This window comes from Triticum aestivum, chromosome 7D, assembly GCF_018294505.1.
Source record: "Triticum aestivum cultivar Chinese Spring chromosome 7D, IWGSC CS RefSeq v2.1, whole genome shotgun sequence".
In the NCBI taxonomy this organism is placed as follows: Eukaryota; Viridiplantae; Streptophyta; class Magnoliopsida; order Poales; family Poaceae; genus Triticum; species Triticum aestivum.
This window is the reverse complement of record NC_057814.1, coordinates 322,037,488-322,109,576: the sequence shown is the minus strand read 5'-3', so window position 1 is coordinate 322,109,576 and position 72,089 is coordinate 322,037,488. Positions and strand designations below refer to the sequence as shown.

General features: G+C 45.7%; 1 protein-coding gene across 14 annotated transcripts; it reads left to right on the top strand.

Annotated features, from left to right (window-relative positions):
• The first annotated feature begins 31,344 nt into the window (after positions 1-31,344).
• On the top strand, positions 31,345-56,799 carry LOC123166411 (CBS domain-containing protein CBSX1, chloroplastic). 14 transcript variants are annotated; one of them, XR_006483501.1, is made up of 11 exons: positions 31,345-31,695; positions 34,775-34,862; positions 34,950-35,014; positions 35,818-35,866; positions 35,972-36,024; positions 41,223-41,435; positions 46,099-46,214; positions 46,322-46,379; positions 46,459-46,562; positions 49,820-49,884; positions 56,514-56,799. XR_006483501.1 is itself a non-coding variant. In XM_044584210.1 (10 exons), exons 1-9 carry the CDS (start codon positions 31,507-31,509, stop codon positions 46,531-46,533), a joined length of 906 nt encoding a protein of 301 aa, XP_044440145.1. In that variant the 5' UTR covers positions 31,345-31,506; the 3' UTR covers positions 46,534-46,562; positions 56,514-56,799. The 14 variants fall into 14 exon arrangements, 12 of the variants coding, with proteins under 12 accessions (XP_044440145.1, XP_044440146.1, XP_044440147.1 ...); XM_044584210.1 differs by lacking the exon at positions 49,820-49,884; XM_044584211.1 differs by lacking the exons at positions 49,820-49,884; positions 56,514-56,799 and adding an exon at positions 51,719-52,134.
• Positions 56,800-72,089: the final 15,290 nt, after the last annotated feature.

Sequence of the window (72,089 nt, the reverse complement as noted above, 5' to 3'; positions counted from 1 at the left end):
AAACTCCACCAATTCCATGGTCGCTAGCATCACAATGAACCTCAATAGTTTTGGTGAAATCAGGTAATGCAAGAATTGGGGCATGTGTAAGCAAAGATTTGAGCTCATCAAATGCGGTAGATTGAGATGGTCCCCAAACAAAAGGTGCATTTTTCTTACTCAAAGCATGCAACGGTGTGGCGATAGTGCTAAAGTCTTTCACGAAGCGACGATAGAAACCGGCTAGACCAAGAAAACTACGCACTTGTTGCAAATTAGTTGGTTGGGGCCAATTTTTAATTGCTTCAATTTTAGACTCATCTACATGAACTCCCTTGGAAGAGACAACAAAGCCCAAGAAAACGATCTTGTCAACACCAAAAGTGCATTTCTCCATATTGGCATAGAGACGTTCTTTTCTAAGCATTTGCAAAACGGCCCAATATGATTCACATGCTCTTTGAGGGATTTGCTAAACACAAGAATTTGGTCAAAGTAGACCACAACAAACACACCAATGTAAGAACAAAGCACATAATGCATAAGACGCATGAAAGTACCGGGTGCTTCTGATAAACCCATAGGCATAACTAACCACTCATATAAACCAAACTTTGTTTTGAAAGCGGTTTTCCATTCATCACCCTCTTGTATGCGAATTTGATAGTAACCACTTTTAAGATCAATTTTGGAGAAAATAGTGGCACCGCTAAGCTCATCTAACATATCATCAAGGCGTGGAATGGGATGCTTATAGCGAACGGTGATAGCATTGATAGGTCTACAATCGGAACACATGAGAAAGCTACCGTCTCTTTTGGGCACAAGAATGATCGGTACGGCACAAGGACTCAAACTTTTACGCGCACATGTCCATGGTCTATGAGATGTTGTACTTGCCTTTGTATTTCTTTGGTTTCTTCAGGGTTGACGCGATATGGTGCCTTGTTAGGAAGGGGTGCGATGGGGATGAGGTCGATCCGATGTTCGATGCCACGTAGAGGAGGAAGACCGGGAGGTAGCTCATCGGGGAAGACATCCTTGAATTCCTGCAACAAATTGGACAACACTATAGGAAGAGGGTTAGAAGTGTTAGTCTTTGCCATCTCATCTTTGCATATTAGGACATAGTGGATGACACTCGATGGGTTCTCACACACTTCTCTCATCTCTCTTTTTGTGGCTAGGAGGATTGAGTTTTTCTCTCTTGGCGAAGAGCCGCTCAATTTTGGCTTGTGGCACTCACTTTCTTTTTGGTGGTTCACTCTCTCACTAGGCTCTCCTCGATGTGTGGTTGCTTGCTTGTCGGCGATCAATTGGCTTGGAGACATAGGTCATAGCACGTACTTCGTTCCCTTCATCTTGAAGCTATAATGGTTTGCTCTCCCGTTGTGGATGACACCGCAGTCGAATTGCCAAGGTCGTCCCAATAGGAGATGGCACACTGTCATGGGAAGTACGTCACACTCAATGGTGTCCTCGTAGGCGCCGATCTTGAATGAAACATGCACGGTGTGCTCCACTTGAATTGTGCCGAAGTCGCTTAGCCATTGAACTTTGTAGGGGTGAGGGTGCGTCTTCTTAACCAATTGCAGCTTGCAACATAGCTCTTCACTTGCCAATTTATGGCAACTCCTTCCATCGATGATGACTTTCACGGAGCGTCCATTGATGCCGGCCTTGGTGTGGAAGATGTGACACCATTGGTCTTCGTCTTGGTGGTGTTGAAGCGTCAAGACCTTGGAGACCACGAGAGAGGGACTTGAATCATTGTCACGGTAGACTTGAGCATCTTCTTCTTCGTTCACTTGGTGGTGCATGGCGACATGCTCAATGGCTTCCATCTCATCTTCACTCATTGAGTCGTACGTGCCATCATCATTGGCTATCATTGTTCGCTTGTTGATGCATTGGAAAGACTTGTGTCCAAGGCCACCACATGTGAAGCACTCGATAGAACTTGTCTTGACGGGATCGTCCGGTGGTGCCGATGAACAAGAAGTCTTGTTTTTGTAGTTGCTTGCCGGAGGACGAGTTGAGGAAGGCGTCGCTTGCTTGAAACTTGACTTGTCGCCAGTACTAGGTGATGCTCTAGTTGAGGTAGGAGGTGTCAAAGACGAAGTAGGTGTAGCTTGAGTGTATGAGCCGTAGGTCTTGGATGATTACTTGGTGAACTTGAAGTCTTCTTGTACTTCTCGTTCCGGCTTGGTCGCTTGGTGAACTAGCTCGAGAAGGTTGGAATAAGGTTGGAAATCGGCAATCTTCTGTATTGGGCGGTTGAGGCCGTTCAAGAAGCGTGCAATTGTTTGCTCATCATCTTCTTTGACATTGCCTCGTATCATGGCAATCTCCATTTCTTGATAGGATTCTTCCACCGTCTTCGTGCCTTGCTTGAGAAGTTGCAACTTCTTGAAGAGATCGTGTGTGTAGTGTGTAGGCATGAAGCGTGCTCGCATGACAGCCTTCATTTGTGTCCAAGTCATGATGGGAGGCTCGTCCTTCTTGCGATGTCGCTCGATCACTTGTTCCCACCAAATGAGGACATAGTCTTGGAACTCGAGGGATTCCATGGCGATCTTCTTTTCTTCGTCGTAGTTGTGAAGACGAAATATCTTGTCGACTTTCAATGCCAATGATAGGTACTCCTCGGGGTCATTACTTCCGGAGAACTTGGGCATGGTGAACTTGAGCTTGCCATAGCAAAGTTCTTCATCATAGTGACGGTGTTGATGCCATTCTTGTCGGGGAGGAGGGTCTTCATGAAGGAAATATGCCCTAGAGGCAATAATAAAGTATTATTTATTTCCTTGTATCATGATAAATGTTTATTATTCATGCTAGAATTGTATTAACCGGAAACATAATACATGTGTGAATATATAGACAAACAGAGTGTCACTAGTATGCCTCTACTTGACTAGCTCGTTAATCAAAGATGGTTATGTTTCCTAGCCATAGACATAAGTTGTCATTTGATTAACGAGATCACCTCATTAGGAGAATGACGTGATTGACTTGACCCATTTCGTTAGCTTAGCACTCGATCGTTTAGTATGTTGCTATTGCTTTCTTCATGACTTATACATGTTTCTATGGCTATGAGATTATGCAACTCCCGTTTACCGGAGGAACACTTTGTGTGCTACCAAACGTCACAACGTAAATGGGTGATTATAAAGGTGCTCTACAGGTGTCTCCAAAGGTACTTGTTGGGTTGGCGTATTTCGAGATTAGGATTTGTCACTCCAATTGTCGGAGAGGTATCTCTGGGCCCACTCAGTAATGCACATCACTATAAGCCTTGCAAGCATTGTGACTAATGAGTTAGTTGCGGGATGATGTGTTACGCAACGAGTAAAGAGACTTGCCGGTAACGAGATTGAACTAGGTATCGAGATACCGACGATCAAATCTCGGGCAAGTAACATACCGGTGACAAAGGGAACAACGTATGTTGTTATGCGGTCTGACCGATAAAGATCTTCGTAGAATATGTGGGAGCCAATATGGGCATCCAGGTCCCGCTATTGGTTATTGACCAGAGACGTGTCTCGGTCATGTCTACATAGTTCTCGAACCCGTAGGGTCCGCACGCTTAACGTTACGATGACAGTTTTATTGAGTTTTGATGTACCGAAGGAGTTCGGAGTCCCGGATGAGATCGGGGATATGACGAGGAGTCTCGAAATGGTCGAGACGTAAAAATCGATATATTGGACGACTATATTCGGACTTCGGAAAGGTTCCGAGTGATTCGGGTATTTTTCGGAGTACCGGAGAATTACGGGAATTCGTATTGGGCCTTAATGGGCCATACGGGAAAGGAGAGAAAGGCCTCAAAAGGTGGCCGCACCCCTCCCCATGGTCTGGTCCGAATTGGACTAGGGAAGGGGGGCGCACCCTTCCTTCTTTCTCCTTCCCCCTTCCCTTCTCCTACTCCCACAAGGAAAGGAGGAGTCCTACTCCCGGTGGGAGTAGGACTCCCCCCTATGGCGCGCCTCTCCCCTTGGCTGGCTGCCTCCCCCTTGCTCCTTTATATACGGGGGCAGGGGGCACCCCAGAGACACAACAATTGATCCTTGAGATCTCTTAGCCGTGTGCGGTGCCCCCCTCCACCATATTACACCTCGATAATACCGTCGCGGAGCTTAGGCGAAGCCCTGCGTCGGTGGAACATTATCATCGTCAGCACGCCGTCGTGCTGACGAAACACTCCCTCAACACTCGGCTGGATCGGAGTTCGAGGGACGTCATCGACCTGAACGTGTGTAGAACTCGGAGGTGTCGTACGTTCGGTACTTGATCGGTCAGATCGTGAAGACGTACGACTACATCAACTGCGTTGTGATAACGCTTCCGCTGTCGGTCTACGAGGGTACGTAGACAACACTCTCCCCTCTCGTTGCCATGCATCACCATGATCTTGCGTGTGTGTAGGAAATTTTTTGAAATTACTACGTTCCCCAACACTTCAAGTACTCGGTCCTCTTGTTGTCGCTCGTGACGCGGAGGGGGTTCTTGGAATACTCGATCTGGTTGCCGAGGAGGAGGTTGAGGCATATGTTCCCGGTTGCGCCTTTCGTGTTGTTCTTCACGTTGAGCGGCTTCTTCTTGTATTTCCCATCGGAGAGCTTCCTCTTGCTCACGTACTTGACGACTTCGTTGGGCAACGGCTTGAGTGGACTCTCGGAGTGCGTCTCGAGCCGCTTGAGCTTGAGCTTCATGTCGTTGTTGTTGAAGACGATGTGCCTCGGCATCTTGTTCGTCTTGATGTTGGCGTGCTCGCTCTGCCTCGTGTTGGCATTGGAGTTGCCTTTCACGATGATCTTGAAGAGGATTACGGTTGGATTGATGATCTTGCCGCGCTGGCGAAGAGTGTTCGACGTCGGTGTACTTGAGTTGTCAGAGGAGTATCAACTTGAGTGGCTCCATCTTGAGTAGGACGAAGTGGTAGAAGAGCGGTTGACCAACAAGGTGCGAATCTCGTCCATTCTTGCGTTGTTCTCTTGTTTTTGTTCGTCGAGCTTGTTGTCGAAGTAGTCTCTTGTACGTTGCTCGGAGAGGCGTAAGTCGGTGGCGAGATTGTCGATGCGGTCGCTCATTGCTAGTTTCTCTTGATGCAAAGCTCGTTGTGTGCCAAATAGGTGAGTCTTGGTGACGTAGGTGGTCATGTCGTCTTCTTGCTCGAGGAAGAGTGGGTTGGTAGAAGAACTCAGCCTATCCATCATATGGAAGTGGTGGTGACTAGGAAAATGGGAGAACAAAACCAAAGTTACCTTTTTCGAAGATTGTGGCTGTAACAAGTACGATCCCACGTGATGCTATAATAGGAGAATTGGTACCGGGTATTGTTTCTCACACCTACAAGTAAAAGGCTTATGGAGGAGCTCGGTTAGGAAGTGGTACAAATAATTCAAGCAAATGTTAGTCAAGATGTTGACAAAGTTGAGAAGATTCACAAATGGCAAGTAAGACAAATAGATCAAACCCAAAGATAACACTAGGAACACACACACGTAATATAAATGGGATCCGCACAACCAAGGGATGAGCTCTAAGATGTGGAACCATGGAAAATGCTCTTGTTGTACGGATACTAGAGAGACGCAAGCTCGATTGCTCTAATGGGCTAGATACGCTAGTGCACCAATCTAAAAGAGAAACGGGTCGTCTCACTATCCCAATTATGCTTATGCATGTATGAACCAAGATGATGAACTAGGTAAAGTGGCTCAATGCTATTTCTTACAAGCTCTTGCTTCTCTTCTCTTTTTCTTAAAAGCTTTTTTTGTCTTTTTTTACTATGCCACAATGCTTGATATACGAGCCACAATGCGAGGTAACAAGTAGTATATGCACGGGAGAGACATAACACTAATGGTGCACTAAGGCGTGGCCCGGTAATACTCAACAAGCTAGTCTCGATGGGTAAGCTACGCAAAAAGGTTCAAGGCTATCAAGGTAATGGAAAGGGTAGCACAAAGGAGTCGTCGAGGTTACCATCCTTGCTTACGGTTTGAATGAAGATGATGTTCTCGAAGCCGTGTGGAGTTCGAGTCGATGATCGAGTGGCGGTGATGATGACGTCAAATCGCGCCTAAGTAGCTGAAACACCTTAGGACACGAGAGAAACCGTAACCCAAGTCGAACAACCACGAGAAATATTGCGGAAGAACACAAGTGGTGGTGTGGTGTCAAAAGGATGCAAAACATAAAATGGCCGAAAGTCTCTGGATGGTCCGTGCGCACGGGGTAAGTGAGGCCCGTGTGCACGGGGTCCCGTGTGCATGGGGTCCCGATGGCCCGTGTGCACGGGGTCCTCTGTGAGCGGACAAACTGCTCCGGATCCGTGGGTATCTCCAAGTTTAAGGCCAAATTTGAGGGATTGAAAGGTGGGGAAGATGGTAGGGGGTAGATCCACTTGCCAAACTCCAAATTCATGGATCAAATCAACCAAATCTCACAAGATCAACAAATTGCAAGAAAAATTTGGGGGGGGCTATTTTTGGTGGGGATTTTCAAATTAGGACGAAAAACAACAAAATCAAGCTAGAAAGTGGAGGGTAGGGACTCCAAGATGTGAATCAACCTTGCTCATGATACCAAGATGTTGTAGGGTGAAACCCTAAGATGGATCTTTTCACACTTGGAGGGGGGGAAAGGAGGAACAACAAGAAATCACAAAGAGGAAATCACTCCAACAATACCCAATGACACATCCACTAGAATAGCAACACAAGATCCACAAGTCACAAACACAATCAAAGGAAAGATACAATGGCAAAGTTCTTACCACTCCTAGGAGGTGAGGTCTTAAAGATAGTCTTCTCCTTGTGGAGATCTTGAAATCCACAAGGATTCTTCCCTAAGGGGTCTTGATCCACGAGAGGGAAGGTAGGAGGAGCAAAGCTCACAAATATCTCATCTAATACTTTGCTATCCCTAAACATAACCCTAGGTACGGAATATATAGGCTTGGGGTCGAAGTGGTTGGAGAGGGGCTCGAACAGGTGATCACAGTCGTCCATCCTGGAGAGCCCGTGCGCACGGGGTTAGTGGGGCCCGTGCGCATGGGGGTTCCGTGGGCACGGTACACGCCCGTGCGCACGGGTGCCTCAGCGCCAACTCCCTGGATAGTCCGTGGGCACGGGGTCTCGGGGGCCCGTGCGCACAGGGTCACCTGGGACTTCCTGTCCAGCTGTTGTAGTGCTCTGTCTTGATCCGCATGGCCTTGGGGTGGTCCTTCTTCTCCTTAGTGATGCTCCTGAGCTTCTTGGTGGTGTTCCTCTTTGTACCTAATGAGGCATAGCATATTTTGGTGAGGTAGCAACCAAGTTCCATTTGTATCCATATGCAAGTCAAGTAGGAAGGAGTTCACCTCAGTTTCCAATGCACGTGCTCTAGCTCTTGTCATAGGTCCACGTGGGGCTTGATGTGTTGGTGTAGAGTCCATGGGGATGATGGAAGGATGCTCCGCATCACTAGCTCGACGAACTGAATGGAAAAGAGACACATCAGTTTACCCAGGTTCGGGCCACCTTGCGGTGTAAAACCCTACTCGTGCTTTGTGGTGGATTGGCCTCGAGGGGCCGAGGATGAACTAGTAAAGTGGTGAGCAGCCTCAGGAGGAGAGGTGTTCTTGGGCTCGAGTGAGGCGGTGAGGGAGAGGATGATCTGAATGATCCGTCCTATGGTGGTGGCTAGGTCCTATTTATAGTGGCCTTGGTCCTCTTCCCAAATGAAGGCGGGAAGGGATCCCACAATGCCAAATTTGAAGGGAGAAAACTAGTACATGCTATCGTGACAAAAGTAGTCTTCGCCTGCAAAAGCCTCTGGTCGTGACGCCATGGTGGGCTCAGCGGTGACCTCCGTCCTGCCGTCCTGGCGGTCTTGGTCTTATTGCACCGGAACGGAAACCTTTGGCTGATTCCTCGGGACTCCGCGCCTGCGCTTGCCTCCATAGCAGCAAAGAGCAAACTGGTAAACTGCGCCCGCCGGCGCCCGTGTGGCCTTGGTCGTCATGGCGCACGTCATCTGGACCTCGCGAGGTGAGGCTTGCATAGAAATATCCGCTCCTCGGGAGCTAGCCTGGGGAGACTGCTCCTTGTGGAGGTCTTGGTGTCCTCTGCCTCGCGAGGCTTGGCCCCTCGCGAGGGTCTTGGGTTGCTGATGTTGAAGCTGGGCCGCACCAGCGCATCGATGGAGCCACGCCGTGGGCCGCAGGCAAGCAAGTCTGGGTACCCCCGTTACTAGCACGCCGACAGTAGCCCCCGGGCCCAAGGTGCGCTTGGACTTGGCTTCGAGGCGAAGCCAAAGGGCAAGTGCAAAGCGCCGCCGGCCCTAACCGCATGCGGCCTCGGTCAACTGCCTTGGTCACCGTTCGAACTGACGAGACTCTGCTGCATGCAGAGAAAAACCATCATTGCACGGGGTCGTGGAGGCCGGCGGTTGGCCTCCCTCCGACTATAAATGAGGAGAGGGGCGGAGCCCCTTCGCTCATCTCCATCTTCTCACCACCCGCACCTTCTTCTTCTTCCTTGTCCCATCATCTTGCTGCAAGTCTCATGGCGCCGACGAGGAAGTTCTCCGCCGCCTAGAAGGGGAAGGCCCCCAAGGAGGGACCCGGCTCGCCACCGCCCAAGAGAGGGCGAGGCCGCCCCCGCAAGCACGCTGCGACCCCTGTGGTGGCTCCTCGGGGGCGCTGGCGCACTCCTTCGGGGGCCGGCGTCGCTTTGGGCCGCTGCGGCGGTGCTTCTTCTCGAGGCAGAAGCCGCCAAGGGCGAGGCAGCCCCTGCGATGAGGGGACGCATGCCATGGTTGCCCGGCCTCCTCGGACGCGCTTCCACTCGGCGGAGGTGCTCCCAGAGTTCATCGAGTGGTCGGAGAGGCCGGCCGGCACCTAGCTCCCACTCTGATACGTCTCCAACGTACCTATAATTTTTTATTGTTCCATGTTGTTATATTATCAATCTTGGATGTTTTATAATCATTTTATAGTCATTTTATATCATTTTTGGTACTAACCTATTGATATAGTGCCAAGTGCCAGTTGCTATTTTCTGCATGTTTTTTACATCGCAGGAAATCAATATCAAATGGAGTCCAAATGCAATGAAACTTCATGGAGAATTTTTATGGACCAGAAGACACCTAATGGGCCAAGGCTGCGCCTGGGGGTGCTCAGAGGAGAGCACTGTTGGGGAACGTAGTATTTCAAAAAATTTCCTATGATCACGCAAGATCTATCTAGGAGAAGCATAGCAACGAGCGGGGAGAGTGTGTCCACATACCCTCGTAGACCGAAAGCGGAAGCGTTAAGTAACGCGGTTGATGTAGTCGAACGTCTTCGCGATCCAACCGATCAAGTACCGGACACACGGCACCTCCGCGATCTGCACACGTTCAGCTCGGTGACGTCCCTCGAACTCTAGATCCAGCTGAGGCCGAGGGAGAGTTCCGTTAGCACTACGGCATGGTGACGGTGATGATGAAGTTACCGGCGCAGGGCTTCGCCTAAGCACTACGACGATATGACCGAGGTGTAAAACTGTGGAGGGGGGCACCGCACACGGCTAAAGATCAACTTGTGTGTCTATGGGGTGCTCCCTCCCCCGTATATAAAGGAGCGGAGGAGGAGGAGGGGCGGCCACAAGGGGCGCGCCCAAGGGGGGATTCCTACTCCTAGTAGGAGTAGGTTTCCCCCTTTCCTAGTCCAAGTAGGAGAAGAAGGAAGGAGAGGAAGAAGAGAAGGAAATGAAGCCCCCCCCCTAGCCCTAGTCCAATTCGGTTTGGGCTAGGGGGTGCGCGCCACACCTTGGCCTGCCTTCTCTCTTCCACCACTAGGCCCATGAGGCCCAATAACTTCCCGGGGAGGTTCCGGTAACCCCCGGTAGTTCGAAACGACCCGAACCATTCCGGTGTCTGAATGTAGCCTTCCAATATATGAATCTTTATGTCTCGACCATTTCTAGACTCCTCGTCATGTACGTGATCTCATCCGGGACTCCGAACAACCTTCGGTACATCAAATCACATAAACTCATAATACCAATCGTCATCATACGTTAAGCGTGCGGACCCTACGGGTTCGAGAACTATATAGACATGACAGAGACACATCTCTGGTCAATAACCAATAGTGGAACCTGGATGCTCATATTGGTTCCTACATATTCTACGAAGATCTTTATCGGTCAAACCGCATAACAACATACGTTGTTCCCTTTGTCATCGGTATGTTACTTGCCCGAGATTCGATCGTCGGTATCACCATACTTAGTTCAATCTCGTTACCGGCAAGTCTCTTTACTCGTTCTGTAATGCATCATCCCGCAACTAACTCATTAGTCACATTGCTTGCAAGGCTTATTGTGATGTGCATTACCGAGAGGGCCCAGAGATACCTCTCCGACAATCGGAGTGACAAATCCTAATCTCAATCTATGCCAACTCAACAAACACCATCGGAGACACTTTTAGAGCATCTTTATAATCACCCAGTTATGTTGTGACATTTGATAGCATAGTAAGTGTTCCTCCGGTATTCGGGAGTTGCATAATCTCATAGTCAGAGGAACATGTATAAGTCATGATGAAAGCAATAGCAACAAACTAAACGATCATAGTCTAAGCTAACGGATGGGTCTTGTCCATCACATCATTCTCTAATGATGTGATCCCGTTCATCAAATGACCACACATGTCTATGGCTAGGAAACATAACCATCTTTGATAAACAAGCTAGTCAAGTAGAGGCATACTAGGGACACTCTGTTTGTCTATGTATTCACACATGTACTAAGTTTCCGGTTAATACAATTCTAGCATGAATAATAAACATTTATCATGATATAAGGAAATGTAAATAACAACTTTATTATTGCCTCTAGGGCACATTTCCTTCAGTCTCCCACTTGCACTAGAGTCAATAATCTAGATTACATAGTAATGATTCTAACACCCATGGGGTCTTGGTGCTGATCATGTTTTGCTCGTGAGAGAGGCTTAGTCAACGGGTCTACAACATTCAGATCCGTATGTATATTGCAAATCTCTATGTCCCCTTCCGACACTTGATGACGAATGGAATTGAAGCGTCTCTTGATGTGCTTGGTCTTCTTGTGAAATCTGGATTCCTTTGCCAAGGCAATTGCACCAGTATTGTCACAAAAGATTTTCATTGGACCCGATGCACTAGGTATGACACCTAGATCGGATATGAACTCCTTCATCCAGACTCCTTCATTTGCTGCTTCCGAAGCAGCTATGTACTCCGCTTCACACATAGATCCCGCCACGACGTTCTATTTGGGACTGCACCAATTGATAGCTCCGCCATTCAATATAAATATGTATCCGGTTTGAGACTTAGAGTCATCCGGATCAGTGTCAAAGCTTGCATCGACGTAACCATTTACAACGAGCTCTTTGTCACCTCCATAAACGAGAAACATATCCTTAGTCCTTTTCAGGTATTTCAGGATGTTCTTGACCGCTGTCCATTGATCCACTCCTGGATTACTTTGGTACCTCCCTACTATACTTATAGCAAGGCACACATCAGGTCTGGTACACAGCATTGCATGCATGATAGAACCTATGGCTGAGGTATAGGGAATGACTTTCATTTTCTCTCTATCTTCTGAAGTGGTCGGGCATTGAGTCTCACTCAACTTCACACCTTGTAACACAGGCAAAAACCCTTTCTTTGACTGATCCATTTTGAACTTCTTCAAAATCTTATCAAGGTATGTGCTTTGTGAAAGTCCAATTAAGCGTCTTGATCTATCTCTATAGATCTTTGTCGGTGTCAAAACCGGCGGATCTCGGGTAGGGGTCCCGAACTGTGCATCTAAGGAGGATGGTAACAGGAGGCGGGGGACACGATCTTTACCTAGGTTCGGGCCCTCTCGATGGAGGTAATACCCTAATTCCTGCTTGATTGATCTTGATGATATGAGTATTACAAGAGTTGATCTACCACGAGATCGAAGAGGCTAAACCCTAGAAGCTAGCCTATGGTATGATTGTTGTTGTCCTACGGACTAAACCCTCCGGTTTATATAGACACCGGAGGGGGCTAGGGTTACACAGAGTCGGTTACAAGGGAGGAGATCTACATATTCGTATTGCCAAGCTTGCCTTCCACGCCAAGGAAAGTCCCATCCGGACACGGGACGAAGTCTTCAATCTTGTATCTTCGTAGTCCAACAGTCCGGCTAAAGTATATAGTCCGGTTGTCCAAGGACCCCCCTAATCCAGGACTCCCTCAGTAGCCCCTGAACCAGGCTTCAATGACGATGAGTCCGGCGTGCAGATTGTCTTCGGCATTGCAAGGCGGGTTCCTCCTCCGAATATTCCATAGAAGATTTTGAACACAAGGATAGTGTCCGGCTCTGCAAAACAAATTCCACATACCACCGTAGAGAGAATAATATTTCCACAAATCTAATCTGCTGACACATTCGGCAACATGACATCATACCACGGCCCAGTCATTATTCGAACTATTTTTCTCAACCAGCTACTGCACACATTGCGAGGCGGTTTCCTTGGCACGTCTGTCGAAGCAGAGATCGTGTCCCCTTATCACGGGATTCTCATCAATACGGGTGTGGGTAACCCAACCGCGCCATCAATTACGGCGCTTGGGGAATAAGAGGTTTTACTAGGCAAGTGGGGAGGTGCAGAATCCCTGCTGCCTTTATAAGGGGATAAGGACTCCCTTTTGCACCCTACGCTTTCTCCTTCCCGATCCATTCCCCTCCGCTCAAGCTCCAGCGCCCAAGCATTCATCTTCTCTGCCCACAAAGGCCTTCCGAAAATGTCCGGATCCGGAGCAGGAGGCAAATGGGTGGCCTCTACCGTCCGGGAGAAGGATATCAAAAAGCTTCGGGAGGCCGGGTATCTGGCCAAGAAAATCAGCCATCGTCTTCCGACGGCGGGACAGATCGTCCCTACCCCGGAACCCCAGGAGAGGGTTGTATTCCTCCCTCACTTTGTCCGCGGGCTAGAGTTTCCCCTCCACCCGTTCGTTCGCGGCATCATGTATTATTATGGGATCGATCTGCACGATATGTCCCCTAATTCCTTCCTCAACATCTCGACATTCATTGTCGTGTGTGAGGCCTTTCTCTGCATCTCGCCACATTTTGGCTTATGGCTAAAGATTTTTAATGTGAAGCCCAAGGTAGTGGGCGGCGAGCACGCCGAGTGCGGGGGCGCTATGGTGAGCAAGATGCCCAACGTTATATGGCCAACAGGCACCTTTAACGATTCCGTCAAGGAGTGGCAACAACAGTGGTTTTACATCACCGAGCCGCGTAGCACAGAATGGGCCGCTACTCCCGAGTTTCGATCCGGTGCCCCCCTGCGGCTCACATCCTGGGTCAAGAAGGGCCTGAACTGGTCCTCGTCCGACGAATTGTCGATGCTCCAGATGCGTGTTAGAGATATGGGAGACAAGAACATTGAACTTGTCAATGTGGTCCAGGTGATGTTAGTTCGTCGGATCCTGCCTTGTCAACACCGGACTTGCAATCTATGGGAATTCAATCCGGCCAAGCACCAAACCTTGCGGGAGATTTTCGGCTCCTCGCACAAGGATATCTGGAAGGTGCTTTTCAAGTCCAGCAAATCATGGCCGGACTCCGCCGAAGACCGTGGGTACCAACTGTCCCGCCCTGCAAGTTCGGTGAGTAATCGTACTTTTTGCTCATATAACCCAAGGGAAGCGCCTAATGTGCTTTCCATAATTCTCCTAGGGCTAGACGAAGAAGGCGGAGCGGATCCATTGTCCGGCCCCGCTGCCCGAAGAACCGGCCGTCCCACTTCTGACGAAGATGCTGGTCCCGGCGCCTTACAAGGTGCCGAAGAAGACGGCCGAGAAGGAGGCCAAAAAGACCCGGGGCGGCCTTCGTCACCGCGGCACCTCGGACACAATATCCAAAGGCTCTGATGCCCGTTCCGCCTCCGAAGAGGATGAGGAGGAGGAGGAAGATGAATCCCCTGCAGGGGAAAGAAAGAAAAGGATGGCCTCCACACACTTGGAGGTCGAGTCGCCCAAAAGGGGAAAAGCTCCTCTCCCGGAGGAGTCCGCTGCCGCCAACGACAGCGGCCCGGCGTGGGACCCCAGGGCCTAGCCCCTGGTGAACCCGTGACTATATACAGTCCGAACATGCTTATGCATCCAGACTCATCATGACGTAAATATTTTAACCTGAGCCATATGTTTTGTAGTCCGGCGAGGTCCCGTACCGAACAATCCTCATCAGAGGATTCGCTGAGCTCGGATGCTATGGAAAGCGGGACGCCCCCGAAGGCCCCTTCCTTCGAATAGGTGAATACCACCGAGGCTTCGTCCCAGAGGGACCCCAGCCCAGGAGGAGAGGGAAAGACCGTGAAGGCGGCGCCTGGAGGTCAAACTTCAGGGGCTGAACACATGGGGGAGCAGATTCCCATGGGAGCTGACGGCGGGGGCCATCTTGAATTCGGCTCCCAGCCGGATGCAGTTCCGGAGACCAATACGGCTCCAGAATCAAGCAGGCAGCCTCTCTCAGCTGGAGGGGGTATACCGACAACCTATGTCCAACCAGAGGCATCGGATGCTTTGTTGGTGGCGCTGAAGGGCGCCTCCATCGTCGATGAACACCGTGCCCTTATGGGTGCGGTGATTGAGAAGATTCAGTCTGCTGAGAGTGGACTGAATGGAGCTTGTATCAGCCTTATAAAAGGTTTTGAGGTATGTTTTTCGAAGAGTGTCATAGTATGGATAGTAGCCCCTGATACACTGTTCGGTTAAAAAAGAAACCGGACAGAGGATCAAATTTATGTTCGCAGGAAGACTCATTGAATGACATCTATTTCTCTTCTGTTATAAGCAGGCGTCTATAGCGGCTGCTGCCTCCCATACTGCGGAGGTCTCCGGACTGAAGCAAAGTCTGGAGCGGGCCAAAGAAGAACTTGGCCAGTTGAAAATGCAGTTGGGAGATAAATAGGGTTTGCACAAGTCTTGTTCGCGTTTAGTGCGATCAAATTTTCAGTATTATAGAATATGTTCCCTGATTTTCTCTAGGGATGATGACCGAAGTCGAGGCTCTTAAGAAGGTTGTGGCCAAGGCCGAGGAAAAGGCAGCCGCAGAGCAGGCCCTTTGTGAGAAGTACGAGGCCAGGGTAATTAAAGCTGAGCAGGAGCTGCAACAGGCCGTGAAGAAATGCGAGACCTTGGAGCCGAGTTTAACGGAGAAGGAATCCGAACTCACCAAGGCGCATCAGGCCGCGAGCGATGCCCGGGGTGAAACCCAAAGCGCCCTGCAGGGGATCCAAGAGACGAGGAAGATCGCGGCGGGTAAGGCTTTCTCCTTGTAAAGCAAGTTTTTGAGGAGAAAATTATGTTTCTGATTTTGAATTCGAATTTCTCCAGGGGTGTTTGCGGAGCTACCCCGCAGCATAGCGGATGCCGCCCAATTCTACCGTGCCGAAGAAAGGAACACTACGGATAAGCTCTTCTGGTCGCAGTATTTGGCACCGAATTATCCGGTGCCTTTTGCCGATCAACTGAAACAGCTGATTGAACTGCATAAGGCGGCGGAACTGGCCATGAAGGATTTGATTATCCGGCTATGTCCCGCCGAGCCGATTCCAAGCAGCTACTTCGGGCTCGTGAAGCGGCTTGTAAGCGCTTGCCCCCGACTTGATGTCATCAAGCGGTCGGTCTGCATAGAGGGTGCGCGAATGGCCTTTGCCCGCGCAAAGGTGCACTGGGGGAAGATGGATGCGGAGAAGCTAATGACCGAAGGGCCGCCATAGGGGAAGGAGCACCGCAAGCCCGAATTATATTATGAAAATGTCCTTAAAGGATCCTACCTTGCAGCGGAGCTATGTACCAAGGACATTATATTTCCATGAATGCAAATCATGTCGTCCTTTGTAAATGTCTGAACAGGGTCATTTATACTATTTATTTCCTGTTATATAAAAGTTTACCCTCCTGTGCGGCCGTATTATATGTTAAACCTGAGAGTTGGCCAGTCGTTGGCTTCTGCCCCCACGTAAGAAGTACGGGGGTGTTCGGGATAAACCTGAGCGCTCTTTATCCCAGTGTTGGGTCCTTCGAAGGAGGTGCTTAGCACAACGAACCAGGCAATCAGACTATAGGGCTTTATCACTCTCACTTAGCCATAGGAGCTTTAGTAAGGTAGGCGCAGCCCCTGGTGTTCGGAATACCGTACTAGGGGCTCTATAAGCACCTGGTCGGAGAAAAAACCGATCCATCGCACGCTGCATTTGTTATGGCATTATGCGGGAGAAATCCTTAAAGATTTTATGACCTCTCGAACAGCTGACCAGCTCTCGCCGTATCATGACAGTCAGTTTTCGGCTTTCTCTATTGAGGTGCTCGTCCGGAAGAACCGGGACACAATCGCAGTAGTTCTCCCAGTGCTACCTTAGTCGATATAGCGGAACGTAAGGTACCAAAACATGGGAGCCGGGCAAACCCAACTATTGACCCAAGACATGATTCGGAGCTGATGCATATAATGCTATAAGTTCGGGGTGCCGAACTTCCCCGAAGGTGTTCGGACTTTACTGCCGTGTTGTGGGTAAAACGAAGCCCCTGGCACGTTTAAAGGCATATCGCGGTGTATGGATGCCACTCGACGAAAGAGCTTTAATAGGAAATGACAGTAGGGAAGCGTCATACAAATCCACATATTTTATTTGAATAGTACGTCGATGCGTATAAGACAGGTAATAATGGAAAAGAAATATGACTGTGGTACCTGCTGAGACCAGGGAAGACGAAGCTGCGTGCGGATCCGGAGTATAGTCGGATGGTCATCGCGGGGGACATCTAAGGATTTCCTTGTGCGTTCGGGTTGCCTCCATATTGCCCGTCCTGGTCGACGCAAAGGTGTGCCTGCAGATGAAATGTTAGAAATGTTTGTGTGCCGGAGAGCGGTTGAGCCGCTGTATGCGGCCTATCTTGGCCTGCGCCAAAGTGTTTAATTGAGCTCTGGACGAGCCGGGCTATGCTGCCACGAAGTAGTTCGAAGTCCTTTGGCGGTATCCGGGAGCCTGGCCGTCGACTCAAGGTTCAGCTGCAAGGTGCTGCTCATTGCTTCTGCTGTTAAGCAGCGGTGTACTTGTTGCTGCCGGAGGAAAGGTCGGCCTTGCTCTTAACCATGATGCGCCGCGCGGACCGGGCATCTTGAGCTTACGGTAGGCGTAGTGTGGTACCCCGTTAAATCGAACGAACGTGGTTCGTCCGAGCAGTGCCTGATAATCACTGCGGAAGGGGACGATTTCGAAGGTTACCTCTTCGGTGCGATAATTGTCTGGTGATCCGAAGACTACCTCAAGGGCAATGGAGCCTGTACAACTGGCTTCCACACCTGGTATAATGCCTTTGAAAGTGGCTGTAGTGGGTTTGATCATCGAATGATCGATGCCCATCTTGCGCACTGTGTCCTGATAAAGCAGGTTTAGGCAGCTGCCTCCGTCCATAAGGACTCGTGTGAGGCAGAACCCATTAATTATTGGGTCAAGGACTAGTGCGACTGGATTGCCCTGATTGGTGTTGACCGAACGATCTGCATGGTTGAAGGTGACCGGCCCTAGTTTATATTGTGGGACGGCTGGTTCTGTTAGGTCGGCATCCCTAGGGGTGCGTGTCGGGTCCGGTTTGGGAATCTGGGTGGTGTTTACCACGTTCACCGTTTGAATTTGCAGGGGAAATTTCTTTTGCCCTCCTATGTTCGGTGATCTGGGCTCTTCGTCGCCATCATGGCTTTGAGACCCCCCCTTTATTGTTTTTGGCGCCTGCCCTGCCGGCTTGTTTGAAGACCCAGCATTCTCTGTTAGTATGGGTGGCTGGGGTCCCTGGGGTGCCATGAATTTGGCATTGACGATCGAGTATGCGGTCCAGACTGGACGGACCCGAATTGTTATTTTTGAGGGGCCCTTTCTGCTGACCGGACATTGAGCCACTAAACCCGCATTAACTGTCGTATCTTCGGCATTTTCACCATGTTTGTGGCGCTTGTGTTTGTTGCGTCGTGGTTTTCCGTTGCTATCCCTGGCCTCTGATGAGCCAGGTTTGCTTGTTGTGTTGTTACTACGAGCCAACCAGCTATCTTCGCCCGCACAAAAGCGGGTCATAAGTGTTGTGAGGGCTGCCATGGATTTTGGCTTCTCTTGACCGAGGTGCCGGGCGAGCCACTCGTCATGGATGTTATGCTTAAATGCCGCTAAGGCCTCTGCATCCGGACAGTAAAAAATTTGGTTCTTCTTAGTTAGGAACCGGGTCCAGAATTTCCTGGCCGATTCCCCCGGCTGCTGAGTTATATGACTTAAATCGTCAGCATCCGGCGGTCGCACATAAGTGCCCTGGAAATTGTCTAGGAATGCATCTGCCAGGCTCTCCCAACTTCCGATGGAGTTTGCCGGCAAGCTATTCAGCCAATGCCGAGCCGGCCCTTTGAGTTTTAGCGGGAGGTACTTGATGGCGTGTAGATCGTCCCCGCGGGCCATGTGAATGTGGAGGGAGAAATCTTCTATCCATACCGCGAGGTCTGTAGTACCATCATATGATTCAATGTTCACGGGTTTAAACCCTTCTGGGAATTCATGATCCATTACTTCATCGGTGAAGCATAGGGGGTGTGCGGCGCCTCTGTGTCGGGCTATGTCACGACGCAGTTCATACGAGTCTTGTCTGCTGTATTTGGCCCAGCCAGACTTGCTTTTAGTGTATCCGGCGTGACGATCACCGTCACGCGTTGGGGCGCGACCCCGTGATCCATAAATCGATCTTGTATGCCCTGCTTTGTTTTTCAATACGTCTCGCAGGTCCCGCGTGTTGCCCCGGGCCTTGGTGTTTTTGTTTGCCTGGCGACGGGGTGCTGGTTAGACTTTGAGCTGATATGCCCCTCTGTCTCGGCCACGAGGTGGTCGATCAGCCGCATCATATGCGGGTAATGTAGGTTTTAATGCTTCCTCCTCAAGTTGGGGTAGCAACCTGTGTTTTGGGTAACTCTTGGTTGGGCGTTCGAGTTCGTATTCCTCGGCTGCCAGGACTTCAGTCCATCTATCCGCTAACAGATCTTGATCAGCTTGAAGCTGTTGTTGCTTTTTCTTCAGGCTGTTTGCTGTGGCTACAAGCCGGCGCTTGAAGCGCTCCTGCTCGATGGGATCCTCAGGCACGATAAATTCTTCGTCACCGAGGCTCACCTCGTCTTCGGAGAGAGGCATGTAATTGTCATCTTCTGATTCTCCGTCTGCTGCCTGTCCCGAAGGACTAGCTTGTTCATCCTCCCGTTCGAATTCTGGCTGGAGGGGATTATCGTCGTCTTTGGCACTATCCGGAGCGTTATTGTCTCTTGTGTCGGTATCGCTGCTTTTGCTATGGCGGGACTTAGAGCGGCGCCACTGACGTCGGTGCTTGGATTGCTTCTTGGAGGGATTATCCTCCGCTGTCTTATCGCCATCGCCTTCTTTGGGAGTGTCCACCATATATATGTCATACGACGAGGTGGCAGTCCAGCGTCCTGTGGGCGGTGGTTCTTGTTCGTCTCCTGCATCGTCGTCCATACCGTCGATGTCTTCGAAGCCAAAGTCGAGAATGTCGGTTAAATCATCGACAGTGGCTACTAAGTGGGTGGTGGGTGGGGAGCGAATTTCTTCGTCGTCTGCATCCCATTCAAGCTGGACATAGTTCGGCCAAGGGTCTCCTGACAGGCAGAGAGACCTCAACGAGTTTAGCACGTCGCCAAAGGGCGAGTGCTGAAAGATATCCGCGGAGGTAAACTCCATGATCAGGGCCCAATCGGATTCGATAGGCACGGACGCAGGCGGCTCGGAGCCCATGGCCGGGGACGAATCCAATGGTTCGGCAACACGGGTCTCGTAGGAGGTGAAGTCAGTATTCGGCTCTACCGCCACTGAGTGTGCGGCCTCCATGGCGGGGTCCATCCACCCGTCCTCAGATGGCGCGATTTGTTCTGGATTGAGGGCCGGAGCGGTTGCAGGTGTGATCTCCCGAACACTGTCCGACGGCAGAGTTAAGTCATGCTAGTCGTGATTGTGCGGCGCACCTGGCATGGGCTCGAATCCGTCAAAGATCAAGTCTTCGCGGATGTCGGCAGTATAGTTCAAGTTTCCAAACCTGACCTGATGGCCAGGGGCGTAGCTCTCGATCTGCTCCAGATGGCCAAGCGAGTTGGCCCGCAGTACGAAGCCGCCAAATACGAAGATCTGTCCGGGGAGGAAAACCTCACCCTGGATCGCATCGTTGCCGATGATCGAAGGAGCCATCAAGCCTTACAGTGACGGCAAAGTGGAACTCTCAATGAAAGCACCAATGTCGGTGTCAAAATCGGCGGATCTCGGGTAGGGGGTCCCGAACTGTGCGTCTAAGGCGGATGGTAACAGGAGGCGGGGGACACGATGTTTACCCAGGTTCGGGCCCTCTCGATGGAGGTAATACCCTACTTCCTGCTTGATTGATCTTGATGATATGAGTATACAAGAGTTGATCTACCACGAGATCGAAGAGGCTAAACCCTAGAAGCTAGCCTATGGTATGATTGTTGTTGTCCTACGGACTAAACCCTCCGGTTTATATAGACACTGGAGGGGCTAGGGTTACACGGAGTCGGTTACAAGGGAGGAGATCTACATATTCGTATTGCCAAGCTTGCCTTCCACGCCAAGGAAAGTCCCATCCGGACACGGGACGAAGTCTTCAATCTTGTATCTTCATAGTCCAACAGTCCGGCTAAAGTATATAGTCCGGCTGTCCGAGGACCCCCTAATCCAGGACTCCCTCAATCTTGATGCCCAATATGTAAGCAGCTTCACTGAGGTCTTTCATAGAAAAACTCTTATTCAAGTATCCTTTTATGCTATACAGAAATTCTATATCATTTCTAATCAGCAATATGTCATCCACATATAATATTAGAAATGCTACAGAGCTCCCACTTACTTTCTTGTAAATACAGGCTTCTCCAAAATTTTGTATAAAACCATATGCTTTGATCACACTATTAAAACGTTTATTCCAACTCCGAGAGGCTTGCACCAGTCCATAAATGGATCGCTGGAGCTTGCACACTTTGTTAGCACCCTTTGGATCGACAAAACCTTCTGGTTGCATCATATACAACTCTTCTTCTAGAAATCCATTCAGGAATGCAGTTTTGACATCCATTTGCCAAATTTCATAATCATAAAATGCGGCAATTGCTAACATGATTCGGATAGACTTAAGCATCGCTACGGGTGAGAAAGTCTCATCGTAGTCAACTCCTTGAACTTCTCAAAAACCTTTCGCAACAAGTCGAGCTTTGTAGACAGTAATATTACCGTCAGCGTCAGTCTTCTTCTTGAAGATTCATTTATTCTCTATGGCTTGCCGATCATCGGGCAAGTCAACCAAAGTCCACACTTTGTTCTCATACATGGATCCCATCTGAGATTTCATGGCCTCAAGCCATTTCACGGAATCTGGGCTCATCATCGCTTCCTCATAGTTTGTAGGTTCGTCATGGTCAAGTAACATGATGTCCAGAACAGGATTACCGTACCACTCTGGTGCGGATCTTACTCAGGTTGACCTACGAGGTTTGGTAGTAACTTGATCAGAAGCTTCATGATCATCATCATTAGCTTCCTCACTAATTGGTGTAGGAATCATTGGAACTGATTTCTATGATGAACTACTTTCCAATGAGGGAGCAGGTACAATTACCTCATCAAGTTCTACTTTCCTCCCACTCACTTCTTTCGAGAGAAACTCCTTCTCTAGAAAGGATCCATTCTTAGCAACAAAATTTTTGCCTTCGGATCTGTGATAGAAGGTGTACCCAACAGTCTCCTTTGGGTATCCTATGAAGACACATTTCTCCGATTTCGGTTCGAGCTTATCAGGTTGAAGCTTTTTCACATAAGCATCACATCCCCAAACTTTAAGAAACGACAACTTCGGTTTCTTGCCAAACCACAGTTCATAAGGTGTCATCTCAACGGATTTAGATGGTGCCCTATTTAACGTGAATGCAGCCGTCTCTAAAGCATAACCCCAAAATGATAGCGGTAAATCAGTAAGAGACATCATAAATCGCACCATATCTAATAAAGTGCGGTTACGACATTCGGACACACCATTACGCTGTGGTGTTCCGGGTGGCGTGAGTTGCGAAACTATTCCGCATTGTTTCAAATGAAGACCAAACTCGTAACTCAGATATTCACCTCCATGATCAGATCGTAGAAACTTTATTTTCTTGTTACAATGATTTTCCACTTCACTCTGAAATTCTTTGAACTTTTCAAATGTTTCAGACTTATGTTTCATCAAGTAGATATACCCATATCTGCTCAAATCATCTGTGAAGGTCAGAAAATAATGATACCCGCCGTGAGCCTCAACACTCATTGGACCTCGCACATCAGTATGTATTATTTCCAACAAGTCTGTAGCTCGCTCCATTGTTCCGGAGAACGGAGTCTTAGTCATCTTGCCCATGAGGCATGGTTCGCAAGCATCAAGTGATTCATAATCAAGTGATTCCAAAAGCCCATCAGCATGGAGTTTCTTCATGCGCTTTACACCAATATGACCTAAATGGCAGTGCCACAAATAAGTTGCACTATCATTATTAAAATTATATCTTTTGGCTTCAACACTATGAATATGTGTATCACTACTATCGAGATTCAATAAAAATAGACCACTCATCAAGGGTGCATGACCATAAAAGATATTACTCATATTAATAGAACAACCATTATTCTCTCATTTAAATGAATAATCGTCTCGCATCAAATAACAATTATTTAGGTCTAAAACTAATCCCGAAGGTGGATGTAGAGGTAGCGTGCCGACGGTGATCACATCGACTTTGGAACCATTTCCCACGCGCATCGTCACCTCGTCCTTAGCCAATCTTCGCTTAATCCGTAGCCCCTATTTCGAGTTGCAAATATGAACAACAAAACCAGTATCAAATACCCAGGCACTACTGCGAGCATTAGCAAGGTACACATCAATAACATGTATATCAAATATACCTTTCACTTTGCCATCCTTCTTATCCGCCAAATACTTGGGGCAATTCCGCTTCCAGTGACCAGTCCCTTTGCAGTAGAAGCACTCAGTCTCAGGCTTAGGTCCAGACATGGGTTTCTTCACTTCAGCAGCAACTTGCTTGTCGTTCTTCTTGAAGTTCCCCTTCTTCCCTTTACCCTTTTTCTTGAAACTAGTGGTCTTGTTGCCCATCAACACTTGATGCTCCTTCTTGATTTCTACCTCCGCAGCCTTTAGCATTGCGAAGAGCTCGGAATTGTCTTATCCATCCCTTGCATATTATAGTTCATCATGAAGCTTTTGTAGCTTGGTGGCAGTGATTGAAGAACTCTGTCAATGACACTATCAATCGGAAGATTAACTCCCATTTGAGTCAAGTGATTATGATACCCGGACATTTTGAGTATATGTTCATTGACAGAACTATTCTCCTCCATTTTGCAGCTCTAGAACTTATTGGAGACTTCATATCTCTCAATCCGGGCATTTGCTTGAAATATTAACTTCAACTCCTGGAACATCTCATATGCTCCATGACGTTCAAAACGTCGTTGAAGTCCCGGTTCTAAGCCGTAAAGCATGGCACACTGAACTATCAAGTAGTCATCAGCTTTGCTCTACCAGGCGTTCACAACGTCCGGCGTAGCTCCTGCAGCGGGTCCTTCACCTAGTGGTGCTTTCAGGACGTAATTCTTCTGTGCAGCAATGAGGATAATCCTCAAGTTACGGACCCAGTCAACTTATCTTTCTCTAGGAACGCATTAAAATTCAATGGAACAGTAGCACGGGTCATTTATCTACAACAACATAGACATGCAAAATACTATCAGGTACTAAGTTCATGATAAATTAAAGTTTAATTAATCATATTACTTAAGAACTCCCACTTAGATAGACATCCCTCTAATCATCTAAGTGATCACGTGATCCATATCAACTAAACCATGTCCGATCATCACGTGAGATGGAGTAGTTTTCAATGGTGAACATCACTATGTTGATCATATCTACTATATGATTCACGCTCGACCTTTCGGTCTCAGTGTTCCGAGGCCATACCTGCATATGCTAGGCTCGTCAAGTTTAACCCGAGTATTCTGCGTGTGCAAAACTGGCTTGCACGCATTGTACGTAAACGTAGAGCTTATCACACCCGATCATCACGTGGTGTCTCGGCACAACAAACTGTCGTGACGGTGCATACTCAGGGAGAACACTTGCACCTTGAAATTTAGTGAGAGATCATCTTATAATGCTACCGCTGTACTAAGCAAAATAAGATGCATAAAGGATAAACATCACATGCAATCAATATAAGTGATATGATATGGCCATCATCATCTTGTGCCTTTGATCTCCATCTCTAAAGCACTGTCATGATCACCATCGTCACCGGCTTGACACCTTGATCTCCATCGAAGCATCGTTGTCGTCTCGCCAACTATTGCTTCTATGACTATCGCTACCGCTTAGTGATAAAGTAAAGCAATTACATGGCGATTGCATTTCATACAATAAAGCGACAACCATATGGCTCGTGCCAGTTGCTGATAACTGTTACAAAACATGATCATCTCATACAACAATTTATATATCATCACGTCTTGACCATATCACATCACAGCAAGCCCTGCAAAAATAAGTTAGATGTCCTCTACTTTGTTGTTGCAAGTTTTACGTGTCTGCTACGGGCTTAGCAGGAACCGTTCTTACCTACGCATCAAAACCACAACGATTTTTCGTCAGGTGTGCTGTTTTAACCTTCAACAAGGACCGGGCGTAGTCATACTCGATTCAACTAAAGTTGGAGAAACAGACACCCACTAGCCACCTGTGTGCAAAGCACGGCGGTAGAACCAGTCTCATGAATGCGGTCATGTAATGTCGGTCTGGGCCGCTTCATCCAACAATACCGCCAAATCAAAGTATGACATGCTGGTAAGCACTGCGATTTGTCAAAATATGAAGCTAAAAATCACTAGCAGTATCTAATTTTTGCAACTAAAATCCAGTAATTAAGCATAGATTTCATTCATAGATTAAGCAATCGTTCTTAATTTATACAAACAGTTCAACTCGACAGCTGAACCGACCAAACTTTTCCCCAATTGTTGCCAACCACGTAGTGAAATAGCTAGTTCAACTATATATACTACGGCCGCTCTCTACGCAACGACGTAACTGTTGGCCGGCTTGTAGGCGACCATTTCCTGCGTGTTCAACTGCTCTATGCGTGTGGTTGCTTGCGGTTCAGGCGACCGCGGCGCGCTCTGCTCGCATCCCACCGCGCGCGCTCTGCTCTCGCGTCCCTCCAGGTGCTCTGCCCTCATCCCTCCACGCGCGCTGCCAGTGTTTGGGGTCGGCGGACAATCACGCACGTTCGTGTGCAAGCGGTTGCGCCGGGCGCGGCGTGACGATGCAGTTACCCGCTGCAAAAACTGCCATGGGGACGCGCCGAGAATCCATGCCGCCCGGCCCCCTTTTATTCCTGCGGCCATTTACCTTCATCTCTCGTCTCACACGACACAATAAGCACACCCACGAGGACACATACAGAGAGGACATCCAGCGGTTCCAATGGCGCTCCCCGTGGCTCCAATGGCGCTCCCAGCGGCCGACGACGACAACGGCGGGCAGTTCACCACGCATCACGTAGTGGACACCCACGTGAGGGGGAAGGCCCTCTCGGTGGTGTACACGAACAATCCGGTCTCGGTGGAGAGCTCCATCCAAACTATGGAGCAGTTCCTTGCCGAGGACAAGTACCGAGTGGTCGGCTTCGACCTCGAGTACACCATCGGTCGTGCCAGGCACGATCAGAAGGTTGTCGTCGCCCAGTTGTGCATGCGACATGACGTCCTCGTCTACCACTACCACCTTGCCACAAGGCCTTGCGAGCGTTTCTCCAAGTTTATCAACAGCTCCGACTACAGTTTCACTACGGTGGACACCACCAACGATCTAAAAGCGCTCAAGGTTTCAGACTTGAAATACCCGAATCTTGTCAACATCCAGCACCACTACAAGGTCTGGGGCAGCGACAAAAACAAACTGAACTCCCTGGTTGACCTCGCCTCGGCCATCATCGACCCCTACTACGCGAAGATGAAGGAAGAGAGCAATAAGGACAAGAACGCCTGGCAGAGTGTGTGACATGAGAGACTAGATGAACAACATGTCAAGTACGCAGCCATGGACGCGTACATAAGCTACGAGATGTACAGGCGGATCGTTGGCATGAGGAACTGTCTTCTTCCTGCCCTAGACGAGGGATCGAGCCACATAGCAGTGGCAGGAGCGTCACAAGAAGTAGATGACTAGACAATCGTTTCTCCTACTTTAGAATGCATGCAATTGTTTATTGAGGTGTGTGCGAATGATCTGTATAGTCACTTATGTAATTGGATGTTATTCTACTGTAGACAGAGCAATTCACACGGCTTATTAGCAGCAATCGTTTGTGTTATTATTGGTCTTCGCACACATTTCTGATTACGGACATGTTTGTCGCGTATCGCACACACCTTGATCTGGCTGACCATTTCTTTTGTGTTGCCTAATCACAAACAGTTCATCCGAGTGAACAATATGCTCTATATCGCACACGCCTTCATCAGGCTGCCCGTTTCTTTTGTTCCGCCTCATTGCAAACAGTTCATTGAGCTGAACCGTATGCCCTGCATCGCACACGCAACTAAAATCTGAACTGTGTTTGATAGCTCCGCCATCGCAAACGTTTTGCACCTTTTTGACGGTTCTTTTACAGCACCGTTTGCGATTATGGCATCGCACACGGTTTCATCAAAGGTTCTCTGATCGTAGTGCCGCATTTGGTCCATCCTACAGTAGTGCAGGGCACACTATCGAGCGCCAAGTACAACGACTCGCGACCAAACTCAACGTCAACAAGCAACCCATGATATTCAACATTGGAGATCTTGTGTGGCTACACCTTCGCAAGGACCGCTTCCCCAACGAACGCAAGTCCAAACTTCTACCACGAGCCGATGGACCCTTCAAGGTGCTAGCACGCTACAACAACAACGCTTACAAGATCGACCTCCCACGCGACAAGTACAACGTGAGCGACATCTTCAACGTCAAGGATCTTTCGCCCTACCATGGTGATGAAGATTTCGATCCGAGATCGGATCTTTCCCAAGGGAGGGGAGATGATGCGGAGCATCCCACGATCATCCCCATGAACGCACCTACACCTCCCACGACACCACTTGGGCCTATGACAAGAGCCCGAGCGAAGGCTATCGAAGATAAGGTGAACTCGCTCATTTCCGAACTACCACTTTCGACACATGAGACATGGCTACTACCTCAAACGGAAACACTATGTGTGCTCAGGTACTTGGAGGAAAGCCATAGAACATCTACATCCAATGGGCAAGACGGTGAGGACACCAAGTGCAAAGGACAAGAAGAAGGCTGCCACGGAAGCTACAGCCACCGGACGACCGGCCCAGACAGGACGTCCGGCCCCTGAAGGTTACGCCAGCCCAAGGAAATCAGGCCAACGAAAGCTACAGCGGACGGACGTCCGACCAGGACCGGACGTCCGATATCTCCCAGGCCTCGGACGACCGAACCCCTCCGGACGACCGTCGCCACGCCAACAGAATGTAATCTACGGAAATCCGAGGATCTTCGGACGTCCAGGCACATCCTTCACAGAACCAAATTTACAGAAGTCCGAAGATCTACGGACGTCCGGACCTCCGCGAGCCTCCGGACGACTGACTCCTTACGGACGTCCGACCCCTAGTTGTGTCCAGTTACGGGCTGAGGCCCATGTACCCCTTCACTTCGCCCCCCATTTGCACTAAGACTATAAATAGACCTCCTCCTCCTAGTTATGGTTAGCATTGGTTTAGCTCATATGTGAGATAGAGCTTTGCTCATCCATATGGATCTACTCCTTGAGAGTGACTGCGGCCCCTCTTCAGAGAAGATCCACGTTGGATTCAAGACCCCCTCTTGGGTGGCCCCCTCAAGACCTCCTCACGGAGAAGAACCGGTTACCCTATGTATCGTCCCTTGTTGGTTTTGGACGGTGTGATCTCTATGTGTATACGAATCTAGCATATGTGTGACTATATCTTGTTGGTTTGAGAGATCCTCTTATGTTTTCCCTCGTGTTTTCCCTCGTGTTCTTCGTATTCTTAGTTGGGATCCGCTCCTTTCATGGAAGATCGGCCGTTTAGGGTTCCACCCTACATCAGAAGGCAAAGGCAGAAAAGGCTTCTAAGATTCCAGATCCATCAGCTGCAAATCTCAAGACCAAGCAGAATCAGCTCAGCTATCTGCTTGAAGCCACAGTAAAGATTGAGAAAGGACTAACTACCCTGACTCGAAACCAAGAGAGTCTTGAGAGAATCATTGAAACAAAGTTCTATGATCTAGACTTGAAGGTCACAGAGATTCAGACTGCAATTGAGCAACTTCAAGAAGAAGCAGAGGAGAGGAGAGGAAGATCTACCACAGATGCTTATCAGAGGGTGCCTAGAGCACAAAGGTCTACAGTTGTGCCAGTCAGTGACACAAGGGCCACAACTTCTGCACCTGCAGCCACAGCCTCAGTTGCCCCTTCAGTGGCAACCCCTCCAGTTCCTCAGACATCACTGAAGTCTTTGCGGATGCTGTCCTCTCCACGCCATCTTCCCACTCCGGAGCTCCCGGAGATCGTGCTTAGAGTGTCGTATAGCACTATGCATTTTCAAGCTTTTTGGTAACTTGTTGTCAAAGGGGGAGAAAGTGTATAGATCATAGGCTTCGAGTGTGTGTGTGTGTGTTTTGCTTCTTATTTGTCTCTCTTGCTACTTATTTGCTCGTGTGTTTGCTACATATTTGTGCTTGTGTGTGAGATACTCTTATGATCATGTGGTTGATCATATTATGCTTTAATGAATGTGCTTGAATGATGCTAACCTATCATTTGTATATGATTAATCATATTTGTCTTGGTGATGAGCGCATGCTATTTATATTCTATCATTTTAAGCACTCCACCAAGATGTATGTAACATGAAAGAGTAACTCATGATCCTAACCGATTGTGCATTTGCATTCAAAAGCAAATCATAAATAATGCATGAATTTAGGGGAAGCTCTTGCTTATCACATACTTCTCAAAGCGACGATATATTTCATTCTTACTATCATTTGTCGAAACTTTGATCTATACATTGTCATCAATTACCAAAAAGGGGGAGATTGAAAGTGCAACTAATACCTGGGTGGTTTTGGTAATTCATAATAAGATATAGCTCATTGAACTAATATCTTTTCAAATTGATTATTTCAGAAAGTTCAGTGATTGGCATGGCATGGACTAGAGATGTGGACCCCTCAAAATGCTAAGGACAAATATTGGCAAAAACTTAAGACTCTTCATTTATATTTTAGTGATCCAAAATCACATTGAGTCCATAGGAAAAGCCAATACTATTAAAAGGGGATGAGGTGTTGCTTAATGATCTACTTGCTCAAAATGCTTAGTGATATGTTCCAAAGCCCTCAACCATCTTCTCAAATCCAAATATGTCCTAAACCTAAAGTCAAACTCGGCCCCACCGATTTGATTCATCCGGCGCCACCGAGTTCACTTGACATAGCCATAGCCAGAAACCCTAATCAGTTCGGTCTCACCGATATATAGGGATCTCGGTCTCACCGAGATGGGATTGCAAACTCTCTGCTTCCCTTCGTAACGTATCGGTCTCACCGAAATGAGCGATCGACCCCACCGAGTTCGCAGTGTAAACTCTCCATTTCCCTTTCATAATGTATCGGTATCACCGAAAGGAGCGATCCACATAGTTTGCCTGACCAACTCTCTGCTTACCTATTACTGAAATCGGTCTCACCGAGTTCTCGTAATCGGTTAACCCTAACCCTAGCTCATCGGTCCCACCGAGTTGATCTTGTCGATCCCACCGAAAAGCCTAACGTTCACATTTTAAACTGAATCGTCTCACCGAGTTCATATATCCGGTCTGACCGAGTTGGCTCAATTGTGTGTAACAGTTAGATTTTGTGTGGAGACTATATATACCCCTTCATCCTCCTCTCCATCTATGAGAGAGCCATCAGAACGTGCCTACACTTTCAGCATTCATTTTCTGAGAGAGAACCATCTACTCATCTGTTGAGACGAAGATATTCCAATCCAACCACATGAATCTTGATCTCTAGCCTTCCTCAAGTTGCTTTCCACTCAAATCATCTTTTCACCATAGCCAAATCTGTGAGATAGAGTTGAGTGTTGGGGAGACTATCATTTGAAGCACAAGAGCAAGGAGTTCATCATCGACACACCATCTATTACCTTTTGGAGAGTGGTGTCTCCTAGATTGGTTATGTGTCACTTGGGAGCCTCCGTCAAGATTGTGGAGTTGAACCAAGGAGTTTGTAAGGGCAAGGAGATCGCCTACTTCGTGAAGATCTACCCAAGTGAGGCAAGTCCTTCGTGGGCGATGGCCATGGTGGGATATATAAGGTTGCTTCTTCGTGGACCCTTCATGGGTGGAGCCCTCCGTGGACTCGCGCAACCGTTACCCTTCGTGGGTTGAAGTCTCCATCAACGTGGGTGTACGATAGCACCACCTATCGGAACCACGCAAAAAATCTCTGTGTCTACATTACGTTTGCCTTTCAAACCCCTCCCTTTACCTTCATATGCAATGATTTACATTCCGCTTTTACACTCTTAGAATTGCATGTGTAGGAGCCACGTAAGCACCTAGCGTTGTGTGGACGTTATCATTTAGTGCCACATGTCTGAGCGCTTCTCACCCGAACGGACACACGACGCTCGGCCGAACATGTGGGCACGGTGATAGATGGCAACTACAGTTATGCATATGTGTCAAGTAGTTAATCACACACGACAACTATGATTGACCATACATGGTAACTATGGTTTAACGCTACGCGTGACAACTCCAATTAGTTACACACTATGCATATGTAGCAACTAGTTAATCACACACAACAGCTATGGTTGACCATACATGATAACTATGGTTTAACCACACATGACAACTTCAATTAGTTACACATGGCAACTATATTTAATGATACATGATAATTATATTTTTTTTAGGAAAATACATGACAATTATAGTTAACTACACATGGCAACTAAAGTTGATTACACACGTGTTCGGGCTCACGGGTGGGGATAAGCAGTTACCACACAGGATCATGTGGGCCGTCGTAGCTGCTCCCGAACGTGTTAACATTTTTAATATTCGCCCACACAGGGATCGACCCACCCACGCACAAAAAAGAGGTTTCATCTCTTCAAGCAGGCCGAGCCACAGGTTCCTCCGCACCCTCGGCCTTCCCTCCCCTCACCAGTTTCCAGCCGCGAGCGAACCCGACGCGAGTGCGGTGCGAGGGAGAGAGAAGAGGGGACTAGCACCATGGCCGCCAGGCTGCTGCTCCTCTCCTTCGATTGCCCGGCCGTCGCTGGCGGGCGGCGGTCTCGTCTGTCTGCAGTGCCACGGATGTCTTCCGGTGCACCCCTCGTGCGGCCCCCAGCCTCATCCGTCCGCGCGTTCGCGGTCACCGCCGCTAGAGGCAAGCTGCCGCACCGCACCTCCGTGGCTGTGGTGAGCCCAGCTCCGTTCCTTGCTTCTTGTGTTTACTGTTTTTCTGTATTTGCAATTGGATGCTGATAGTTGCCAGAAACGGTGATTCGGGGTTTATACGAGTCCTATGTTAGATCAGAGGGGTGGATGCGCGCATATTTGGATTATAGGTTCCAACTGATGTCGTTGCTATTGTATCATTTTAGCTGCCCGCAAAGATCTTTGTATGTGCCTGAGCTAATTAAAGTTGTTCTGCAGGATAACCTGGGAGTATGTGGACATTTTTTTTTTATCTCGCTGACCCGTGTCTCTCATTACTTCTGTAGGACGGAGTTTATGCATATGCATGTCTGATTACAGTGCCATTAGGGAGATGCCCATGTTCTTGCATGTCAATCTGATAGATGTATGCCAAATTTTCCATTTGATCACCTTTGTGTGCGCTGCTCTGCTTTGGTGATGAGGGCATTCATGTTTCTAGTAAAAAAATGGTTAGGAAGTAGCCTGCTAGGATCCTTGTCGACGATTATGAATGTCATTTGGGACGCATATGCCACTTGAAGAATTAATGTACCGTTAGTGAAACTCTAACATGTGGTTCTTACTTTTTAGATGTCCTTGTATCTTTCCTACATGTGAAGATTGGAGTTGGTTGTGAGTTCACTCCTCACTCTCCATTCGTACTCACACACGGGGCAAACAAGCCTGCAAAAGTTCAATAGATGTACTACATACTCATTGGGGACCATCGCTCTTGCTAAAGGAACAAATAAACAATTGCACACTTACTCATATGTAGAACCAGCTGTAAAAGGTATAAGTAAACAAATATTGTCTTACTTTCGCGTGGGACCAATCTCTTGTAGAAGGTACAAATAAACAAATACGGGATTAGCCTCGAACTCAAAACATTGCTATGAGTTTTAGCTCCTCCACTCCTACTAACCAACTCCCCGCATGCTATAGAATAGCATATAGATCAAGTAAATTTACTAATTGACTGTAAAGCAACAAATATGCGATGAAAGACGTCATTGTGCTATGCTAATGTTTATATGCTAATTGACTGTAAAGCAACAAATATGCGATGAAAGACGTCATTGTGCTATGCTAATGTTTATATGCTAATTGACTGTAAAGCAACAATTTGTACATTGGTAGGCTAATGAACGATCATTTTGGAAAGAAAATTATGACAATAGACAATTCATATAGATCAAACAAATTTACTTATTCAAACACGATGAAAGACGTCATTGTGCTACCCTCTTTCTTCCCAAATAGCTCTCCTCGTGTCTTATTTTTAACATATGCCCATCCTTCCGCGTCTCTGAATTTCAGTTTCATATCTTGCAACCCTCCTATGGTTGTTTCAGTCACTGCATGCAACCCTCCTATGGCCGGGACAATTCACAGCTAAAAAAGGGCAGCCCGGTGCACGTAGCTCCCGCTTGCGCAGAGTTCGGGGAAGGGTCTGTCCACGTTGGGTCTTTTGTACACAGCTTTTCCCTACATTTCTGCAAGAGTCTGTTTCCAAGACTCGAACCCGTGACCTCATGGTCACAAGGCAACAGCTTTACCGCTGCGCCAAGGCTCCCCTTCAGACAATTCGTAGCTAACATATAGACAATTGAACTACACATTTTTAATGTTGCATACGTATAAATAGAGCCTGTAATATAATTACAGAAGACACGGACCATACAAAAATAGTATGGTTCACATGATGATGGCCTCCATCAACATAGCTAACCTCACAGAAGAAGCATTAGCTATCCTACTACGAATTTGTTTATGGTATCTTTGTTCTCCTCCTCTTGAATGGGATCACTTGTGTTGATGCCACCCCCTGTCGTAGCACTGGAGGTAGATACTCATCAATCTGCAATCACACAACACCACCCATGTAACTAGTGCAGTTTTTCACCAACTCTCGTTAAACAAGCAAGTATGTGCATGGTCACAATCTGCAATCTACAGCCTTTTCAACTTCCAAGTCCACAAAAGAAATACTCCAGGAATACATGTTCAGGAATACTGCAAAAAAGAAAAAGAAATGACCATCATCTCATCCCGGTGTGCAGTGGCGTTGCTGGGCCGCACACGCTTGGCTGGGAGGGAGGTGTTGCTCGAGGGAGGAAGGCACGGCTGGAGCCTGGAGGAACAGAGGCGCTGCTGGGCTGGGGAGGTTCTGGCCAGCAGGGCCGGCAGAAGTGGCGGCGGATGCTAGGGAATTACTCGCTGTCGAGATCTGCTCCATCCGGCAGTGGCGATGGCACGGCCACGGCCGGCTGGAGGGGATGTGCTGCCACCGGCGAGCCAACCCTAGGCCGTGGCGGCGCTGGCTGTTGCCTGTTCTTCTCACGCGCACTGTGTAGCAGGAATAAGAACGAAACGTTTTTCCACTTACTAGTGGCAAAGGTGGGTAAATACCTTCCAACCCTTTGGTTCAGCTTCTAGCTTTTGGACCCAAAAGTTGGCAGCTGAAGCTGAACCAAACACAGCCTTATGCTTTGCCCTTCCATGCCATGTGGCCAACTCCTCAGCTTTTTTGTGGTTCCATAGCAACGCACTGGCACTGAGCTACTGTTTACAATAAACAATCAAATGCTTCATCATCACATACAAATCGGGAGCAAAGTTGATGATTGTTTTCCCTTTGAAAGTACACAATGCTTTTAAGCTTTCATGAACGACTCGTGAGCCTCTCGTAAGTTCTGATAACTCTTATGCATTGTTCTTCTATATCTATTTTGGGTGTATTAGTCCCGCTATTAGTTGTTTACATTTTATTCTTTAATGTTCTTTTGACAGCGTGATGTGTTTGTGTCACTGCACATTATAAAGTAATATAAATGTATAACACTGAGTTTATTCAGAGAACAAGCAACATCACATTTATTGAGCTGGGAAACATTCCAACAGATATCTTTTGCATGATGATGTATCTGGTTCTAATCTTTTGTGCAAGGATCATGGCTTTATTTAATGTATATTGGGCATAAAACCATAAATTATTCGACGTTCTGTTTCCAGATGGAAGTATTTGTATGTAGTTTGTTTTAAGAATTCATTGATCTCAGGATTTCTTGCTTTTCAGGAGGGTGGTGGAGTTTACACTGTTGGTGACTTTATGACTAAAAGGGAACAACTCCATGTTGTGAAACCATCCACTTCAGTAGATGAAGGTGCTTTGTTTGCCTTGACGTTTTGCCTTGGTTTCTGTCATTAGAATATCACTCATTTCCTAATGGCAGCCTTTTCTAATTGAGCAGCTCTTGAGAGGCTGGTGGAGCATCGAATAACTGGCTTTCCTGTTACCGATGATCACTGGAATTTGGTAGGTGGTGCTATTATTTTACTGTAGCAAACAGAGAGTTGATGATATGCAACCGGGGTTCCGAATGTATGTGTTTTGGAGTCAACATGTATGTGTTCTGGATGGGACTTAATTTCCTTGTTATCTACATGTCTTGACGTGCATATATTATATATCCTCGTCAATATAGCGTGGCCTATTCCTTCTCGTTTGCACCTGATGGTTCTATTTTGAAGTCTACCAGATTGCTATCCTCCCAAAATAAAGTGCTATTATTCATATAAATAAAATTGACAATGGGCCGAGGAACCACTATCTTCTTTTGAAAGAGAGGGGCAACCTCCTCAACAAGCTTGTGCCTTAACTCTAGGCTACATGGATGTGCCTAGAAATAATATTATAGAAGCGAGCATATAGAAATTAAACTTCTTTGTTAGCTCCTCTTCTGTTGGCACATTTCATGTTCTTGCTAATTACTACCAGTAATCTGTAATATAACTACAGGGTTGATATCTTCATGTTCAGTTCTGACTCTGAATGTATGTTAAGGCTTAAGAAAGTTCTAAATATTGATATTCAGTAGGAGACATTTACCTGGAAAATGTCTTCTCCATTAGATGTTTAGTTCCTGTTCTGTCGAATGAACATGAACTCTGAAAGCATGTATATCCCAGTATCCCATTGACTTAACCTATGTTGTCCCTGGTATTAATCTGTCGATTTTCATAGAGCTTTAATATCATGATGTTCTTGTACACAGTGTTAATATACGACATTTTTTAAGCACAGTATTCACTCGTGCTGCAATTTATTTCATACAACAGGTTGGTGTGGTCTCAGATTATGATCTGTTAGCACTGGACTCGATATCAGGTATTGTTTGGAATTGTTGTGTAAGTTTCACCTTGTTTATATAATATTTTGTCCATATTATCAGCTGTCTTGCATTGATTAACGTTTCAATTTCTTTTCCTTTAGGAAATGGACAGACTGAAGCTGACATATTTCCTGAGGTGGACAGCACTTGGAAGGTACATTTTGAAAGGCTTGGACGGATAATAGACTTAATTGTGTCGCATGGTTATGCATCTACCTTTAGGACCACCCCCCTCCCTCACATGCACACGCACGCACGCACACACACGCGCATACGCATACACACAAGTTGTAGAGGTAGTTTGTCACTGGATGTGGGATGACATGTAGGATTGTAGGAGAGTTCAAATAAAAATTACTTGCTATTGCCAGCTGCCAGATGCAAAGGTGTAGAACAATTTATTTACTTTTGTGAAAGGGAATGATAGGCTTGGGCTCAGTCAAATCAGACTGGCGGTGGTGGAAACGGATTTGAGCTTGATAGCCACCTTGGCTTGGCAGCCACATGAACTTGGGCTTGATGCAGATTTTTCCCTGACAATCACGGCAGGAATGGGCTAGACCTTCTCCCAAGCCCTCCTACCACTGCCAGGGCTTGCACAACCTCTCCTGATACGGGGCAAGACTGCAAGGGTGGCCCGTTCTTCATGAATTGGAGGTGGATTTGAGAAGTAACATAAGAACAAGGCACAAATCCAAAGGAAACACAAGAGAATAACGCTATTGGACAAGGTCCACACCAAGTACTCCTCAAACCTCAGGCCAACACAAGAGGTGCATCTTGGATTCAAGAACCAGTGAAAATAACTAGTAACAAGGGTAGTTCTTCTCCAATCTCTAGGAGATATGGAGGTCTTGAGAGATATTCTTCTCCAAATCTGATAGAGGCGAGGGTGTCCCGATTTTTCGATGAGATGATAACTATCGATTTGGTGGAGACGACTTTGACGATCCGACTACAAACATGCACGACGTTGCGTCTTAGCAATCGCTAAACCAATCTCCTGAGGTTACTGACGATGCCGTAAGCACGATCAGCCTGACCATGAAGGTCTATTCCTGCATGCAATCGAAGAACAAGCAAGAGTATGATAATGCAATTTGAATTTTGTGAATATATGTTAAGTATTAATAAAAGTGGGGATCCGAAACGGGTCTTGGTCTGGTCGTTGGACACGAACGAAGTACACGAAGTTGCAATGGCTAACTTTTAACTAAACAAATCTCAAAAGTCTAAACGACGCCCTAAGGGCTGTATATACGGAGGAATAGGGGGGGGGGGGTATTTTGTGACTCCTTGGAGGAGGGATCCGAAACCAACCCTAATTCTGTTTCCCCACACGTACGGACTCTACAAACAGCCTAAGAGGTTGTATTTTAAAATTACATGGGCCTGACCCAAAAATAAGGTGGCGCAGCACCTAAAATAAGCTATGGACGAAATTTATGAAGGGGCATTTTGTATATTTCGTCCATGTCTTTGTATGTCATCACGGAGGCTTCAAAGTGTTGAAATATGCACTAGAAACGTCGTTCTGGTTCCTTTCGCGCACGCCTTCATCTCCATGCTTGATCCTGCTTTTCTGTTCATCCTTTTTATTCCATGCTAGACCCTTCATTAGTAATCAACACAAATGTATTCAATTTAGGCAACATCATATTCTCATGAACATTAGAATTGTTACCAAACATTAGAATTGTTACCAAGAAACGAAAGTACCTGGTAATTTAATTAGCGTGTGCGAGCTCTAGTAATTGGTCCAGTATGTATAGCAACAGGGGCTGTGGGTGTAATAATGGTATTGATGTCCTCATCATCCTCCCCTTCTTGAAATGAAGTCGTCCTCGACGGAAGCTTATCTTTCTCATCCAAATAAGGCTTCAAATCTGCAATGTTGAAAGTGGGATTAACCCCAAATTCTGCAGGCAGCCCAAGTTTATATGCATTATCATTTATTTTTTTCTAACACCTTAAAAGGACCATCAACACGCGGCATTAGCTTTGATTTGTGCAAATCATGAAATCTATCCTTGCGCAAATGTAACCAAACAAGATCTGGCAAAATTGACAAATTTGATCTATGGATGAAATCAAATCACAGAATGAACTGCCCGTGAAACTATTTCACGCGGCTGACCTTTTTGTGTGACGCCCGACACGAAGGCGCCACACTACACTGTGCAACGCCTCACAGATAGGCGCTACACGCCTGGCCAGCGTCGCACCCGTGTGATCCGAAATTTACTAAGTCAGTGTGCAGCGCCTGAGAGTAGTGTGGCGCCTAGCTTCTAGGCGTTGCACTAGTGGTTGCTTCATTTTGTAGTGCAACCACTAGTGCAGCGCCTGAGAGCTAGGCGCCACACTATACAGTGCAGCGCCTAGCTCTTAGGCTCTGCACAATGACTTAGCAATTTTTAGGCAGTCTGGGGTGTAACGCTGGCCAGGCGTGTAGCGCCTATCTGTGAGGCGTTGCACAGTGTAGTGTGGCGCCTTCGTGTCGGGCGTCACACAAAAAGGTCAGCCGCGTGAAATAGTTTCACGGGCAGTTCATTCTGTGATTTGATTTCGTCCACAGGTCAAATTTGTCAAATTTGCCACAAGATCTCCAGGTGCAAATACAACATGTTTTCATCCTTATCTCCAGCAAGTTTATATTTAGCATTCATACGCTCAATGTTCTCCTTAGTTAACTCATGCATTTTTAAAATTAATTCAGCACGTTGTTTAGCATCAAAATTAACCTTCTCCGAATATTGAAGAGGCAACAAATCAATGGGTGCACAAGGTAGAAAACCATACACAATTTCAAAAGGGCACATCTTAGTAGTAGAATGTAGAGAATGATTATAAGCAAATTCAATATGAGGCAAGTATTCTTCTCATATTTTTTTTGTTATTCTTCAAAACAGGCCTAAGCATAGTAAACAATGTTCTATTGACTACTTCAGTTTGTCCATCAGTTTTGGGGTGACAAGTAGTACTAAAAAGCGGTTTAGTCCCCAACTTAGCCCATAAACATCTTCAAAAGTGGCCAGGAAATTTAGTATCATGATCTAAAACAATAGTATTTGGCACACCATGCAAGCGAATAATTTCACGAAAGAACAAATCAGCAACACATCATCGCTTTTATGACATGGTATGAAATGTGCCATTTTCGAAAATCTATCCACGACGACAAATATGCCATCCCTCCCCTTCTTTGTTCGAGGTAATCCTAGTACAAAATCCATAGATATATTCAAAGGCATATATAAACCATGAGGATTGAGTCGTGACTTAGCTTTTTGACATGTTGTGCAGCGAGCAACAAAATGCTCAACATCCCGTCTCATCTTTGGCCAAAAGAAATGTGTAGCAAGTACGTCCTCCGTCTTCTTGACGCCAAAGTAGCTCTGGACAGCAAGATAATGACCCTAGGGTTCGAACCTTAAGGGTTTTGCTGGAACCCGTAATCCGACAGTACCTAATCACGCATAAGGTTCCACTTTGCGGTAAGCCAAGTCTTATTCATATGCATGAGATCTTGTCATTGGGAGCTCAAGTAGGAGTGAAGTCACCTCAATTTTGATGGCTCTTGCACGAGATCTTGTCATTAGTTCACTTGGAGGTTGGGGGGGGGGGGATTTGTTCTCTGATTAAGATCCACAATACCGTCAAGAAACTTGTGGGCGAGTATAGTGTATGTCTTGTCGCGCGACCAAAATGTTCCATGAGACCACCTCCGTGGGATCCCTGCAAAAGGAGCAAACACAACGAACTCTCGAGAACACAATGGTTGTTAATGCGCATAAGATATTTATCATCCATGTAGTAGGTCCCCCAACAAGTGCCTTCTAGGCAATGAGCATAGTTGTTAGCAAATAGAGGTCAACGACATATAAAGCATTTGTATGAGCAAATCCAATGACGTGAAACTTAATATTGTGAAACAATATGAAAAGAGTATCCGCTACCACATTAGCTCTACCTTTGTGGCACATGATGTCATAATGAGAAGGTGATATAGGGCAAAGCCCTAGGTGTCCCAATCTTTCACAACTCGGAGGGGATCAAGGGGAACAAACAAGAACACAAGGGGAACAAGCACTCAAAGACGAGATCCAATGACACATGCCCTCTTTAAGCAAATACACACAAGTACCACAAGATCCAAATTCAACTAAGATGGGGAGAGAGAGAGTAGCTAGGGTAGTTCTTCCCAAATCCACTAGGAGATGAGGGCTTGATGATCTAGAGAGATCCTTCTCCCTTAGGAGGTCTTGATGATCTAGAGAGTTCCTTGGTTAACTCATGCATTTTCAAGATACCAAAGCCTTTCTGCTTCAGATTTTCCAAAATCATTCCATGCTCAATCTTATCAAAAGCTTTCGCAAAATCCAGCTTGAGCACTACAGTAGGTTTTTTGCTTATATGACAATGAAAGAGATATTCATATGCCCAAGCTATACAGCCTTGTATAGTCCTAGACTTGATAAAACCATATTGATTGATATGAATCAGATCTAGTATAATTGCTTGTAGCTTGTTGGCCAGTAGCTTGGTGAGGAGTTTGATGGTGCAGTTCAAGAGAGATATTGGTCTATAGTCATTAGCCCCAGAGCTCCAGCTTTTTTAGAGATAAGGGTGATGAAACCACTATTCATGCTTTGCAGACAAAGCTCACCTCTATAGAACTGATCACACAAGTCATAAAAATCCTTTTTAATGACGTGCCAACACTTTTTGATAAAGTCGGTATTGAATCCATCTGGCCCAGGGGACTTGTTTGAAGTCAAGTCTTCGATGACATCATCAATTTCCTTGTGTGTGAAAGGCTGTTCCAGGCAATCAAGCCCTGAGTGGGGGCGAATCAAGTTCAAAAGCTCAGGTGGAATACTGTATGGTTCAGATTGGCCTAGTCTGTCCTTAAAAGCATCATGTAAGCGTTGCGCTTTGGCCTCATGATCAGTTACTGTGTCTCCAGCAGCATTGGTGAGAGAAGCAATACAATTAGACCTATGCTGAATGGTAGCCAAGGCATGGAAAAATTGTGAGTTTTCACTCCCAAGAGTAACCCATTTGATTTTACCCCTCTTCTACCAATAAACCTTTTGTTGTTTCAATAGAGTGAGGAGCTGTGCTTTAAGGTCCATTCTAAGAACTGTTTCTGTATCAATAAGCACTCTGTAATTTTCAAGGGCATCCAACATTGCTACTAGGGCATTAATATCTGAAATATCTTGCTTGAGATTGGATAAAGTTTGGCCAAACCTTGAGATTTTTCCTGAGAATTTTCATCTTTGCATTGAGTCTTTTGGCTGCATCTGCAAAGTGTATACTTCGTGTCCAAACTGACTCTACCAGGGGCAGGAATTGGTCATGTTCCAGCCATCTATTCTCAAATCTGAAGAGATTACTCTTGGGCATAGAGGTTTGTATGTTGATGACACAGGGTACATGATCAGAGGTGGTCATGGCCAGAGGTATAGTGCCAGAGTATTAGGGCAGGAAAGAGTCCAGGCTGGTGAGGTGAAGAACCAATCCAATCTTTCAAGAAGAGGAGCAGTCTGCATGTTACTCCAGGTATATTTCCTACCCTTTAAAGGTATGTCCACTAGGCCAAGTTTACTGATGACTGCATTGAACATAAGCATCTCATTGATACTACCCCCTGGGTTTTTCCTAGCATCAAAACTTCTGATGAGATTGAAATCCCCTACTAATAACCAATCTGCCTCTTCAGGAATTTGAATGCCATCAAGCCATGCAAGAAATTCGAGCTTCTTATCATCTTGACAAGGAGCATATATGTTAGTTAGGGTCCAACATGAGCCACATCTGGTCGATTGAAAGCAACTGAGAGGGCATATTCATTCTGAAAGAGCACTTCTCCAGAAAATTGAGATGAGGCCCAGACAGTTAGTAATCCTCCTGATGGTAAATAAGCAAAACAATCAAATCTGGCTAGGCAGATTTTCTGATGAAGGAAATGTCTATAATTTCTTTCTTGATTTCCTGAAAACAGACCATAGAACAACCACTCTCATCAATCTTATTCTGGATATGCAGCCATTTATCTGGAGAATTGATGCCTCTTATGTTCCAGTTAAGTACTTTCCAAGCTTGCTTGGTCACTGTGAACAAATAGAGGGAGTGGGGTGCACAAGGGTACATAGCAATGACCTGAGAGGGACCAGGCCAAGGCAACAACATATACAAACTGCAGATTATCATCATAGTCACATAGACCTTTAACTGAACATAAAGCCATAAGAGTCTGCATTACATAAACATTCAGAAACTGGAACTGGAAGGCTAAGTAATAAGCCATAGGATAACAAAGGAAGCTGACTAGAGCTGCAGTTCCTCTTTCCTTCACTGCCTTACTTCTTCTTGGGGTTCTTCTTGGTCTTGGCATCATCAGGAACCTTCTTGGATGTTTTCTGCTTCTTCTGCACTGGAGGCTTGCTCTCCACCATCCCAAATTTATCATAGAGGCTCTTGACCACCTTCTTGTTAAGTGGAGGAGTATCTGCAGCACATGCAAGACAATCTTTGTCAAGGCATGTCTTACCCTTGTAGCCCTTGGCCAGTTGCTTGAGTCTAGCACTCCTACTAACTTCTGAGACCACTAGGGGAGTTTTCTGTTGCCTTCTCCTGATGTGCACCACAGAAGTACTAAAATGCTCCACTTGCACAACATGAGAGGATCTAAGTGCCTGTGGGGGTGGAATAACCCTTGGTAGCATTCTGTCCAGCCAAAAACAGAGAGCACACTGGCGGGGCTTCTGATGGGCAGACTTGAGGGACCAGAAAAACTGAAAAGACAGTCCATTTGAATTGCCTTCCTGGATTAACTGCCAAAGCTTCGATTGAAGAATATTTTTTACCCTCACAAAATCCTCAGATGACAGCAATTTAGCTATGAAAAAGTCAGCCCAAGATACTGGAACAGACAGACTGGCAGTTTGGTAAAGCAGGACAAAAGTGTTTCTGCCAGGCAGCTCTTCCTTCCTGAGAGAAGACAGCAGTAAGCTGGAGATTGTCTGCAGTTTGAACCTCTTTGTCCTGGGTCTGAACAACATTCTTCTCCAAATCAGCTTGAACAGGATTGCCTATAGCAGAGGAGAGAGTGGCAGGTGTTGTCATTGCAATCTGAGGTGTTTCAGTAGCTGCACAATGAGAGAAGACAGGGGGTAGACTGTAGAATAGGTTCTGACTCAAGTAGCACCTCATGCTTTGCATCTGCAAAAGTAAAAGTCCCCTCCACTGCAGCACAAGGCAAATAGTCCAACTTTCTCTGGTGAGAGGATAGTGCAGTCAGAGGCAGAGCATCATAATCCACTTGCTGTTCAAGTACCACCATACCAAGATGGATGTTCATAATAATATTGCCAGCTTGCTGGACTGGAACATCAACTAGCTTTTCATTTGGAACTCCCATGCTCACCTGGAATGCATTGACGGAATCACTAGAAGTGTTCTCTTGAGTCCTGAGTCAGAACTGAAGGTCACAGTCAGATCACTAATGGCCATCTCCACCACAGGAACATTAAGATCCAGATCATTGGCCTGCACTTCATGAAGAATTGGTTGAATAGGAGGATGATTATGAATCACAGGATTAAGCATCTCTTCCAGTTTCTGGAATTCCTCCTGATTGAGCTCATGAGCCCCTGCTATAAGATCACTGATCTCCAGGAATTCTCCTGGTACATGCTGCCGTGGGTTTTGATTTAAGTCAATAACTGGTCCCAAGATATGATTAACATTCTGACCTCCAATATTAACCTGATCCTGCAGATTAGGGTCAGAATTATGCTGTAAATGCTGATCATGCTGCTCCTCGTGCCCAATGTCAGCAGGCTGAATCCCCTGGCTGATCATCCCATTCTGGCCAAAACTGCTCCTCATGCCCAATGTCAGCAGGCTGAATCCCTGCTGATCATCCCTCCGGCCCAGATGGTTTACCGGTGCTTTTTTCAGAGCTTGCTGGAACACCATCAAATCAGATGTCATGGTGGTGATTAACCTCTTCTCCAACCTGCAAATGGCTAACTTTCATTGGCTCAATTTGCCAGACATTGTTTTGATCCCCAAGAAAGAGTCTGAGCCGTGTACTACCTTCCATCAACGTGTCTAAAGGCATCAAGAAGAGTCTGAGCAACAAGATGAAGGCTTTCCTTTGGGGCTGTACCTAAAGGATTTATGGTGGAAAATGCAAGCTTAATTGGGAGCATGTTTGTCGTCCAGCCGATCTGGGAGGGCTTGGAGTTCTCCACCTCGGCAAGTTCTCCTGCGCCCTGCGCCTCTGCTGGTTGTGGCTTGTTTGGACATCCCGGAGGCCTTGGGTTGGTCTCGATCTCCATTGCTACCACTCCTCTGGTTGTGGTTTGTGTGGATTTGAACCTAGTTTCATGTTATTCTTTATGCGAACACATTTTTTCATATTCTCTGGAAAAGAGATGCGGAATAACATCACTCTCAGTCTTGCAGAATTTTCAGAGTGATCTTTATAAAACCATCTGGCTAGTTTTATTTTGTAATATGGTTCAATCGTTTCTTTTCCATCGTGGACACGTGTACAGCAGTGTCCTGCTTTGTTTATGAATGGTTCGGTCTTCTGCTGGATCGTACCTGTTTGTACAACTGTGGAGAAGTATATAGCAGTATCCTGCTTTGTAGATGATGGAACATGATGCAGACGAGGAGCACATGGAGGCGCACCTCCCTGTAATTTGAAACATTGGGATGCGGACTGAAATCGTTTTAGTTTCCCTATTGAGCCAATACAGTTTTAATACAAACAAGTATGACTCGCATGGCATTGCAGAGAAGTAATGATGAGTTAAGAGCAAGTACAATAGTGGGCTTATAGCCTGCTTACATGACAATTTTTTTTTATGTGGAGGAGAGATGTGAAAAAGTAAGGAAAGTGGGCTCTTATGCAAGAGGCTGGCTATATGCGTACTTCTAGGCAAATATAATAAATGTGATGAAAGAGAAAGAGAGAGGAGAAAAAAAAGTAGTAATGTGATAGCCAACCTTATAGCCCACACTATTGTATAAGTGGTTATAGATGATGGCTATAGAAGACATGGCGGCTTTATATAACAAGCACTTGGTTATATTATTAACCATGTTTTAATAAATGAAAACAAACGACTGCATGCAATGTAATTAGTGTTAATTCATCTTTGTTGGACCATGAAGATAAATAGTTACGTGCAGCTGCATAGTGTTAATTCATCTTTGTTGGACCATGAAGATAAATAGTTACATGCGGCTGCACTGATAAATCAGCAGGCAACATTAGTAGTAACATAGCTTTTTTACATGAGAAAAACTCCTAAGATTAGTATGTAATTTTTCTAGAATTATTATCACGAAGTTCTTGGGTTTTTACTAGAAATAAAAAGAAAGACGTGATCTCGTGGAATTTGTATCATGATTTTTCCAACAATTACTCAATCCACATATACTAATCTTTTCTAATATATGGATTTCTCATTCTTTTTTATTTGAAATTTTAACAATCACTCAATCCACTATTTATTTTAGTTACCCCATGATGCGATTCTTAGTTTTATAGAAGACACATAACTTCCTGAAAATATATTTGATTTAACATTTACTAAATCTTGAAAATTGTTTAAATGCATTAAACATAAATTATTTTTAAAGTTGAAGCCATATTACAATTTTAAAATGGGTACAAAAACATAAACTTGTGATATTTGTAAAGTTGAAATAATATTGCAGTCTAAAGGCTTGGTACAAATTGAATATTAGATGTGTTGCATGATTCAAAACTCTGGGCTCAACAAAATCCACATGCATGTGATTCATGAGTTAATGATGATGTCGTTGTTCGTTGTTGGGGGTAGGCACAGGAGCATGTGGATGAGTGAGCCAGGAGGGGACAGTCTGTGCAAGGAATACCTCCTTATACTACTTATACAAGAAAATGTAGAATAAACTATATCAAAGAATACACCATGCTAATATAGCGGTGCAAATCCCTATGCATATTGAATGGTGAGATATCACAGGAGGTAGCCTGCATTTTCAATGGAACATCACCAAATCATTGATAACCAGTTAGAAAAAGAGTAAATGACATTGGCGCGAATCAGAATGCAATGAGTTCTCCAAGCATGTGTATCTGCATGCTTAATTTCTCGTATTAGTATACATTGTTTATTTTCATGTTTTTCTCTGATTCTACTCCAACCCCTGCCTGTAGACTTTCCATCACATACAAAAGCTCTTAAGCAAAACCAATGGGAAAGTAGTTAGTGATGTTATGACTTCTGCACCTCTTGTGGTGCGTGAAACTACTAACCTTGAAGATGCTGCAAGGTACGTGTACATCACTGATTGGTTTCCAGAGATTATATGGACCAACTTGTATGTTAATGTTTCTTAAAGATAACTTAATTAGATGGTGGTGATATTTTGGCATGCAGGTTACTTCTTGTTAGTAAATACCGCAGGCTGCCAGTAGTCGACAGTTCGGGCAAATTGGTGAGTGGGCCAAGCCTTGCTATTTTTCTCCTTTTTTTGCTCTACTTAATTTATCTTAAAACAAACTTCGGTTTGTAAGGTTGGAATCATCACAAGAGGGAACGTCGTCAGAGCTGCTCTTGAGTTTAAGAAAAATGTTGAAGGGAGTCTTTGAAGTGGAACTGTAGATGATCCTTTCCGAAGGTGAAACTTGAACATATTGCTAGTAGGCTAGTTTAATTGCAGTTGGGATACATGTACTGTCACAGCCCTAGAATTATTTTAGCTCCAATAATTATTTTGGTTTGATTAGTTGCATTGTGAGCATCATGCATCATCCTTAAATTTCAAAATTTTGAATTGAGGGAATTTTCAAAGCCTCTGCTAAATAAAGGGCAAAGAACCCCAAAAAATGCATCCAATGTTTCAAAAATGCCTTTAAAATAGTTCTAAGATTTTTGTCAAGATTTATATATCAAACCAAAATTAGGAACATTTTTGAGGAATTATTTTTGGGACTTTGAATTTAAATCATATTGTATTTGTATTTGAATTTATATTATATTATCAGAATATAATTTGAAATAACTTTGAAATAATTTATGTGCCTTTGGATAATTCTACTGTGCAACATAAAAATATTCAGGGGAATTTTGTCATTGGGTTTGAATTTGTTTTATTTGAAAACAATGACAAAATAAATAAATAAAAGAAAACATAAAGAAAATAAGGAAAAGCAGAAATTGTACCTGGTTTACCTGTGCGGCCTAGAACTGTTGTAGCCGAGGCCCAACCCAACTCCCCACCGTCCCCTACCTCTTGCTAGTAGGAGCAGTTGTGTGTCCGCACGCGCACGCTCGCGGCCACCTCCTCCTTGCTTGCTTCCCCGCCTCCTCGTGCCCATCTGCGTCGCATGGGAGATGCCCCGTAGCCTCCTCTATCCTCTCCCTCGCTCTCTGGCCCTTCCCTCTTCCCTACGCTCTCTCTCTTCTAGCCTCAAGCACCGTCACAGTTCACTGCAGCCACGGTGCACCCCACGCCTTACCCTCATGTCCCCGAGCTCTGCCCCGACTCCGCGTGCCTCTTCGTCCAATCATGCAAGCCCGGACGCCTGGAAGTGTCGCCATCGAGCTCGTCCCTGCCGCCTCTGCTCGAAGACCGCTGGCGTAGATCCATCGTCTCCAGCGTCTCCCCCGCCACACCGAGCATCTCTCTGTGACCGTTGTGAGCTCCTCTGCCGCTCCTTTCTCTCCCCGTGCTCCATTGCGCTGCATAGCCGTCGCTTCCATCAAGCCCGATAACTCCTCGCCGCCGGCTTTGATGTTGCCGTGGCCACAGCTGCCACCGCTTGCGTCTGAGCATTGGAATGTGCTCAGCACCTCCCCAGCAACCCGCGGACACCACCGTCTCGCTCGGATACGCCCCATAGTGCCAAACCGAGCACACCCGTAGCTCCGGTCGCCGCATACCTCATCGCTGACGCTGTTTTCGGCCACTTCAGGTTGCACCGCTTGCACCGTTGGATGCACGCAAGCGCTAGGAACGCACAGAGATTATCCGCGCGGCATTTGGTCGCCGGACTGTAAAACCCGCCGCCCTTCGCCGCATCTGTCGTCGCCGGTGTCAAGCTGCCGGCGTGTTGACCCATTTGACCAGGGGTTTGACTCCCCTAGGTCAATGACAACTGGGGCCAGCCCGCTGTTAATTTTAGGTTAGTTTAAATGTAAACTTAATTAGCACCTGTGCCTATGCATGCGGGACCCACCCGACAGGACCTGGACAACCCAGTTGACCAGCTGATGCAATAAACATTTTCTGGTGTTTTTATACTTCAGTAATGATTTATAAATTCTAGAGAATTGGCTAAACTTAGAAAAATCATAGAAAATCAACTGTAGCTCCAAATGAAAATCCAAATAATCCATCTGTGGCATTTTCATGCAGGTTTGGACAACTTAAAATTGGTGTATATGACAATTTGAATAAATGACATTTGAAATGTCTTATATGGAGTTTGAATTTGAACCCTGGGTTCAAACTAACTTCATTTAAATTGTTGCTAGTTGCATTAGCCCAAATCACAGCATGTTGCCATGTCATGATCATGCATCATATTATTGCATTGCATTGATTGTGTTCCCTCTTGTTTGCCGGTGTTTGTTCCCTCTCGGTAGACGTCGTTCCGGCATTGAGATCGATGTCACTAGTGAAGATACAATGCTATCTTCGGAAGTGGCAGGCAAGCGACCCCCTTGATCACTCCGATACAATCCCACTCTCTTGCTCCTGATCTCTTTTATTTCATTAGGATAACAACGATTCAACAGTTACATATTGCGATAGTTGAACCCATTCCTCTGCATGACATGTCTTTGCTACAGTAATTAGTAAAACCCACTAGCATGAGTAGGAGTTGTTTGAGCCATGATGTGCCTACTCATTCATGCTTGCTTGTTATGCCTGCTATGCTTAGAGTTGTGTCAGGTCTGATTCATCTGGGATGAAGTGGAATGGTGGTGAACATGTCCTACTGTGTGAGAGCTATGTGTGTGAACACGATTTGGTAAAGGTAGCGATGAGAGGCCATATAGGAGTACATGGTGGCTTTTCTCATTGAGACCGCCCTTAAGAACTAAGTCATGTATATGTTATCCAAGAACAGCTATTACCACACATTGGGCCCTGAAATATGACCTCGCTCGACTTATTAATCGCCTTGATCTCTGTCTAGGAGTTGCAACTAGTTTCTGGTGTTTATAGGTTGTGCTGGGGGCCGTGCTTAGCGCTGTCCGGAGAGGTAGGATTTGTGCGGCAGGCATTGTGACATGGTGCACCAAGCATAGTACCATCCAACGAGGTGGACATGGGAACCCTGTACACATCGTTTGAGGTCGTAATGGAAACATCGTCCAGACTTCCATTGCGGGTCAGTTCTCAGATAGGCGATAAACCTGAACTAGAGTCTTGTGTGGTTAGTCAAGTCGTGGTCTACACCCACGCCGGCTTTCGCTTGAAGTCTACCGAGCACATGTTGTGTGCAGGCGCTAAGTGGTGCAAACATGTGTGAAGTACACCCCTGTAGAGTTATAAATGATCTATTCGAATAGCCCCATCCTCGGATATGGACTACTTGGAGACTTATATGGTTCATAGACAACTTAAAGGGACACTCTAAAATGCGCAAGATAAGTGTGAGTGCTATGGACTGCCTTCTCAGAGGAGACGGGAGCGGATTCATAATGGTGTGTTGATATGATGAATATGTGGACTCGTGTGCACTTTCTCACCTCCAAAAAATTACTGGTAGTCGTAGTACAAGATAGCCACTGAGTTAAAGCTGGCTTGCCGCAGTTGAACTCCACTACCCCTTTATTGATACTGATGCATATGTAGTTAGTTCTGATGTAAGTCTTGCTGAGTACATTTGTACTCACGTTTGCTTAATTTATGTTTTTGCATAGGAGATTCGGGCTCACTAGTAGTTCCACGTGGGCTTCGATGAGTAGCTTGGGAATCCCAGACAGAGGTATGGTTTCTTTGGAGGATCTTGTAGGTAGACGAGCTTCTAGCCTTCTTTCTTTCCAACCGTCTGTACTCAGACAGGTTTATGCTTCCGCTTGTTGCTTGTATGACTTTGTATGTTGGGTCATGAGATCCATGTTTGTAATATCATGTTATGTATGGCTCTTTGGAGCCTCTTAAATGAATACATTGAGTCATAGAGTTAAGTTGTGATGTTATGTTGTACCAACACATACTTGCATGTTCTGCGTACGTATGATGTGTGTTTCTATGTGTTAAGTCACGATAGCTTTGGTATCAGAGTCTGCCTGCCTGTAGGATTACCAAGCCAAACTGGTCGAAGTCGAGTCTAGAAATGGTTTAGTTATATAAGGGAATTGACCGTGAAAGGGAACGTGAGGCTCTTTTTACTCGTTATCCTTGTGTCATTCTGATTTTGAGGCACCCTCTTCTTTTTTACGGGGTTATGAAAATAGGTTTTCTCATCTATCTATCAAGATGACGAGGTACTATGCTAGAGACTTATAGGAAAGGTTTTGTCTTCTCGGATCGGTGTTTCCATAATAATTCAGTTGTTATGTTGCCAGTTGTCATGTAGGTTGTATCATTTTCCATGCCCGTACAACTGTTATGTTATTCGGGTCATCCAAGGTTTCTATGTAGTCTGATGCATTGGCATATCATTTCTTCCTGCTCCTATGTCTTTTGGCCATCAGAGTAGACACACAAGTTATGGTGTTGGGGTATTTCATTACCTTAACATATTTGTTGAAGTTAATAGGAGACCATGTTATGTTAAGTGAACTACCCAGAGATTCAGCCTTGTGTTGTATCCCCAGTGTGGTAATTCTGGCCATCATTTTTGAAAGCATTTCGTGATGTTATTTAGTTAGTAGGTATTCTACTTCTGGGTTCGTGAACCCATGACTCATTCGCTTATCACCGTAGATAGTGACTGTAGCTCCTTTAGGTTGATTAGTAACTTTATTCTAGTCTTCGAGGTCTATGGTATATAATTCTTCCAATACCATGAACCATCCTTGGCAGAAGTTCTTTTGAACCAAAGATCACAACGAGAGTGCTCTTGATGAGTTCTCCATTCCATAATTGTGACTGCCAATCCTACCTTTCTGCATGGGTTATCCGGAAGAAATATGTTAAACTTATTCGACATGCTAATCTATGCACCCACAACTCAGAAAATCATGTGTTCCTTTGAGTTGTCCCTCTTCATTTGTATTCCGACCTTCGTCTACCAACTGATAGTTAGGAGTAGTTGTGCATCCGTGTTCGTCAATGCCTGTTACCACTTTGGTCCGTCGGGTCATTCTATTTCAGGATGACTAGGAGAAACAACCTCCAGTACCTCATTCATTTCTAGGGTTGGGTCAAAGTAGTTGTATTCCGCAGATCAAGAAAGCCAATCCAGCTTTTGTTCTGTTCTACCCTGGAGTATTACCCCATTTATGTCAGGAATGTCATGGGAATTGCACAACCTCTTATGAATTCTTGATACAGTAATACTTCTCACCGTCATCATTCATTTCTTGGTCTCCGTGTTGGTTATAACCGGTATGCTGACAAATGAATCGTGATGTGTGAAATCAATACTCCTAGCAACTTCGCTGCTTGGAAGTTAATGGACAGTAACTTCATTCTTAGTGTGTATTGAATCATCATTCTAAAAGTAACCGTGCTACCCAGTCCATCTTTCCAGATACACTCTCAATTAATGAGTTAGAATTGTGTCAATCTCTTGCTCTTTTGATCATATCGTCTTGCCCTGAAAAGCAAGATTGTTCTCGAGCTTCATAACATATTGGTGCATGATTTTCCAGGTATCTTCTCGGAAGTATTACCAGGTTGTCCCCTGACCGTTATGTTGAGTTCGCGATCAAGTTGGTTTTCCTCTAAACCACCCCTTCTCCAAGAAACTGTGTTGGATACCCCTGAGCTAGTTGGTTAAGCTAAACAACAACTTGGAGTTGGAGGATAAAAGCTTTGCCTAACTTAGTTCATTCCAAAGGGATATCTTTAGTGTGTGTGTTGAAGGAAGATAATATCTTCATCGCTTGACCTTCGTGATCAGTTGTTGGATCTATTGTCTTATCGAATCTTTTGATTTGAGTGCGGGCTATCGTCAAATCAAAATCAGAACCAATGATTTTCGTAATGTTGTCTTACTCGTGGAATTTTCCTCGAGCATGCACCATTATATCCTTTGGTCTGACCAATACTATCAGTTTGTTCACTTAACTGTGGAATTCTATCTTGGTGGAAATCTTGATAAATTGTTGTTGAGCCCATTGATAACATTTTTATCTTCTCCATGATTTGTGTTGTACATTAAAGTTAGCGTTGGAAACTTTTGAAAACATTATCTTCGTGCCTGCTCATGAAGTATATGTTTGGATGAAAGAAGTGACTTCCTCTAATTGCATTGAACTCTCTCAACTCCACACTTCTGTGCATTTTGTCAAAATGTGGCATGTAATATTTCATTGGAAATCCATGGAAAAGGCAGTCATATTTCATGCATAACGTTCACAAAATCCTTACGGTTTGATAGCATATCTAAAATCGGCGGATTTTGTATTAACAAAAATGCAACTTGTACTCCCCCCGTCCGAAAATATGACCTTTTTGCAAAATAGTCCTCTTACTTTCAAATATTTGCAAACAAGTCCCTGAAAATGTACTGTACTTGATAGTTTATGTTTGATGCCAAACATTTGGTGAGTACAGTGAGGAGGAAGGAGTACCAAATTAACCATGTGACAACTACCACTAAACAATATCAAGGAGCAACCACGTCTTTGCTCTTGGGCTCATGTCACTACATTAATTTCTATTCCTGGCTCGCTGTGACCAGCAAATTAACATACAGATCCTTTGAAGGTCCATGTACCATCTTGCCTCCTTAATTTGCTACTCCTTCCTCCTCTCCCGGCAAACAAAATCAAAGATTGGGAGACACGTATCAAGGCTAAACACTATATATTGACAAAACAAACTAACTGCATATGTTGGAAAAAGAGGACCGAATTGAAGATACTATGCTACCCAGCCGCGGTTCAGTGAATCAAACCTCAAGGTTCACTGCACAAGGATTGTCGACAAAATGATGGAGAGGAAGTAATCGGTGTATATCACTACAAAAAAAAGACACATCCATGACATTTTGGCCCGAACGAAAAAAGTTCTGTCATGGTTATGACACTTCTATGACGATAATTTTGACAAAAAACACATATCATCATAGATGTGGTGGGCTCCTACTTCTATGACAAAAAATCATGACAAAAAATGGGCTTTTCATCCTGGGCGGGTCGGGGACGCACCTGCATGACATTCTTTGGGCCGTCCATGATGGAAAAAATCATGGTAGAAGCGAGGGCGAGGAAAATTTCGGGAAGTTCCCGGTTACGGTAGGTGGTCGGGGCTGAGCGATGCACGGAGGTTTGCACGTTTCTCTCGTGTGCCTGTGCGAGACGTTGGGCTCTAACTGAACCCGAGCGATTGCACAAGTTACGTTACTGAACCCGAGTGACCGATCCCTTGGTTGTTAACTGAACCCGAGCGATTCCTTCGTTGTTGACTGAACCCGAGCGATTCCTTCGCTACTGCTGCTAACTGAAGCCGATCGAACCTTCCTCTTGATGAATAGTGACCATTGTTGAGGGTTTGATGAACAGTTCCCGGTGGGGGTTGGATGAACAGGACCTCGTGGTAGTAGGCCGTTGCTGCTGGATGAATAGGACCCCGAGGAGGCCGCCACACCCGAGCCGGTTGGGGGTGGATAAACAGGACCCCGTGGAGGGCTGGTTGAACAGTAGCCGGTGGAGGCTGGATGAACAGTAGCCCGTGGATGAACAGTAGCTGGTGGAGGCAAGCGGAAGGTCGCGGTGGATGAACAGTAGCAGGTGGAGGTTGGAGGAAGTCAACGGTGGATGAACAGTAGCCCGTGGAGGCTTGAGGAAGTCGACGGTGCATGAACAGTAGCCGCTGGAGCGAGGCAGTAGGCGGTGGATGAATAGTAGCCCGTGGAGTCCCGTTTTGCGGTACACCACACCCCTCCCGATGAACATGACCCCATTTCGACCGTAGGCGCTCCAACAGAAGTCCGGTTCCTCCGTTTTGCAGTACGCCACACCCCTCGCAATCAATAGGACCCCGTTTCGATCGTAGGCACTCGAACGGATGTCCGTTTCCTCCATTTTGCGGTATGCTAGACCCCGTTTCGACCGTATGCGGTCGAACAGAAGGCCGTTTCCTCCGTTCTGCGGTACGCCACTCCTTGTTGCGGCTGTTTCGTCCAAGCCAGTTGGCTCCCGATGAACACGACGTATTCTGACCCAGTCGGTTGCCTCCTGATGAACACGACGCTGTTTCCTCCGTTCCTTCCTAGCCGGTTGGCAGCCGATGAATAGGACGCCGTCGCTGTACGCGTTCGAGACCCCGCCCGTATGTACGTACGTAGCCGTATTTACTTTCTTGCAGCATGGCTGTATGTATGTGTAGACGATATAGACGAGACTGCGTGACATGCTATGTCGGCGGGTCTACTACAACAGCTGCCGCTCCTTACTCGGCCACGGTTCATCGCTGCAGAGAGACCGATCGACCAGTATGTACATACACGGTCGCGACCAGACAGATAACGCTACGTATGCTTTGACCATGGGTCCCAGCTGTCAGGGAGGACAAGGAGGCACTTCCTTGCGTGCGAAGATATAACTGGTGGGTCCTAGCTGTCAGGGGGAAGAATCATATTTTCCCCTGTAATAAGGAGACACTTCCTTGCGTGCAAAGATGTTGTTGGTGGGTCCGAGGTGTCAGGGGCAGGAATAAGGAGGCACTTCCTTGTGTGCAAAGATGTTGTTGGTGGGTCCGAGGTGTCAGGGGCAGGAATAAGGAGGCACTTCCTTGCGTGCAAAGATGTTGTTGGTGGGTCCGAGGTGTCAGGGGCAGGAATAAGGAGGCACTTCCTTGCATGCGAAGATATAACTGGTGGGTTCGAGCTGTCAGCGGGAGGAACATTTTTTTCGCGAAATACAGAGGCGCTTCGGGTGGGTCCCCGCTGTCAGGTGGAGGAATCATTATTTTGCGCGTAATAAGGAGGCACTTCCTTGCGTGCGGCCATAGACCCAGCTGTCAGCCTCTCCAAGTATAGTCCTCTTCTGATGGCTATTATTCGTTGACCGCGTTGATGACGTCGTACCGTCCGAGAGCACCAAGGTGGTAGACGGTGGCGCGGCCTAGGAAGGGAACGACCCGGAGCCAGGGAATACGTGACAGTGGGTGCCCATGCGGAGGGGAGTACAAGGGTTGACTGGTTCGGCTGCGGTTTGAGGCTGCCGTCGCCGGAGAATAACAGGGGGTGTGGGTGAGTAGAGGGAAGGCCTGGCCAACGGTGGGAGTAGAGTGGGGCGGTGAGGCATGTGCGGCAGCACAACCGACCACTAGAGGCAGGAGCAGGCAGTCCCGCCGTCGCTAGTTTGGGCGGCTGGTGCAAGAAGATAAAGAGACTGAAGAAGCAGCAAGACCGCTCGATTAACATCCAACGACATTGCTGCTAGAATCGTTTGTTGACTAAGTTGACAAAGCCCTGCGTACGCATCAACTTAGTAGGCCCACGGGTCAGCCTCCGAACCGGTGCGCCCCAGATGTTAGGGGGAGGAATTATTTTTGTCGCGTAATAAGGAGGCAGTTGCTTGCGTGCGGCCATGGACCATGGGGGTCCCTACTGTCAGCCTCTCCACGTAAATCCCTATTTCGATGGCTGTCGTTTGTTGAATGTTGACCACGTGGAGCACGCCGCTCTTAGAGCACCAACACGGTGGACGACGGTGAGGCCTTGGAATGGAACGACCCGGAGCCGGCAAAGACACAACAGTGGATGCCCATGCCGAGGGGAGTTGAACGATTGACTGGTTCGGTTGCGGCATGACGTTCCCGTCACCGAATAATAACAGAAGGTGCGGGTGGGTAGAGGGATGGCCAGGCTAGCGGAGGGAGTACGGTGGGCCGGTGAAGCCTGCGCGGCATCACAGCCGGCCACAAGAGGAGGGAGCAGGCAGTCCCGCCGGCGCTGGTTTAGGCGGCTGGAGCAGGAAGATCACAGATTGAATAAGCACGTCGGCCGTTGGATGGACATCCAACAATCATTGCTGTTAGAATCGTGCGTTGACTATAGGTTGACAAAGCCTTGCGTAAATAAGTTAGCCTCGAAAACTGTGGCGTGTACAACTGATTTGCTATTATTTTTTATAATTTATAGCCCATTTGCTAATTCATATGGAATTTATTGCACCAATTTTTCATTTTTAGAATTGCTGCCCATTTTCTGGTCAGTACCAGGGTTAAAATTTTGAACTAAAAAATATGCGAAATTTTAAAAATTCGCATATTTTTGCTAGGGTATGAAATATTTTTAATCCCAAAATTAGGAGCATACTAAAACTAATTTAAAAATAAAGTAATACTATGTTATGTTAAAATCCAATGAAATATAAAATATCAATGAAGTACAAAAACAAAAAAGAAATTAATTGCCCATTTGCTATATTTTTTTTTGGAATTTGCAGCCCATTTCATATTACTTTTAAGATTTACTCCCCATATTTTGGCCAGGTCGGAACGCATCCCTCCTCGTCTTGAAAGATTTACAGTCCAATAAGTCGGAGAAAACAAATGGGCCTAGGTTGGGTATTCTTCAAAAAGAAATGGCGGACTGCCTATTTTCCCAAAGAAAAAATTGTTGGGCTGGTCATGTTGTTAGGCGGACCACAGAAACCGCACAACCCAATTTATACCCTTCTCTGTCTGGACAAATCCTCAAGAAAATGCGTTGTGCAATTCTGTCATTAATTGACTATACGTTGTGCAATTCTGTCGTTAATTGACTATACGTTGACAATGATGTGGGCCCCTGCTACTTCTTGAGCTTGCGTTGATTTTTTTTCTTAAAGAGAAAAGGGTGGTGCAGCAAAGTAAAGATAAGTATTTTCCTCAGTTAAGAACCAATGTATCAATCCAGTAGGAGGCACAAACAAGTCTCTAATATATGCACCTGCACAAACTAACAAACACTTGCACACAACACAAAAAAGGGGTTGTCAATCCCTTCACGGTCACGAATAAGAGTCTTATATATATTTAGTAATTAGAAGCACCATACGAGCCTCCACGTTAATCCCAAAAAACTAATAATAAATAACCATTAGATCTTAATCCTGCGTCTAGAATAAAGATGACATGAAAACTTTATTCCCAAGTCCATGGGTATTACGCTTGGAAGGAAAGACCCAAGAGTCGATAGGTATTACGCTTGAAAGGAAAGACCCAAGAGTCCCGAGTACTGCGCTGGTAAGGAAACTTGCAATGTCAAAAAAAGAAAAAGGAAACGTGCAAGACGGACGGAATGACTTTGATGGGACGTGACAACAAGTTGTACATGCAAAATCCCTAAGGAAAAAAAGACAAAAAGAGACTTCTATGACTTTGATTTTTCAGTTCAAATGCTATACGTCTAGATATCTCACATAATTAAAAATAATATTCTGTAGGCTTTGCCTGGGCATAACAATTAATTTAAACTTTTCCCCTTTGCTTGCACCGACTGAGCACTAACAATCATAATAATATAGTTGTGAAATTGTGAGAGAACGTGTCTACGTGGTGTTTGGAATTATATGCAAACTAGTAAAAAGAAACGGAGGGAGTACTAGTAAGTACACCACCTACCGCTTCGTGTGCTACCCCCGCGCTCCATGTGGCGGGCACAACATCCCCTACAGCCACTCCGGTTTCATGGATGGCCTGGTCGATGCCTACACGGTGCCCTGCACCTACAAGAGTTTCGACTACGAGAGGTACGTCGACCAACACTCCGTGGCGAAGCATAGGTCCAGATACGCGCATGCGCCCTGTTACTGCTATGAGTGCACACCGCCGTTTGAGGGCTCGCCGGGGAGCCTCGTGCATCACCTGACGGCACCGTCCGGCAATCACTCCTGGCCCGCAGTGAACACTACGAGACGTGCTACCCGTTTGCCATGCTGGAGTCGCTGGAGGAGCACCGCCGCCCGCTAGCTACGAAGGACGACGAAAACTCTTCCTCTTGGCCATGGGCACTGGTAAGGCCCACGCAGGCCGCCGCTCCGTCTCTGCCGTGTGCGTCAGGGGCAACACCGCTGACGCTGACACGAGGCTGCTGTACAGGTGTGTGCTCACTGTTGCTGCCCCTCCAGCGTACGAGGGCGACCTCGGCGCTTCCCTCACGCTGAATGAGACTGTGGCAAGCTGCTCCGTTCCCGGCAATGTGGACATGGAAGAGGGCTGGCTTCATACGATCCCCAAGATGATGCACGGGGACTCCAAGGAGGTTCACCTGGGCATATGCATTACCAAGTTAACTGTTCATCATTAGTCTTCGTTCAATGTAAGCCGCTGTCTAAGCATGTGGACACTTCTTAGTATAGAACCTTCCATGCATGATCTTGCTCTATCAGAGTATCACGCTTGAATAAAAGTGTATCCATTTATGGTTTAGTCTAGAATCTTCCATGTATGCTTTAGCTCCATTAGAGTTCTCGCTTGCCATTTATGAGATTAATTGTGAATGTTTACTTTTTATTGAAAAGGAGGATAACCCCCAGCCTCTGCATCAATTGATGCATGCATCCATATTATTAAATAAAAATGTAACAAAGTCTCAAGGTCCAGCAAAGCTCATAGTCCGAGCTTAAAACGAAACACAATTGTGAATTTTTACTAATGGTGAAAGACTTATGATGAACCATTTCTTACAACACATTTATCTTTTTCAGAGAATTTCAACCAAATGCCACAACACTATCTTTTCATATTCATGAAGTTAGCCTTGAGATCCATACATATAATGTGTCATATACATGTATTGGACCACTATGCAGCTAAGGTTTTCCTTTTGCAAAGACGTAATATGTAAGTGTCAGTTGTTTGTTACTAACATTGTGTTGTAACGATATCTCAAAACTCATGTGGAAAGAACGTGCAACTCACTAGTAGGAGTATATCTCTATCTCTATCTCTATCGGTGCCCGTCTGCCCCCAACTCCTCTCATGCCTTCTCTCAGGCTGCATTGCCGACCACCACCACGATCCCCCTCCAACTCGCCTTCTCCTCTGCCCCCTTCCAAGTCATCCTGATTTACATTCATGGTGGTCTAGATAAAATAAACAAAATCAATACTCAAAAAATAATTCTTAAAGATCATTTCTTGCAAAGCACAATAAGTGTTATTTCTTCAAAAGTTTTGGATGCAGGTTGAACAGTTGAACACTTTTGTTTGGAAAAGATTTTTTTATCTATTTAGCCTACATTTACTATTCACCCGGATGCTTGTGAGCTCTAGAGAAAAAATAATATCCGAAGAAACCTATCAATATTTGTTACACAAGAGATGACCCCCACATACTTTGTCAAAATAAACAACTCCCCGATCAATGCATTTCACTCTTCTGTGCAACGCACGGGCGTTTTACTATATATAGTTCTACCTTCGTCCTGGTTTATTGGTCCCCATTGTAATCTGTGCCAAATTTTGACCATAAATTTAACTAACAAAATGCTCATGCATGTCACAAAAAATTATATGCTTGAAAAGTATGTTCAAATACGAATCCAACGATATAGTAGTTTTTGTTGACATGCACTAACATTTTGTCAGTTAAATCTTCAGTCAAATTACATGGGGGACTAATAAACCACGACGGAGGTAGTCCTAGTGTAGAGGGCAGCGCTGTACAGGAGTCTCACCCCGCTCGTGGCGCGGCAGTAAAGCTGTCATATCACAAAACCCCACCACTCCCAGTAATAAGTGGTGTGGTAAAATAAACAGACAAGTAACCATCACATCCCTCTGTCTTTTTTGCATTCATCTCTCTGCATTCATCTTGCACACTCGATCCCTAGCTACTACTCCTACTACTACCAGTAGTACTCAAGTTGGAATTCCAATTACACGACACAACTTCTTAGAGCATGGTTAATAGTACAACCAGCCGCTGCCTATATGATGTTGACACATCATCTATAGCCAACCTTATAGTCGGCAAGTATAATAGTTAGATGTAAATAAGTACTACTTTACTGATGCATGGCCCACCTTCCTCTCTCACAAAGTGTCTAGGAGCACGTGTTAGAGCTGGCTGTTAGTTAGTAGCCCGCTTCTCCTCTCTCTCCTCTTCTCTCTCTTACAACTCAGCACAAATATACTATTTTAATTCTTACAGCCCGCCTACGTGTATGAAGCAGTTTGGGAATTTGCATGCCTTCCGGCCAGTGAGATACTCCGTACAAAGTACCATAGAGAAAAACCACAGAGAGAAGGAAGCTAAAGTAAACAATCAAACGAGCATTTTTGCATTTCTTTTGCATTGAATCGTTTCACAAGCTTGACTAGTGTTGTTTTTCTACCTTTATCAAAACCGCATCATAATGTTAAAACGTGCATTTGCATGTGTGTATACATAATAGTAGTAGTACAGTCTACAAGCATATTGTTGACGCTCAAAAGTGGCATGATTATAAAGTGTAGCTTGAAGCTATGTCAAGATTAATTCAAACTTATTATTGAAAGTCACCTGAGATAGCTCTCTTCAAGAAGATCAAGATGTATATGAAGATGGTCTAAAACGGAGCTCGGATGCAAAAGTTATGACAAGTTCAGAGATGCTCATGTTGACACCAGATTAAAGAATGGCTTGAAACCCAATTAAGGTGGCTTCAGATGGAAAAAGTTTCAACATGAAAGTTGTGCGTATCGTCGAAATGGTTTATTTTGATATAAAAACGTCTCAATCGGAGTTCGTATGCAAAAGTTAGAGCCGAAAATGTGCGGTTGCATCAGGATGGCCGGACACTCCGGGAATGATCATTCGGGTTTTGGATTTCTCCGAGGATGGCCGGACACTCCGGGGATGTTTGTCCGGGTTTTGGATTTTTCTGCCGCGAGTTGCAAACCGAACCATTCTGGAAAGTTGGATTCCGAGTTTGAGCCAAACTAGGGTTTTGAACGTGAATTCTAACCTTTCCTTGCCCGGGAAGTCCATTTGCCTCTTATATACCTAAGGGGTGACGGCCGACTGAACAACAACACACAATCGAACAAACACATCTACTACTTTTTCGTGTTCATCTGTCCCCCACCCTTGTATCTTTCTTCTCGTTCTTCGTTCGTTCTTCTTCCTTGCAGGGCGGCGAACCTCGAGGCCCTAGGGGCGATCAGGTCAATCTAGGGCAGCCATAGCCTCCGCGCGTCCAGACGGGGTCCCTCCCGGGCGTGTGGGGTTTCGGGTCCTCAAAAGCACCCGCCGGATTGCCTGCGTACCGCGCTTCCGGCCGGGTCTCCTTCGACGTGAGCTGCGGTGCATCACCCCCGGCGTCGAGGGTACACGGTGACGTGTTCGTGTGCGAACACACTTTTTGGCGACTCCGCTGGGGACAAAGCTTTGAACGGTCTCCGGCCCGTTCTTGCTACGAAGAGATCGTCATCTAGGGTTTGCAATCTACAAAGGTAACATGAATACCCAATTCACCTATGTAGATGCAAATAATTCATATGTTGTTGCTAGATCCCCTAATGAGCATAATGTATCGACTAGCCCTAATTTTCTCAATCATGCTTCTAATTATGTGCAAGGGCCGATGCAAAATAATCTTCATGCTTCAAATTCTTATGATTTTAGCAACATACAACATATGTATCCTAACTCTCATGCATCGGCAACCCCACAAATCCATATGCCAATGAACAACATGATGGGTTTGGTTAATCAATTTGAAACACCCCATGTTAAAATTTCCAGTAGCATACAAGAAAGTTTTTCACCCTTTTATTCATGGGCAACTAATTTGCAATATGTGAATCCAACCTTGCCGATGGATGGGAGAATTGGCCATGCTACTACTAGCTATTCGGCCAGTTACTCTCAACGATCATATGCTACACCTCATGTTAGTAATTTTTCAGAACCGTATGCAACTGTAGATGTTCATAATTCGGCCCCGCATCTTCATGGTCATAGCCGAATAAGTGAAATTTTTACAGGAACACATGTGCCGTCATCAAATACTGTAGCATATAATGCATACTCTACGCAATTCGAGAATTTCGGCAACACTCATGAATCATTGTCGAAAGAATCTGAAAGTATTGCAGAGCAATCCCTTCCAGAAGCGGTTGTGGCTGCATTGAAAAAGAGCTTGGCACAAAACAAGAGGATTAGTGCTCTTTGCCTTGAACAATATGAAAAGGGGTTGTTTCCTGATTATGCTGCAATAAAGGCTAGAGTTCTGCAGGAAGATGAAACTTCATCAATTGATATTATTTGTGAGAGAGCATATGGTTATACTGCAGTGCATACACCTCCACCTAGTACTGCGGCATATTATACACCCCCTACACAATTGCAAAATTTCGGCAACACCAACACTTCATTGCCGAAAGATCCTAAAAGCATTGGGGGCAAACTAATCTAGAGCGGGCTGAAATTGAGAGGGGGGTTAAAGCTTTGCGTGATAGGGTGCAAGTACTTCACCAAGAGAGAATTGATAGGGAATTAGCTCAAAGAAAAGAAGCCTTGCCAATTGATATAACCGGTGAAAAGAATGATGATTCGGAAACTAAAAGTGCTTCCGTTGAAAAAGTCGAATCAAGTAGTATATATCCCGAATCCATCAAATCCAAAGAGGCAAACATTGTTGAGAAAGGGCATGGAAAGTACAGCAAGACAACCATACTTGATTTTTCTGAAGTTAATGGAACCTACTTCCTGCCCTATGAGTTTCGTGCCATAGAAATTGACGAGCTTCAAGAACAAGAACAAGTAGCCGTAGAAAGTTTGGTGGACAAAGATCTTCAAACTAATGATGCACGAAATCAAGAAAAAGATGATGACAAGGTGTTGGGGAGCTATCCGAAGGTGGAGCAAGATATTCTTCAAGTCACACCATCATCATGCTCTCCCAACATATTTGAAGAGGTATGTCTAGCAATTAATTTACCTGTTTTCAGATTTGGTCATAACTTAGTTGTTGATGCATATATTAGAAAAATCTTCATAAGAAATATTGAGAGACCAGTGAAGAAGGGTAATTTATTTGTTAGCAATCAGATTGTCACAAAGCATATCGGTCAACATATTGCACCATTCAGAAAGACCGATAGCGAAAAATTATTGCAGCCAAGGCTTTCCCCATTGCTTTATCTAGAGCTCATATCTAATTGGGTAGCTTTGCTTATTTCTTACTTGGCTTACACTTGGTCTCAATTGAGACATGTATGTTCTAACTATTTTCGTTTCAGAAATTTAAAGCCAATGTTAAATTCTTTTGAGAAATCCGATGCTAATATAATATCTTATCCAAAGACATCGGAGATAGAGTGGGGAGATTCCAATCTGTACCATTCGTTTGCTTACCCCGTTCGTACACCAAGATCGGCTAGAAAACAAGAAGTATGCCTTCAACTCAAGCATGTGTGATCAAATATTTGATTTGTTGCTGAAAAACAATTACATTAGAATTCTTGATCACCATGTCAAGCCATCCATCCAGGGACGAATGTATTGTAAGTTGCATGATTCGTCCAAGCATAATTTCGAGGATGGCAACATGTTTCGTCAAATAGTTAAATCGGCCATTAATAAAGGATGATTGAAATTTGTTGAAACACCAAGAGATGACCAGTCTATTCCGATTGGTCCTGATGGCAAAAACTTTTTGCATCGGCTGCTTCAAGCCGATCCATTTAAAGAGAAGGTAAAAGTTGCAGGTGATGAAATCAAGCTTTCAAGTAAAGAAGTTGTTCAAGAGCACAATGAAAATATTCTTGAAGGCATGAGTTCTATTGAAGTTACAATGGATACAACAAGGACTGGGGGGCAGCAAGCAAATCCAATGATCGGTGAAAGCAAACTAAAAGAAAATAAAGGCCGAAATAAGCGCAAGTGTAAGAGATCAAAAATCACCTTCGCTGAACTATTTGATAAATATCAAAAGAAGAGTGAAGGGAATAATGCTTATCGGCCAAATCATGCAAAGAAACCAAGATCACCCCCAAGGCGCAAATATGAGGATCGGTATTGGCAAAGTGAGAATTTCAATGCAACATATTCATATCCTTATTTTGGGCCGCCAATGCCAATGCCGTGGATGCCTCCCTATGCTCATTTAAATCCATATTCATCATGGGACAGGTATGATACAAGGGCACATTCTCCATCTTATTTTAGACCATCTCACCAATACTATGCAGCTCCAAGAAAATCAACATTTGAACAATCACGCATCAAAGACCGTTTCAACCATAAGGAATCGGTCCAAAGCTCAAGGAATAAGAAAGAGGTGGTAGATCGAGTTTACCACGTGAAAAGAGATGGTCGTAAGTGTGCTACTTCAGATTTGATCTCAAATAACGAAGAGCCAATTAAAGTGTTGACATTGGCTACAAAAGGCAAAGAAGTGAAGCAATCAATTGATAAAAATCAGAGTGCCAAATCTGAAGAAAAGAAGTTGAGGGTGCACAAGGCCCAAAAAGAGTTGCCACTGGTTGAAACAAAATCACAGTCGAGGTGCTCACTTGGCTTATCGTATTGGCAAAAGAAGGAGTTACAAAAGCTTAGTGCACAAGAACTTGAAGAAAGGAACATGGCATGGGTTCCCAAAGGAAGTACTCAAAATAATAATTATGTGCAAGCTTCCATTACAAGAAGTGCGACAAAGGTGAAGGAGGAAAAGAGTGAAAACTATGAAGGACCAAGCCGAAGGTTTCAACATCTTCGGTCTACACATTATCCATGTTCTTCAACTATGCCATTAACGCTATGCCATGGAATTCGTCATCAGGTATGATTGGTAACCCTCAATGGGCTTATTTTAATCCATGGATGCAATATAATTTCTTATATCATGAAAGGGTATTGCCAAATCACTATACATTTGATTAGCTACAAGTTTGTTGCTAATCCAAAGGGCCGAAATACTTGATTTGTCATTTCATTTGTTTATTTCGGCTATATGTGCTTTGAATGAAGTTTACATGGTAATGGCCGATATTTATCTATCGTCCTAAGATTATGTCAATGCATGGCCGGTGTAGTACTCTAACATCGTCCTTAGTTCGATTGGAGAGCGAGATAAGGTACGTGCTCATGGAAATTTATATGTATGCCTATATTATGATTGAATGGAGTTGAGACATCATGACCGATGTCATTGAGTATATGCTGCATAGACCAATTCATAGTTGCAGAATTGGCTAGTGGGCTTATACTTTGTTTGGATATGATTTGGCTTATGCATCTTTGAGATCTATAAGAGGCCAAATCATAGCTGATTTTTTTACTGAACATCGGATTAATGACATGCATAATATTGATATTAGCCTTTTCTCTCTAGTAGTATGGAGATTATGTTTTGATGGTTCAATTCGTAGCAATGGCCAAAGTGTTGGTGCTGTTTATATATATATCCTTATGGTACTATTTTTGAATCCTCATGCCGCTTAGAATATTTTTATGCATGATTAATCAAAGCCGAATATGCATTGTTATTCAGATTGAATCTTTTACTTGCTATAGGTGCTATACATATTGAGGCTTTCGGTGATTCGTTATGAGTAGTGCAACAAATATCCAAGGGTTATCAAAGTTTTGACGAATCACTTATAGTTTATCTTGGGGTATGTCTAGATGCAAAATTAACCTTGGTTTGCCTTAAAATTCTTCATATATTTAGACATGACAATTCGAAAGAATTGGCACAGCAAGCATTCGGCTACTATGTTAATCATGGCGTATTGCATTTCTCTCAATAGCCGATGTTTAGTCTCGTCAACATAGGTAAGGCCGAGCCGAACTTCACAGCTTCGGCCACTAATGAAATTTTTGTGCAGGCGAAAGTAAGGATTGGAGAAAGTTTATTGTTGATTATCTACAAAATCCTAGCAAAAGGGTGAACAATATGGTTCGGAGGATGACCTTGAGATACATATCTATGGGACTTTATCATCGGATTGTTAATGAAGTTGAGAAGGTTTCGCCCAAGTTTGCATCAAGGATTCAAAAAAAATGATGGCCGATATATAATTATTGCCCTAAGCATATAAATGGCCGATGGAGTGTTGACATCGTCCTTATAACCAACATAGTACAAGTTATTTTTCGGCACGCTAGCTTTGCCGAAAAACAGGGGGGCATGTGTTGACGCTCAAAAGTGGCACGATTATAAAGAGTAGCTTGAAGCTATGTCAAGATTAATTCAAACTTATTATTGAAAGTCGCCATGAGATGGCTCTCTTCGAGAAGATCAAGATGGATATGAAGATGGTCTAAAACGGAGCTCGGATGCAAAAGTTATGACAAGTTCAGAGATGCTCATGTTGACACCAGATTAAAGAATGGCTTGAAACCCAATTAAGGTGGCTTCAGATGGAAAAAGTTTCAACATGAAAGTTGTGCGTATCATCGAAATGGTTTATTTTGATATAAAAAATGTCTCAATTGGAGTTCGTATGCAAAAGTTAGAGCCGAAAATGTGCGGTTGCATCAGGATGGCCGGACACTCCGGGAATGATCATCCGAGTTTTGGATTTCTCCGAGGATGGCCGGACACTCCGGGGATGTTTGTCCGGGTTTTGGATATTTCTGCCGCGAGTTGCAAACTGAACCGTTTTGGAAAGTTGGATTCCGAGTTTGAGCCAAACTAGGGTTTTGAATGTGAATTCTAACCTTTCCTTGCCCGGGAAGTCCATCCGCCTCTTATATACCTAAGGGGTGACCCGACTGAACAACAACACACAATCGAACAAACACATCTACTACTTTTTCGTGTTCATCTATCCCCCACCCTTGTATCTTTCTTCTCGTTCTTCGTTCGTTCTTCTTCCTTGCAGGGCGGCGAACCTCGAGGCCCTAGTGGCGATCAGGTCGACCTAGGGCAGCCATAGCCTCCACGCGTCCAGACGGGGTCCCTCCCGGGCGTGTGGGGTTTCGGGTCCTCAAAAGCACCCGCCGGATTGCCTGCGTACCGCGCTTACGGCCAGGTCTCCTTTGACGTGAGCTGCGGTGCATCACCCCCGGCGTCGAGGGTACACGGTGACGTGTTCGTGTGCGAACACATATATAGAGAGAGACGTGTACTGCGATATATAGTTTAGTTTGTGCTATATGCACGTACTTACAAATGCGTACAGATACAAAAGGTTTCCAAACTTTTGCTTTTACATACTTAATTAGGACGCTAATAATTCCCGAACGTTCGGGATTTATCATTTCCGTCCCAAAACTAATGATCACCTTACGACACTAAATTATTCCCATAAAAGCCACGACGCTCGCATGAACGGTTGCGGCGCGCCACAAGTGCCCTGGTGCTCGGCCGTTTCCTAGCGTGGCGACACAACGCCTCTTCCTCGGCCTCGCAACTTGCGCGGTGCTGATTGGCGGCTTGTCGGCGGGCAAGCACGATCTCACCGGTCTGGTGCTCCGGCGCCAACAGGTACTCCTCCTTGCTGGAAGCGTGCACCCAGTCCACGTACCACCAAGTGTAGATGAGGCGCTTGGGCCCGACTGCACTCAGGGCTTTGGCACGTGCGTCCTCCGCCACCCACATGGCCCCCGCATGAGCCTCCTTCCAAAGAGGCAATTACCCGACTCTCTCGAACACAACATAGGCCTGCTAGGAAGCATGCCTCGCGGCGCACTTCTCTTCCTCGGCCTTCTTCTCTGCCTCTCTTTTGGCGCGCTGTGGCAGAGGCAAAGCCTCCCACAAGGCGACCTCCATTTCTTTCCAAAGCTCCTCCAAGCTGGGGGGGCTCGGCGGCGGCGCGACATTCTCCTCATAGCGGGGAGCCGACGCGTCCTCTGATGCGCGTGGTGGCGAGACTGGGAACGCCGACGCATCGCGGCGAGGAGCGAAACGCCGACGCGTCATCCTCCATTGGTGGTAGCGAGGAACGAAACGCCGACTTGTCCTCCCCGACTAGTGGCTGAGAGTAACAGAACGGCAACGCGTGACCCTCCCTGCAGAGCAGCGAGGGATGCCTAGGGCCTGGGAGGGGCGATGCCATGGTGGTCGACGAGTCCTTAATTGAGAGGGAGGGGGAGGAGATAAAGGCAATGAACGTGAGCGTTCTTCCGAATGCCGTGGAAGGCGCAGTATTTGTAGCGAGCAATGCCACACCTACGTAAGATATGTTGCGTGATTAACATAATAGCTAGGTGGGCATATTTTTGTTGGAGCAAATTACAGGAGACGGGAGGGGTGGAAATATTGCTGGTCAGAACGGATTGGACGAGCGCGGGGGAGGAGAGTCATGGATGCAGATTGTTTTCACACGGGGAGGAGTGGTGGGACTGCTGGAGGGAGAAGGAGAGTCAAGCATGCAGATTGTTTTCGCACATGGAGAGGAAAAGATTTGGAGACGAACCGGCTTCTTGCAGGTATGGGGAACGGTGCATAAGTCACCTTATATGCAATGAACTGACCATTGCATGCCGGGCTAGGTAGTCTCAAGTGATTAAAAACATACACGCCCCACACATGTTTAGATTTCAAGGTGCACTAAATTATTGCATGCAAGGATTAGGAGAATATTTACTAATGCATGTAAAAATTCTTTGTCATTTAGTGTTCATGCATGCATGCAATGCAATAATGCATTGGTAAACACAATTTTTTGTGAAGAACGAGAGCATTAATTGAGTACTTTTGCAGACTACAAAAATTGTTCCACCGCCTCCATCTTGGTAAGAGTAGGTGAGATTTTTGAATCGATCGCTTTAAACTAGAAGGGAGGTAGTAGTACTCTTATAGCTAACCTTTTTGTGATGACTATATATGACATGGCAATATCATAACGCACCTGGACGGGGGAACTAGTCTGCATAGTGCATATAAGTTTTGTCTGAAGTCAAAGTACCTCTACTTTGACCTAACTTATAGAAAAATTTATCAACATTCACAATGTCAAATCAATATTTTTATATTCATTATGAAATGTAGTTTCATAAAATATATATTTGGTATTGTAGATATTGATATTTTTAATATAAATTTGGTCAAACTTTGCAAACTTTGACTTGACACAAATCTCGCGCGTGGTAAAAGGACCAGAGGGAGTATCATGCATGCGGAGTAGGCAAAAACATCGCTCATTTATAGCCGTCTGAAGTCCCGAAGGGCGCGATCGCGCGAGGGAGGCAAAGGTCGTGGGAGGCACGATGGTTGATGGCATGGCGCCGGCATGGCGTGCGAACACGCAGAGGCTATACCGTCAGGCATACGATGTGGGTCCAGTAGACATGACATCTAGTGGGTCCCGCATAGTACTCGAGAACTCTTTGGGGGCATGCAGGCGTTTATCCACTGGGCAAGCCCCCACTCCATGCCGTTCGCATGCCCTACTCGTCCACATCCTCTACCTTACAACAGTTCGCTCCCAGTCGTCCCTTCCTTTCACAATACACCAGTTCCACTTCTCCTAACCCGCCTCCAAAATCCATGGCCTCCCAAATGTCAATGGTCGACGGTGAGTACAAAGTTAGAACCATCACCGGCGATGAGTTCATCGTCATCTACACCCATAGAACCGTGACGGTGGAAGCATGCCTTGGTCACTTCCTAGACATGTTTGAAAGTTCAAAGGATGAGTGGGTCGCTGGGCTAGATGTTGAGTACACCTTAGTCCTGGAAAAGGAGAAGCTTCTAAAGGAGGCAGAGATGAAGAAGCCCGCCGTGATCCAGGTATGAGTACATAACGTGTGCTTGGTCTACCACATATGCCATGCCGACGTTAGGTGCCAGGATTTTGAGGTCTTCCTCAAGGACAAAAGAGTGAAATTCGTTACTGTAGACTTTACGAATGAAAGGAGAGTCCTGGGTCAGATAGGCCTCGTTGTAGGCCAGCCATTCGATCTCCAGAAGGAAAGCCTGGTGTCCTCCTCTCAGCCTTCAATGCTGACCCTGGCAGCAGCCATGATTGATCCTTCGTACGATGAACTATTAAACCACACCCCAAGTTTCATCATGCATGGGAGTCAAAGACACTAGATGAAGATCACATCGTGTACGCAGCAACAGATGCCTACTGCTACGTCTCCAACGTATCTATAATTTTTGATTGTTCCATGCTATTATATTATCTGTTTTGGATGTTTTATATGCATTAATATGCTATTTTATATGATTTTTGGGACTAACCTGTTAACCTAGAGCCCAGTGTCAGTTTCAGTTTTTTTCCTTGTTTTAGAGTTACGCAGAAAAGGAATACCAAACGGAGTAAAACTTTCACGATGATTTTTCTTGGACCAGAAGACACCCAGGAGACTTGGAGTGCAAGTCAGAAGAGCCACGAGGCGGCCAGGGTGGAGGGCGCGCCCCCCGACCTTGTGGGCCCCTCGTAGCCCCCTGACCTAGATCTTCCTCCTATATATACTCTTATACCCCAAAAACATCGAGGGGATCCACGAAACCACTTCTCCACCGCCGCAACCTTTCGTACCCGTGAGATCACATCTTGGGGCCTTTTCCGGCATCCTGCCAGAGGGGGATTCGATCACGGAGGGCTTCTACATCGACACCATTGACTCTCCGATGAAGCGTGAGTAGTTTACTTCAAACCTACAGGTCCATAGCTAGTAGCTAGATGGCTTCTTCTCTCTCTTTGATTCTCAATACAAAGTTCTCCTCGATGTTCTTGGAGATCTATTCGGTGTAATACTCTTTTGCGGTGTCTTTGCCGAGTTCCGATGAATTGTGGATTTATGATCAGCTTATCTATGAATATTATTTGAATCTCCTCTGAATTCTTATATGCATGATTTGATATCTTTGCAAGTCTCTTCGAACTATCGATTTGGTTTGGCCAACTAGATTGGTTTTTCTTGCAATAGGAGAAGTGCTTAGCTTTGGGTTCGATCTTGCGGTGTTGTTTTCCAGTGATAGTAGGGGCAGCAAGGCACGTATTGTATTATTACCATCGAGGAAAAAAGATGGGGTTTTCATCATATTGCTTGAGTTAATCCCGCTACATCATGTCATCTTGCTTAATGCGTTACTCTGTTCTTATGAACTTAATACTCTAGATGCAGGCAGGAGTCGGTCGATGTGTGGAGTAATAGTAGTAGATGCAGAATCATTTTAGTCTACTTGACACGGACGTGATGCCTATATTCATGATCATTGCCTTAGATATCGTCATAACTTTGCGCTTTTCTATCAATTGCTCGGCAGTAATTTGTTCACCCACCGTAATAATTTCTATTTTGAGAGAAGCCTCTAGTGAAACCTATGCCCGCCGGGTCTATTTTACAACATATTAGTTTCCCGTCAACTTGCCATTTTCTGTCGCCGTTCCCTTATTTTGCAATCTTTAATTTCTGTTCCATAAACCAAAAATATTACTTTACCGTTTATCCATCTCTATCAGATCTCACTTTGCGAATAACCGTGAAGGGATTGTCAACCTCTTTGTCGCGTTGGTTGCAAGTTGGTGTTTGTTTGTGCAGGTATTCGGTGGCTTGTTGTGTTGTCTCCTACTGGATTGATACCTTGGTTCTCAAAACTGAGGGAAATACTTACGCTACTTTGCTGCATCACCCTTTCCTCTTCAAGGGAAAAACCAACGCAAGCTTAAGAGGAAGCAAGAAGGATTTCTGGCGCCGTTGCCGGGAGATCTACGCCAAGCCAAGACATACCAAGTACCCATCATAAACTCTCATCTCTCGCATTACATTATTCGCCATTCGCCTCTCGTTTTCCTCTCCCCCACTTCTAAAATGATTTTTGAAAAGATTCGCCTTTTCTTCGCCCCTCTTTCGTTCGTCTTTTCCGTTTGTTCATTTGTCGCCACCATGTCTGAAACTGGGGAGGTAATTGTTGAAAAGGATAGTAGTAACGATGGGGGAAACCTTGATGCTTTTGCTAATTCTAATCCTCATGAAGAATCTACTATCTTGGACACAAAGAATTTCAGCATAGGTAGCGGAAATATTATTGGAAAGGGGGTTATTCAAGATTTCTTTACTTGTGTCGGTGCACTCCCCACTATGGGTGGATCTATCCTCCATAAAACTAGTAGCCTTGCGGATGTTATATCTTTGCTTGTTGTTGAACTTGAAAGACAATTTGTTCACATGCATCCATCCATACAAAGGATTTTT

Excerpts from the sequence above, each read along its gene's own strand:
- LOC123166411 (XM_044584210.1), top strand. The coding sequence starts at position 31,507 with ATGGCCGCCAGGCTGCTGCTCCTCTCCTTCGATTGCCCGGCCGTCGCT. Across the intron at positions 34,863-34,949 it reads ATCCACTTCAGTAGATGAAG|CTCTTGAGAGGCTGGTGGAG; the intron begins GTGCTTTGTTTG and ends CTAATTGAGCAG. Across the intron at positions 46,215-46,321 it reads AACCTTGAAGATGCTGCAAG|GTTACTTCTTGTTAGTAAAT; the intron begins GTACGTGTACAT and ends TTTGGCATGCAG.